The following is a 72089-nucleotide window of genomic DNA, read 5'->3' as shown; positions in this document are numbered from 1 at the left end:
TAGCAGTATCAGTTGACCGTGGATATCAGACGGGCTAAGGATGAGAAGCGGGGTGACAGAGACTCTGCTAACCAGTCAGCTGAGAAAGGGAATGGGAACGGACACCAATAGAATGACAAAGGAAAATTCCATAGACAACAGCCTTGGAAGAAGCACAAGGGTGGTTCAGATGCTCCTAAGGATGTGGCACCTGTTCAGCGACAGTAGAATAGGGGACCACAAGCAGGACAGGGTCAGCTATAGGCTAACCGACAGAGGAGGCCATTTGGTACTTTCTAGGATAGTTGTTATACTTGTGGAGAGTATGGTCACACTTCTAAGCAGTGTCCTACAGCCAGACAGGGACAGCATGTGCAGCAGGGACAGAGGGCACCAATGCCTTTACCAGCTCCACAGGTTCCACGGATTCAGGGACAGTCTTATCCAGCTTTACCAGCACCACCGCAGCCTCAGGGACAGGCACCGCAGCAGTTACATTATGGCAGGGTGTACAATCTCATGCCACAGGATATACAGGCACCTCAGGCTGTTGAGGGTAAGTTTCCTATTCATGGTTTACTTGGACGTGTGTTATTTGATATAGGTGCTACACACTCATTTGTAGCTAGATCATTTGTTATTTTTTCTGGGATGATGACTCGGGTATGCAGTAGACCACAGAGTATCTCTACACCGTTAGGCGATACAGCCATTCTTCATGAGAGTGATGGGCCTGTGGCACTAGATTTTGACAAACCTAGATTTCTAGCCAATCTATTAGTCCTGGACATACACACTTATGATGTGACACTTGGGATGGATTGGTTATCGCACTACCATGCCCAAGTTAATTATTTTGATAGGTTTATTGTGTTTATCATACCTGGTCAGGACATGTATGTTGTCGCTATGCCGCGTTCTAGCGGGGTCACTAGCACCTATTTGTTCCACATAGGGGAGGACACGGAGGAGGGGACTACTGTATCATTGGATAACATACCGATAGTACAGGATTTCCCGGATGTATTTCAGGAGGTTCCAGGGTTTCCACCTAGTCGCGAGATCGATTTTGTAATAGACTTAGCTCCAGGTACTGCGCCTATTGCTAGTGCACCCTATAGGATAGCACCGGTGGAGATGAAAGAGTTGAGGGATCAGATTCAGCAATTACTCAGCCAGGGTTTTATTCGTAGGAGTACATCACCTTGGGGAGCACCGGTTTTATTTGTGAAGAAGAAGGATGGTTCGTTTCACCTGTGTATAGATTACAGGGAGTTGAACAAGGTTACTATTCGTAACAAGTACCCTCTACCCAGGATCGATGATTTGTTTGATCAGTTACGGGGAGCCACATACTTCTCCAAGATTGATCTGCGTTCTGAGTATCATCAACTGAGGGTTAGGGAGCAGGATGTTCCTAAGATAGCGTTTCTCACGAGATATGGTTCTTATGAGTTCCGTGTCATGCCGTTTGGGACGACTAATACACCTGCAATGTTCATGGATTTAATGAACAGAGTCTTTCAGGCTTATTTGGATCAGTTTGTCATTGTCTTTATTAATGATATCTTGATCTATTCTAGGTCTGAGGACGACCATGCTAGACATCTTCGCATAGTCTTGCAGACACTTCGTGAGCACCAGTTATATGCCAAGTTTGAGAAATGTGAATTTTGGCAGCGGGAAGTGAAGTTTCTGGGTCACGTGGTGTCAGAAAGGGGGATAGTGGTTGATCCAACCAAGGTTTCAGCTGTGGTAGAGTGGGGATAACCTACTTCACCTACCGAGATTCGGAGTTTTCTCAGTTTGGCATGATATTATCGTCGGTTCATCCAGGGGTTTTCCAAGATAGCAGGACCACTCACTCATCTGACTAAGAAGGGTGTACAGTTCATGTGGGATGAGCACTGTCAGCGAGCTTTTGATGAGCTGAAAAGGAAGTTGACTTCTGCACCGGTTCTGGCTACTGCACAGAGTGGGATATAGTATCTTGTCTATACAGATGCTTCGTTGCAGGGTCTTGGATATGTTTTGATGCAGGAGGAACGACCGATTTCTTATGGATCTCGGAAGCTTAAGCCTCATGAGCTTAATTATCCAACACATGATTTGGAATTGGCAGCTGTGGTCTTTGCCTTACGTATTTGGAGGCATTCTCTGTTGGGTGAGTCCTTCAGGTTATTTAGTGATCACAAGAGTCTGCAGTACTTGCTCACTCAGCGGGAGCTGAATATGAGACAGCGTAGGTGGTTGGAGTTTGTGAAAGACTATCATTTTTCTATACAGTACCATCCAGGGAAAGCGAATGTGGTGGCAGATGCACTCAGTCACCGACCTATTGGTAGTCTTTCTGCTCTATTCACTACTGAGTGGAATGCGTTGAAGAAGGTGGATGAATTATCGGATGCGTTCATGGTTTGTATGGTAGTTACACCTTCTATCATTCACAAGGTTTTGAAGGCACAACTCACGGATCAGCAGTGCATTGACAAGGTTGCAGAGATAACTTTCGGAGAGGTTCCATTCTACTATGTTGGGGCTGATGAAGGTTTGAGGTACAAGGGACGGTTAGTGGTACCTTCTGCTGATGATTTGAGGAAGGATGTGATGACTGAGACTCACCACTCTGAGTTCTCTGTTCATCCAGGAGGCGATAAGATGTATTAGGATATAAAGCGGTAGTTTTGGTGGGCAGGTAAAAAAAGGAACATTACTTTTTTTGTCTCACGATGTAGTACATGTCAGATGGTCAAGATTGATCATCAGAGGCCGCCAGGAGCTCTACAGCCACTACCGATACCGGAGTGAAAATGGGAGAGCATTTCTATGGATTTTGTGGAAGGATTGCCAAACTCTTTCAAGGATCACAACTCTATTTGGGTTATCGTGGATAGACTGACGAAATCAGCTCACTTTTTACCTATTCGTACTGACTACACTTCAGAGCAGTTGGCGAGACTTTACATTGCTGAGATTGTGAAGTTGCACGGCATTCTATTGTCTATTATATCGGATAGGGATTCGAGCTTTGTGTCAGGATTCTGGAAGAGTTTTTAACAGGCTTTGGGTACAGAGTTGCATCTTAGCACTGCTTATCATCCTCAAACTGATGGACAGACTGAGCGGGTGAATCAGATCATAGAGGATATGCTTCGGTCGTGTGTTCTTAATTTCAAGGGCCACTGGGAGGATTACTTACCGCTTGTGGAATTTGCTTGTAACAATAGTTTCCAAAAGACTATTGGGATGGCACCATTTGAGGCGTTATACGACCGGCCGTGTTGATCGCCTGTTTGTTGGATGGAGGTTAGTGAAAGCAGATTCTTGGGTCCTGAGTTCATCAAGGATACTTCTGAGAAGATTGCTCTTATTCGAGATCGCATGCGTTCTGCTCAAAATAGGCAGAAGAGCTATGCTTATCGTCGCACTCGTGCTTTGGAATTTTAGGTTGGGGATCAGGTGCTACTCAAAGTGTCGCCTATGAAGGGTGTAATGCGCTTTGGGAAGAAAGGGAAGTTGTCACCGCGGTTTGTCAGTCCATTCATGATAACGGATCGAGTTGGAGCTGTCGCTTATCGGTTGGCACTTCCGGATAATTTGGATCGTGTCCATAATGTGTTCCATGTTTCCATGTTGCGGAAATTTCTGCGAGATGAGGATCGGTATCAGCATATCGATGTTGGGGAGATTGAGTTGCAGCCGGATGCAACTTATTTGGAGCCACGGTGTCGTATTGTCGACCGTCGGGATCAAATCCTTCGTAACAAGGTTATCCCTTTAGTTCGTGTTCAATGGAGTCATCATAATGAGGCTGAGTCCACTTGGGAACGGGAGTTTGTCATTCGCTCGCAGTTTCCTGAATTATGGGAAGAAGGTAAGAGCGAATTCCGAGGACGGAATTCCTTTTGTTAGGGGGGAAGAATGTAATACCCCTAATTTCAAAAGGATAGTCCTGGTATTTAATTTATTCTTTTAATTGAATTTTCAATTATTTAATTATTTATTTGACATATTTGTTACTTGTTTAAATTGTGTAACGTGTTTAAATGTTTATTACTTGAATTATGACTTGTTTTTTTTATTGTTGTATGTAATTCTTTATTTTTGTTTAAGTGATTTAATTTAGTTATTTTAATTGAATTAATTTAATTTAATATAATGGTTTAGCTGTTTTAATTTAATTGTTAATTGTCGTGATTTAATTGTATTTAATTAGGGTTTTGTTTTAGAAGTCACGTTTGTAGTCAACGTATGTTTTTAATTAAGTTTCTTTGGGCCAGTTAGGATTTCAGTTGGGGCTTGAATTAATTTAGGGTTTGGTACAACTCTATAAATATACAGGTTACCTTTATTTAGGGTTTTAGGAAAAGAAAAAAATAAACATATACATGCCTGTGGAGGCAGAGGAGGAACGGAGGAATTTTCAGTAGGAATTGCCGGGAACCTTCGAAGACGGCGTAGAGATTTTGAACAAAAGTCTCAAAGGCAAGTTCTATCCTTACTCTCTCCCTTAGGCTTCGTGTTCTTTGCATTCTTAGACAGTTTTAGGATTAATGGAATCAATTAAAAACATTCTCTGTTCGTAATTAAACTGAAACCTGTCAGTATGTTTTTATGTTTTGTAAAACTGTTAAAAACATAATGTTTGCTTGCATAAATCCCTGTTTAAAGCTATGTATGTAATGTTAACTGGACTTAAGCATGGATTGGGAGTGTACAGGGATTGGGTTACAGCCTCTGGAAGTCAAGGCATGAGGTAGCAGAGGTGTAAAACGGAGACAGAAGGCAAAGAGACGAGGCAAAGAAAGGGAGAGCCGGCTCTCCCTTGGAGAGAGCCGGCTCCCTTTGATGGGTGGTGGCTCCCAAGGGTGTGGAAGCCGGCTCCAAGGGCAAAAGAGCCGACTCCACACTTGTTTGGAGCAGGCTCTTGCTCCAGTTTTCTTTTTCTTTTTTTTTTTCATTTTCTACTAGTTTTTGCATGCAGTGATGTTTTTTAGAGTTTACAAATGTGTTTAGGACTGGATGTGGAAGGTCTAATTGAAGCATATGGTTGAATTAAGGCTCTAGATGTAGTGTTAATTAATCTAATTACCTGGAATTGCTTGGACAGTAGAGGAATTAATTAGATAATTACACTGTGTTTGGATTTGGAAAACTAGTAAAGTTTAACTCTCTGCACTAGTAATCTTTTGAGACTGATAATATAATTGTAACATGTTTAACTGTGTACCATGATCATGTATTTGAATTATACATGGGTGGGATGTGTTAGTGTTGAAAAGAATTAAGTTTTAAATTTAACACTAATGGAATTTTGTAGAACAACCTAAACTAAGCATATATATATACATACTGTGATTCTGTCTTGATGCTTGCATTAATACTGTTAGTATCAACTATTGGGGGAATGGACTTTGTTGATGTTTACTCTAAATGTCTGTAATATCAACGGTTAAGTGTTGAATGATAATTTGAAATAATTCTATCATTATATCATATTTAATGAAACAACCTAAACTGAGTAGGTTTGTATATATATGGTGACTATATTTCTTGATGCTTACATTATGACTGTTAGTATCAGTGTTGGATATACAACTGAACATGTTTATGTATATAGCTAATTCTGTTTATTGATGCTTACACTATGCTTGTTAGTATCAATGATGGAGATATGGATTTGGTTGATGTTTACTGTAATTGTTGATATTATCAACTGCTGGATAATTAGATAGTATACACCGGTATGGGACGGTGGTATACTAGGGACAGTTTGGTTTCAAAATACCAAAACCTTCCTACTCTGGATTAAGAATTGGATTAACTAAAAGTTAAGTCCTATTGGTTGTAGTGTCATGGCAACGACTAGTTGAGTGGCACTACTAGGATTCAGGATGGATTTTAAATATATTGTTATGGTACCTCGATATGAGCTTGAGTCTCAGGATCAACGGTTAGGGAGCGTATATGCATTGGAATGCATAGCTGGATACGGTGGTTAGAGGTGTACCCTGTTTAGGCTTAGGTACACATGCCCAGTTCGTGTGCGTTTTAGCATGTTACCTCTATTCTAGTTGAGACCGGCCTGTAGTCCAGTAAGAGTCCTTTAGTGTGACTATATATATATATTTACAGACTATTAGCTATTGTTGAATTGTTTAGAGTGTACATGCGTATCGGGTCTTTGTTTGGAATGTAGTAGTATAGAACTTACGCGTGGGCCTGACCCACTTCTATTTTTCAGGTACACGACAATACCAGACTTAGACGTGTTCGTGCTGAGCAAAGGTTTCTACTCACTCTACCGACGATGTAGGATTTCTCTCCATAGCTTATCAGGATGTTCTTTCAGTTGTTCTATTTCAGTTTGGATTTTTTATTAGGGGTCCACTAGAGTTGGATTCCCGAGTTGTTAAACTTATGGAGTTTTGGATTGTCAGATTTTCAGTATTCAATTTTTTAAAGGATTTATATTTAGTTTCTTTCAGCTTAGATTTTATTTCTTAATTCAAATTATATTATGTGTTCATTATTGAATATTAATTGTTTGATATTCCCTCGGGTTTGGGCCTGGGCCTTATCAACCCGTTGGGACAATATGTTGCAAGAGCACTGCATTTTGCTAGATCAACTGGTCCATACCCTAATTCAGAGTTTAGACCTATCGTACCAACGCTGCAAGCCAATCCTGGTTGTTTAGGACGTCTGGGTGTTCGCCCAACCCTTTCCTTTGACCAGATCCTTGCAATGATGTTCCTTCTCTAGTAACCATACCGGACCGCAAATGCACCCAATTGAGCAACTTATAGTTTAAGGGAATCGTCGTTCTCACAGACGGCACCGGCTGTTAGGGACGAAATCTACGAGGCTTGGTACAACACCGTTTCCTGCAAAATAAAGACGGTTGAGTCGGGCACCGATGTGGTGCCGGCCAAAGACCCTCCGACAATCAAGTTAGTGGGGGTTTTGGAGAGAGAGAATTAAATTTTCGTCAACTAAGATAGGGTTTTTGTTCTTATACCTCATTCCATGGTTCCCTCATATTTATGGTCTTCTTCCCGATATAGTCTGTTGAGTGTATCCCGCTTGTAAAGGTTCGATTTATCATTAATAACAACTTCCATTATACTTGTTAACTGAATGTTGTCATCCTCATTGTAGACCCCGTCATCATACGGAAGTTGAAGATATCTGGCGGCTGGTTAACACTTGGTTACTTCCATCATTAGGTCAACGTAGGTTTATTTTCCATATCTATTTGAATGGTTCTACTCAATAAAATTTCAATTTGCAGTTTTATTGTCACGAAACTACATATTTACGGCAAATATGCATTTTAGTCCTTTTATTACCTTGTTTTTCTCATATTTTCCCTAATTTCTTTATTTAGCTATATATATATACACACATACACATAAGTATATTATATGAATGAGTTCTATTTTTTTGATACTTTATTTACATCTTTTCAACCCCATTTAGATTGAATAACAAAGTACACACTAATCATGTAAGCATGTAAGAGACTCTGTAAAAGAAAATAACATTAAAACTAATTTAGAGTTTTTTATAAATTTATTTTGAATTTTTAATCCATCCAACCTTCCAATTAGATTTCATTCAAATTGCAACGTCACCATTCATCTTATATATGCGTGTGTGTTTATCATCGGATAAATTAAACTGACACCCCATTTGGTTAGGTCAAATCTTACATAAATGAACATTTTGATTTTAACTTTCGCTTATATCCCAAATTACTTTTTGAGTTTTGACATATGCGAATTGACCCATTTATTCCTTTTTTTTTTTATAATATAAACTATTAATAAACTTAAAAGACAGAAATACCCATATATATATATATGTATTCAAATTAATACCTATCATTAGTACATATATATACACAAATGGTCCAACAAACTAATAAGCAAACCGGCTCTCATTCTCCCTCTCTCTCTCTCTCCCCTCTCTTTCTCTCTCTATAATATTAAGCAAATCTAAGTCGTCCCATATCTCTCAAGAATCCGTGAAGCCGCCGACCGCAACGTATCTCACTGGAAGGTCTTCGTCCATGGCCTCGGCTGGGACACCATAGTGTTGGTTCCAATATGAGGAAAATCATTTGAAAATAATGCCATCAATCCCTTCAAACATCCTCAATTTAACTAGTACTGAACTATAAAAGTACCTAGAAATAAAGAAGAAATATTATAAATTAAAATTAAATTTTTAATTTAAGTTTAAAGTTAAGTCAAAAAAAAAAAAAAGACAATATGTTGTTTATTATTTAAAATTAAATAATGTATAAAATATTATGGGTGAGGATTGCAAGTTATAAAAATTCTAGATTTTTTTAGCATTCAGTGTAGAATAGATTTATATGATAAACTAATAGTTTTTGTAGAACATGCCTTTCTCAGATTTAGGTAAGGGGCTAAGACTAAAATTTTGTAATAATTTTGAAGGAAATTAGCAATATTTTATAGGTATATATTAAAAACAAAAAAAAAAATAGCAATTGCCCTAGTGTACAATATGAATCATGTTGGTTTGAAAGACGGTAGGCTAGGGTCGCTAGGCTGCTAGGAAGGAGTGGAGTTGGGTGAACAATATCAAGTTTTGGTTGGAGGATTGGAGGTGTTTCCCCGACAAAAAGTTCTTGCATACCACGTATCGTGACATTAATCAACATTATATTATCACAAAAGGAAAAAATATTTTATTTTAGTGGGTCCGGATACCATGTCAATCGGCACAATTAAGTATTTCACTATAATTAGCACAATTAAGTATTTCTCATATTTCGTAATCTCACGTGGGCAATAAATGTTATGGTCAAGGAAGGAGTGGAGATGTTTTATGAATATCAAGAAGGATGGAGGTTCTTGGATTGGCAAAAAGTTTAATTGCGTAAGTTGTAACCACGATATGGTATCACAAGCTTATTAAATATTGACATTTAATGATAGGATTCACTAAATTAATAATTAATTGATGATACAAATAATAAAATATTAAAAGTGAATAAAAGTCTCTCTCCTTGGATTTGTCAACTGTTATTCTTGGATTTGTCAACTGTTACTCTATATAAATATAGAAAAATGATTATTACACGAATAATTGCAGTAAATTGTTAGACATATTATTTTAATTGGTCAATTATGCAATAAATAAGGTAATGAAGTCCTTAGTTGTATTTGGTATAAATAGCCAATTAAAAATTTTTCAGTAATTCACTGTAAGTGTTATTAATACTCATATATATATTACGTAATATCACATAAGAAAAAAATGTTTTCTTTTAGTGGGTCATAATACCATGTCATTACTACCACGAGAGCAATTAAATATTTCATTACAACTGGTGCAATTAAGTATTTATAATCTCACCTGGGCAATAAATGTTTTTAGAACGGACCGGAGATGTTACATGAATATCAACAACGATCTGGGGTTCTTCGATTGGAGAAAAAAATTAATTACACTGATTTTAGTAATGATATGGTATCAAAAGCTTATTAAATACTAATACGTAATTATAGGACCCACTAAAATAATAATTGACTGATGATACAAATAAGGAAGTACAGTATTAAAGATGAATGAAAGTCTTTCTCCTTGGATTGGTCAACTATTGCTATATATATATATATATTAGGACAGTACTTGCCTACTTACTACATTCACCACGTATGTGGTGTAAAGCTAAACTGACAAGTGTCCTTATATTTAAAATAATAAAAATAGACAATTTGGTGGCTATCCGGGTTAAATCCAATTGAATCCGAATCAAATTCTAATTCTCTTTATTCTTCCTCTTTCTTATGCTTCTATCCTGTGGAAGCCCTAATCTCATTCGTTTATTCCCTCTCCCTCCCTATCTCTTTATCACGCTCATATTTTTAGAGAGAGAAACTTTTATCTTTGGAGAACGGGAAGAAGAGGAAGAGAAGTAAATGCAGAGGTTGAAATAGAAGACCAAGAATTTTTTAGTTAAGTAAATACATTCTCTCGAATTAGGGAGTTGTGACTCATAGTCTGAATGGGAGTTTCACATGAAGAAGAACCACCAAAGTGAAGGATGAAAGGCCCCTTTTGGTTAATTTCTACAAGTGTCTTAAATTTTATGATTGCAAATTTAATATGTTATCTCTTTTTAGTAACGATATTTGATTTGCAATTTTTTTGGGCACGAATTTCTCTCTCAAAAAATATGAGTGTGAGAGAGGGAGAGGGAGAGAATGAGTTAGATTAGGGCTCCACATGATAGAAGCTGAGAAAGAGGGGGAGAAGAAAGAATTATAATTTGATTCGAATTCATTTGGATTTAACTCGGATAGTTCTCAAAATATATATATTTTTTATTATTTTAAATGTAAGGACACTTATCAATTTAGCATTGCGCCATATACGTGGTGAGTATAAATTTCCTACTCATCGATAAACAGACAAGTATTGTCCTATATATTATCACATAAGGAAAAAATGTTTCTGTAGTAGGTTCTGATACCATGTCATCGCTACAATTGACGCAATTAAGTATTTCTCTACAACTGACGCAATTAAGTATTTCACTACAGCTGGCGCAATTAAGTATTTCTCGTGTTTCGTAATCTCACCTGGGCAATAAATGTTATGGTCAAGAAAGGATTGGAGATATTATATGAATATCAATAAGGATCGGGGGTTCTTAGATTGGAGAAAATTTTAATTGCGACGGTTGTAGTGATATCACAAACTTATTAATTAGGGACTCCTAATGATAGGATCCACTAAAATAATAATTGGTTGATTACACAAATAACAAAGTATTAAAGGTGAATGGAAGTCTTTCTCCTTGGATTGGTCAACTGCTGCTATATATATATATATGTGCATACATATATTATCACATAAAAAAAAATATTTTATTTTAGTGGGTTGTGATACCATATCATTACTATCACTGTTAAAACAGTTACGCACACATCCTACTTTCACCAAGTTTCGAACCTTCAACCTCCCCAAAAGAAGGAAGGGGTGGTACCGTTGTGCCATTTAGTCATTTAGTATTTAATTTATTTAATTGTAGTAATGAAATGGTATCACAAGCTTATTAAATACATGATATGACCTGCTTAGACTATAATTAATTGATGGCACAAATAACCAAATATTAAAGGTGGATGAAATTTTTTCTCTTTAGATTGGTCAGCTGCAGCTTTATATATATATATATAAAAGTATAATATATATATATATTTATTTATTTAATGAGAGAAAAAGAGAGAAAGGCAGTTAATTATTGACAACTTATGTAGTAAAGCTGAAGCCCTGAAATGATTGATGGAAGGAATAAAGCATTTGTTAAATTTAACTTTAATATTATTTTTAAATTTTAAAAATTATATCAAGAGGAAGTATACGCAAATTAAAAAATTCCTCTTCTTTGTAGTTATTATTATTTTTAGACTAATAAAAACTGTCTTATGTTCTATTTGTTTCTTAAAAGATTATTTGTTAATTTAAAGTTATCCCATGTTTTTTAGATACTTATTAAACCTAATATTTATAATACATAATATATACTTATATTAAATTTTTTATCTTTCAAAAAAAGATTTTCAACTACATGCATCCTACAAACTCTTATTCTAACGTATGGTATGACTATAAAGACGAGTGAGAAGCAGAGGAAGAAAAATAAAATATGTTAACTCATAATCATGAATTATGATTTGTCATATTGATCGATACGGATTTGTAATAATTTTTCAAGAGTTCGATATCGTTACATATCTTTATGAATTGACCAATTCAATTAATTTTCAAATCCATCACATCGTGCAAACCATGCTCATTTTTACTTTATCAATTTTTTTCAATTTTTTTTCTTTTTTTCTTTATCATATCCAATTGAAGCCAGTGAAGGGATAAACATTATATTTCCATTCCTTAATTATTCAAACACACACACACACACACACACACACACGAGTTAACATTAAAATTACGCTTGATTAGTGTATTGAGCAAATCTTGGTGAGATTAATCTTAATTACGCTTCCTAGCCCTTGAAAGTGTTACTAAAAATGTAATCATATTAATCTCTCTAATTATAAGAAACTAATCTCACTTTTAATCCTTGTTAATCTCCAATTCTCTATAATCTTAAGAGAAATTAGATAACCTAGATGATCCGGTCCAATCAAAATTTATTTTCAAATTTTCTTGAAATAGTTAGTTGTAGTTGTAGGGTCATTATAATTTAATATATTTTTTTATTTTTTAATTTGCAAAAAGAACACCCATATCCAATTTTATTCATATAAAAACTTAAACTCTTGACTTTCTCCTTAAAAATGTCACATAATTTGAACTAATAATTCCAAAATTAATTTTCAATTTTTTATATAGTATCTTGTGTCCAACACTGAGATAAATGGCTTTCAAAGAAGATATAGCCGCGCGTGCAGTCAGATGGGCGTGGAATTGATTTCGAAATATGAAAGTTTTGCTTTTTGCGGGATTTTTTTTACGAAGTCACGCTACCTTAAAAATCGAAACTGCTATATTTCCCAAGAAAAAAAAAAAAAAAAAAAAAAAAAAATCGAAACTGTTCAGGTCATTCCTTCCCATCTTTTTAAGTCTCAATCTGTGGCAGATAAGCAAAAAAAAAACAAAAAAACCTCAATGAAAATTCGCCACGTCAGCACCAACACTTTCTAACTAATAAAAATATCGTAGTTTCATACCTGATTTCATATAATTCGTCACCACAGTGTCACTGGAGAGTCACTTTATTCCAAGTAGGTTTTCCCAAAAATTTTATCACGTGTATGTCACGTGTCATTCAGTTGTGAAAATTGGACTCTTAAAGGCAAGGCAAGAGTTTAAAACAGTAAGAGACCTTTATGTGCATAAACTCATCATATACATATATATACATAATATATATATATAGATATATCTCTATTAAATGAGGAGAAATTTCGCATAACAAGTGGCGGGATTCCTGCATACAAACGTCTCCCGTTCGAGCGGCGATCCGAGAGGCGCGCTTTCTCTCTCTGTCTCTCTCTCTCTTTCTTTCTTTTTTTTTTTTTTTTTTCTTCTCTCACGAGAAAGAGGAGAACAAACTTGTCGTCATCATCGTCACTGTTATGACCATAATCAATGCCGTTCTAGGCTTTTCCTTCTTTTCACTTCTGTGTTTCTCTCTCTAAAATCTCGCTTTCTCTCTCTATATATATATGCATTTTATATGATATACACACATATGTTGAAAGTCTGGATTTGATTGCTTTCGTTACAATATTGTTCTCCTAAGTAATCAATCAATGGATAAAAAATCGATTCCTGTATGTTATCTATTCTAATTCTGCTGATAATTTTTTTTTTTCACGCGAACGAACGATTTCTCGGATTTTGCTTGCTCTCGAATCTGATCGATTGCCTTTGCGTGCTTTTACTTGCAGAAAATTCGGATCCGTAGATCGTCTGCGAGCTGCATTCGCGTGTCGTTTGACGTTCAGTAGCGGCAAATTTTGTAGCGAAGTAGAAGACGAAGCTCTGAAGAATGGAGAAGAAGAAGTGTCCAATAGGAGCTGAGTATTATACTCTGTATGAGGAGGTAGGGCAGGGTGTTAGCGCTTCGGTTCATCGTGCCCTATGTATTCCGCTCAACGAGATTGTTGCCGTCAAGATTTTCGATTTTGAACGGGACAACTGTGATCTGGTAATCTCTCTGTCCTCAATCATACATATATACATACATATATCTATATATATATATTTGATTTTCATTTTTTTTTTTCTTCCTGCAATGTTTCGGAGTTAATATTTGAATTAGCTTGGTTATTGTATGAAACAGAGCAATATCCTTGGTTGTGCAATTTTCTTAAGCATGTTATAGATTAGAAGTAATTTGTAATTTAGATGTAGGGAAAAATATGATTGAATGTGGTGTGACTGAGTTTATGATGTTCAATAGATTGCCGTGAAAAATGATTCATGTAGTTAACCCCAAATAGTTTGGAAAGGGCTTCATTGAGTTGAGTTGGGTCAAGTAATGCGATTTAGATATAGGATTTCATGTTGTGAGACCAAGGTTCTTGGAGGCATCTAGAGGCACACAGATAGATATAGCATTTTACTGATCAAATATGTTCCCTTCCAGTAACCAGAGTGTATGGTGATAATGCAAAAGAGTAGGTTTTCGAAGGAACATGGGACATAGAACTCATACACTGACATTCAACACACGCAGAGACTGGGCTTCCTTTCCCTATGCATCAATCCCAATTGAATGCAATGCGGCCAGAGTCCCAGCCAACATTCTTATACCTGTCCGCTGTCCTTTCAATCCTCCCGACTAGAAGGCAGAAACAGCAACTCTGGCCTGGCTGTATTTCTTCGTAGTTGAGGTAGATAGGCGACCACCCATGATTCCCATCAAGCGTTAACATTAATGTGAATGTGTTTCTTTTGAGCAAATCTAGTTTTTCTTCATCCATCTGTCCAAAAACATTGAGACCATGTGGTCAACGTTAAGTTTAAAAGAGTAACCAGAGTGTAGGGTGAGAATGCAAGAGGGTAGGTTTTCAAGAGGAACATGGGGCGTAGAGCTCATACACTGATATTCAACAAACGCAGAGACTGGGCTTCCTTTCCCAATGCATCAATCCCAATCGGATGCAAATCATGCAATGCGGCTAGAGTCCCAGCCAGCTTTCTTATACCTGCCTGCTGTCCCTTCAATCCTCCCGATCAGAAGGCGGAAACAGCAACCCTGACTTATTAACCTCAACGGGCTGTATTTCTTCATAGTTGAGGTCAGTAGGCGGTCGCCCATGATTCCCATTAAGCGGGCTCAAAGCAGTTCAATAGCTAGTTCCGTGTGTGTTTGTTTGTTGGGTGAGTGAGGATGTCTATATGTGTATAAAATAAAGATATCTGCAATGTCAAAAAGACTTGTTAACCCAGTCATTGTTGAATATTTTGTGCGCTTATCTCAGGTAAAGCCCAGGCTCAAGTTTCCTTAATTTCATTTTTCTAGTGTTTCTACATCCATCTGTCCAAAAACATTGAGACCATGTGGTCAACGTTGAGTTTACTTTTGAAGTGTCCAGAATTTGGACTGATGAATACCTCTAGATTTTCATTTTCTGTTTTTTCATCTAAGACATCCTCAGTTTAGTTGTTTAAAAAAAAAGCAGGAAATGAAACAAGAAAGAAAATTTAATTTCTGTTTTACACTGCTGGTTTTAGAAAATTGAAAATTTCAGCTCAACTATTTCAAGTGCAGTAGTTGATTTTAATTAACTAGGTACAAAAAAATGAATAATGTAAAGATTTTAAAAATTGGTTTCTTCTCTCTTCTTTTACACATTTTCAGCAACTGAATAGAGCATATTCTTCCCTGCATTACATTTCTTTCTTCCAGTACCTTTTTTGGTGGATTTGGTGCACTCGGGAAGAGGGGAGGGGGTGGGGGGAATGATATGACATGGAGTGTCCCCGTGTGCATCAGGTTAATTTGGGGTAGGATTATACCTGGGACCCATGTTTACTTTAGGGGTTATTACCAACCATCCCATACAGTTTAAAACTTGATCTTATTTTGAGAATTCAAGGCCATGTTGACAATAAATGAGTGAATGAAACTAAAATATGAATTTTGGAGAACCATCTGTCAGAGAGCGTACATCCTCTATCCCCTCCTTACTTATGTAGCAACAGTATGCATATGGTATATTGTTTAATCTGCCATTCACTCATGGGCTATAAATTACTGTAGTTCTTTTTTAAGCTTTCTGCGAAGACTTATTATCAACTTGTTTATTGATTTTGTAACAAGTGATCAAAAATAGTTGTAGTTTTCATATGAAGCTTTAGGGAAAGGTCATTTTCTTTCCGAAGCACTTGATATTAATTGTGTTAATGGTTGTTACGGTTGTACAATTGGATATGCCTGTTTTATGTTGATTGATAACATGAATTAGCTGTTTTAACAATTTGTGCTGATCTCCATGCAGAACAACATATCTCGTGAAGCACAAACAATGATCCTGGTTGACCACCCTAACGTTCTTAAATCGCACTGCTCATTTGTTAGCGATCATAATCTGTGGGTTGTTATGCCATTCATGGCTGGAGGTTCTTGTCTTCACATATTAAAGGCTGCATATCCAGATGGTTTTGAGGAGGTTGTTATTGCAACAATACTGCGAGAGATATTGAAAGGATTGGAGTATCTTCATCATCATGGACACATTCATCGGGATGTTAAGGCGAGTGGTTGATTTATTATTTTAATTTAAAGGAGTAATTGTTGGTTCCTATTTCTTTTCTCATCTGTTTAATTTTAAATATCATTGAGCTAATGGAATGCATTTGTTGGGTTTCAATCATTTCTAAATTGTATTATTCATGCTTTGATGTTTTACTCTCTAACCAAATTACTCTTCTGGCATGTCGTTTAGTTCTCTAATGATTATTGTACTACAATGACACGATTTTCATTGCATTAAAATGTCTGTTTCATTGGACTACAAACATAGTTCTATAAACAATATAATCCTAGAAGTTATATTGGATGTTACAGCTCATTATGGTTTCCTTTGACATGCTTTAAATTACTATCAGCAACAAATGTCAATGTTATCACAGGATTTTGCATGGAGTATTTCTCGTGAGTTTCAGTACTGCCGATTTTTGTAGGATCTTATTTTTTTATTTTTTATTTTTTTTCCTTTTTTGTGATTAAGAAACTTCTTGCTATAGATTAATGGCCAATTAAAGCCATACCTTCATCCTTGCTATTATTGTTTTCAATTTCCATAATGTGATCATCGAAGATGAAAATGAAATAAAGCAGTTATATTAATTTAATGAATAGATATGATATTCATACTGTATTGATTAGTGTATAGAATTGCAGGTCTTGTTATAAAGAATTTGCAGGTTACAAGTTTCGCACTGAACTTTATTTGATGTAAATTATTTGTTTCAAACTACTTCACTTTTACATTCTTTGGTGCATAATAGAAGATGATTCTTTGCTTTTAGATCTATATTTATGAGGAATAGCTATGCAAATGATGGTTCTCATTTCGGATCTTAGTTTTGAGGCTTCTATCTCCAACACTTTATTTAAGGATCTTGATTGATATTTGTGTGTAACTATATTGAACTATGAACTTTGAGCATTGATGGTGATTAAACATGTATGTTTTCCTTTCAGATCTCAATCCCTCATGGTGGGTATATCAAACAATATTCATATAAATCAGATTTTAGCTACTTATAAAAAAATAAAAAAATCAAAATGTAGCTGCTAGTTAGTGAATAAGAAATACTCCAAGTAGGGTGAGTGAAATGGACCCTAATAGGATAAAGAAAGAAGGTCTTTTCTTTGGATATACTTGGTTTGCTTCTATGCACTTCAATGAAGGATTTAAGTCCTTTCTGCTAGGTCCAAGAACATAGCAGAAGATCTGATCGAACATATATGTCTTGTTTTACTTCCCTAAGATTCTATAATATCGACTAATCCAAGCCAGCCTAAAAGTGCAATAAGAATTGTCTCCAAGCGAACTCAACAAACTCCCCAGTACCTAAACAATCCCTAATAGCAAACGCAGCAACAATCAACATTTAATTTTTAAAATTTCAAAGATAGATAGGATCTAATAAGATCGAGTTGGATTCTTAGCCTAAAAAATAGAACTCACCACTATTCACTATTCCAGTATAAAAATTGGCGAAGATCAATGTGGAATTGGATCAATTGACAGCGTGATTTAATGAATGGGTACACAAATAGACTTGCTAAAGTGAATACTAAAATACCAAATTGTGTATGAGATGTAACATATGTTTGATTGTAATTGCTGAATTTTTCCTTATTATAATCCCATTACTTAGATTTTCATCCATGCCATCTTTGTTTCTAATAGGCTGGAAATATTCTTATTGATTCTCGTGGTGCAATCAAGCTGGGAGATTTTGGTGTTTCTGCCTGCTTGTTTGATTCAGGTGACAGGCAACGCATGAGGAATACGTTTGTGGGGACACCTTGTTGGTATGCTTTTTACTATTTGCATTTCAAAGAATTTCTTGCTTTTCTTGCTTTCTCTGGTTTTATATTTTGTGGATAATCCCTAGCAATAGCTGGGTCTGTACCCGGTATAAATCAGCTTATCCACAGTATATTTACAAATATCTTGAATGATAATGAGTTTACAAGCAAGCCAGAAGGAAGCAATGCTGTATTGTTCATATGAAGCAGAGTGTGGCTCAAAGATTATCTACCTCATTGTTTCTTGTTATGAATTTATAGCCAAATGATGTATGTTTGTTCTGTAGGATGGCGCCTGAGGTCATGGAGCAATTGCATGGTTATGATTTCAAGTCTGTGTATACATTTCTTTCAAGTATTCTTTCTTTTTATCCTACTAAGTTATTATGACATAATGTTCATTTGACATTTTTCCTGCAGGGCTGATATATGGTCTTTTGGCATAACTGCTTTGGAGCTTGCCCACGGCCATGCTCCTTTCTCAAAGTATCCTCCAATGAAGGTGGGTACATCATATATGCTCGCATGTTTTATCTGTATTTGATTGAAATATTAGTATATTACAATCTGAAGTACTTACAATTGGTAGGTATTGCTTATGACCTTGCAAAATGCACCTCCTGGCCTTGATTATGAGAGAGACAAGAAGTTTTCTAAGGTTTGTTGTCAACATGCATCTCTTTGAGTTTTAGCTTGGTTGTAATTAGGGGTGGCAATTTATACCCAAACCCATTAAACCGCCCAAGCCCGCCCATTAAAATTAAATCAATTGGGTGCCCAATTTAAATGAGTGGGTCATTAATGGGTAAAAAGTGGGTACCCATTATAATGATGGGTTAAGAGTGGGTGGGTACCCATCTTAACCCACTCAAACTTAAAGCAGAGGCAGAGGCAGTTCTTCGATCGATTCATTTTTGTGCGTATTCGATCGATGGTAAGAATAACTCTCTCTCTCTCTCTCTCTCTCTCCATACATATATATATGAATGTGTCCATTTGGTTGCTGAGAAAAATGGATTATGAGGATTGTTTTTTTCTCTCTCTCTTTTTTTTTTCAATTTAATTTGGTGAATTGTTATTGAGGATATAATCTTTTGATTTCATGTGTTTTTGTAGTTAATTATATATATACTGTAGAATCAGAACATAGATGGAAGTCCAAGTTGTTGATTTGGACTTCCATCTATCTTTCAGTTTTTTTCCAATACGGTCAAGCAACCATAAATGCGAACAATAAGTACTGTTACAAAATTGTATATTTTTAACCTGTACAAGTGCTATATATATATATATATATATATATGAAATAATAATATTGAATAGGCTGCAATAGAGAATATCACTGGTTTATCAGCATTGTACAATATTGATGAGCAACACTGAATTATGCTATTCAATTTTCTTCTGTCAAATTCTTAAATGCAAATTTAAATTGCACGAGTCTCTTTTAAATCTCATCAAATATATATATAATACACATATATATTATCATGTTTACATTTCATAAATTTAAAACATTTGTAAATTTATGAGGAATTTACATACTGTGTCCCTTGTTTTCTTCTGATTTTTCTATTATGAGGAATTTTCTCGCACATAACTACAAAATACGAATAGATATAATATATATATATATAGAGTATTTCATAAGTTTATTTTCTATTACTGAAAATATTCCTATAAAAAAAAAAGGGGTTGGAATGGGTTTACCCGCTTATGGCCCGCCCATTTGAGCCCTTACCCATCCATGACCCGCCATTGGCGGGTTGGTAATAGGTTACTAACCCATCCAAAACCCGCCCATTCAAAACCCGCCCAAACCCACCCAATTGCAACCCCTAGTTGTAATCATGTCTGTAACATTCTCTTTTAATTTCTTTCTCCCTCGTCCTTAGTCCTTCAAGCAGATGATCGCTAGTTGCTTGGTGAAAGATCCTTCAAAACGGCCTTCTTCTAAAAAGTTGTTGAAGCATTCCTTTTTCAAGCAAGCTAGGTCGAATGATTATATATTACGGACACTTTTGGAGGGGTTGCCTGCTCTTGGTGATCGTCTTAAGGAGTTGAAGGTTGGTGTATTAATTTTGAGTGCATGATTAAATAATTCACTAGCCAATATCCATTGATGCTATTTCAAGTTATGTTCTATGCTTACAAATATGTCTTTATTAACAAATAGAGAAAGGAAGAAGACATGCTTGCGCAGAAGAAAATACCAGACGGGCAAAAGGAGGAGATATCGCAGGTTTGAATTTTGGATCCTAACTAAGATTAGTAGACTTTGGCAGTTTGCTTAATTGGGAAGCAGCAGTTAACTTTCCATTTTGTTTCACTTGTTATTATCTGGTTCAGATGTGTTGTTCAGTTGTTCCCTATATAAATTTACTGATTGGCGGTTCATAGTACGTTCAAATTCTTTGGTAGAGATCAGCATCTCATTTGCACTGTCAGTGATTATTTATATGACTAGCAGTTGTCACTGGCTGTTTGGATTGTTATGCAGTTTAGTTTTCCTTAAACATCATGCTTTTAGGTATCTTAAGATCATGAATGTAATAGATGACTATCAGCCTTGCTAATACCTGCATGTCTTCCATATTTCTATTTTTTTGCTACTAGAATCACCATATTTTCTGCTTATGCAAATATATTTGCTTTTTGATTTGATTTGGGACTTTTGTTACTTATTTGTGTCCTAAATATATTTGCTTCTGATTCATTACTATCATACTCGTTTATATTTCAAAGATTATTCGAAGTAAAAGCCCTGTGCTGCTGCTTCTCCAAGTTCGGAGAAGTACAGTGTTTGAATTGGTCATCAGGTTGCAAGAAGTCTAATTTAAGAGATGCTATTGTTAAGAGAAAAAATAAATAAACTAAAACAATGCTATAGATTTTTCTTTGAGTTCTACAATTCCACGTTTCTGCTTTTCTTCTCTTATGTTACCTCTGATGTCCACTTGAAGGATCATACCCTTATATACTTGGGCAATCTGATCAGAGCCATGCTTATGACATATTAAAATCATATATTACTGACTTGAGCATAATTCTACATGGTTGAACTTATCAATTTAATTGAGGTCTGAATTCCAAAATTTATGGACATGACTTGTAGGATTTGTATCTACAAGTCGAGGTAAAAACTTATGAGTTATAAAATAGAATGTAATTACCATGGCAAAATAAGAATAGAATGTAGCTATACATACGACAATTTGGATCTATATTTTTTTGATACGAGAAACATAATTATACATATATATATATATATATATATATATATATATATATTGTATCTACAAATTTGATAATTTATAAATGTCAGTAATTTGAATATACATTTGTTCTTCTCTAATTTTTGGGTGCAGAAAATGGTTCATCCTTTGGGAACAACTTTTTAAATCTGTTTTGGATCAACTCAGAATAGTATCAACCATGATTAGTTCTAATGTATTGCAATCCAAAACCAAACGGAGTATTTGTGAACATTAATGTTAATAAAACTGAGTCGGTTTGGTTTGGGGTAGGAGCCTTAAATTCTATAATTAGGAAGCAAAAAGCTCTGTCTGACCTTCATCAATTTTTGTGTCTAGCAATCTAAAACCAAAATAAAGTGAAAATAACTTAACTAAATCTGTGCATTTTGAAGTAGAGTTGGTCTGATGTGGCTTGTGTTTAAGGGCATTGAAGTTTATAATTGGAGGACAGAACATGACAATCTAATCTATTAGAATGTGGAAACAAGTATGTCAATAGGATGCTAAATCTCTTTTCAAATTTAAGGGACATATCTTTGTGCTGATTTCAATATGCCAGTCATTTCTGGTCTCTAAATTCAATTCTCCAAGTTTGCTCATTGTCCATGGATCTGGCAGCATATGCTAATAACAGGTAGATTAGATTGAACTAGGGTGGGAAATTGGGGATTCAATTTTGGCGATATAGTGGCTTGAATTGTGGGTTAATAGTCGGAGATTTCCGCATTATAATTTGAATAAATCAAAGTTTCCTGAGAACTGATCCAAAAACTAACTTGAGGGAGTTATGTTGGTTATCTTGGTGCACTAGACAAAGTTTTATTTCTAATTTCATTACGTCCCTTTTCAAAATGTGAAATTACCTTAACTATGTAAATTGTAGAGCCTATACTCTTTTAATATGTAGGAAACTTAAAATGTTGTTCCCAGTATTTATCCTGTTAATCGAGAGTGCAGTGAGGGGTGGATTGGATCTAACCTTTGGCACATAAAGTGGTTGTCCTCAATTTTTTTTCTAATTTTTTTTTTCTTAGTTGGTACTCACACACACATGCCTCCATGGAAGTTTGAACCCCTGACCTCCCTTTGGAAAGTAAGGGTCTGATACCACTAGGCCACTGGCCCATTGGTGGTTGTCCTCAAATTTGAATTTGCATTTTAATACTTGGCAGTTGCGCTTTTACCACTGTACCAAGCAATGACCCCAATATGTAGTGGACCTACACATGTTTGGATTAGTAATGCTTTTAGTTTTTATTACTATTGGTAAAATAAAAAAATTAATATACTAGAATATATTGGCAGTACAATCACCTTGAGTTAGATTGGCCTACGAGCATGAACGCGAAGGTTTCAGATTTAGCAAAGTTATCATGGCCTGTGCTCTTTTTTTGCCCAAGCTTGGCTTGGCTTGGCTTTTATCAAGAGACTTCTAGTGGGGAGTCCAAAGAAAACACCCTTACAAGCTCTTTTACCGCAAATGATATAGCGCAGCATGAAAGAGGGCTTTTATGGAAAATGGTAAGATTTTATAAGTAAAGGGCGATTTTTAGGTGGATTATGGTAAGATTTTGTTGCGAAAAGACTAGAAAAAAATGGTGGCTTTGGATTGTTGAAGTACAAAAAAGGGTAACTGTTTTGAAATTTAAATTGAGCAAGGGAAGACGACTTTTTTGGGCTATTCTGGGGCTAGATAGTCAGTTTAGTACAAGTAATACTAGAGTGATATGTTAAGCATGCAACTTAGTTAATTATGCCATACAATTAATTAAGACCAGAAATTGATATTAGACAAATAGAGATAATTAAATAGGCATAATCAAAGATAAAGAGGTAAGGTAATAGAAAAGCTAACACATCGATGTAACGTGGTTTGGCACTCGCATACATCCATGCCTCAAGATTGCCTCTTGAGGATTCCCAGATCCACCATGGGGTTCTTCTTGCGGGTGAAGAGCAAACATAACCACTCTTACTTGCAGGTGGAGAGTAAACCTTTACAAGCTTTTCCAATCTCCCTTTACTAAGTGAAATCCTCTTCACCTTAGATTTTACACTCTCAATATATGAAGAATTTAAGTTTGAGTGCACCATGATATCTCTTCAAAGATGGATATACAAGTGAAAGCTCAAGCACCTAGAGTTATTACATGAAGTATTCAAATTGTTGGAAAATATTATTATATGAACCCTTAAATTACTCCTAGGAGAGATTTTAGCCTATGATAGAATATTTGATTGGAGTGATTTATGGTATTAATTTTAGGAATCTTCCATTAATTTATTTTCCGTATTTATCACTTGTATTCTTTTACCTATAAATAGATGTGATCATTGCATAGAAAGATTAAGAGAGAATATAGTAAAACAGATGTAGCCCTTTGGGCCTTGTGTGTTTATCCTTGTGTTCTTCATTTTTCTATTTCTCTCTTCAATTATGACACAAATGAAATCTCAACTCTAGGATTTAACCACTACGAATTATATTCTAGTGTTTGGCTCACTAGTGGTTGCTTCCAATGAATGGTTTTCATCTTTTTAAGCTCAATGGTAGTTTTCACCATCATAAGGTGTTCAAGTAAGTGTGTACACAATGGTAAAACTCTCTTGTAAATAACGTCCATTGCAGAGAGTATTTATAGTCCCCCTAAGAGATGTAGCCGTTATATGAATGAGTTGACTGATTGACCTTAAAGTCTTTTGATTTTCTGGACAGACTCAGTCAACTGGTTATTTGGGATCAATCGACTAACTTCTATGAAGTCAGTGATGGCCAACACACTAGTCTTAATGAGTTCGACTGGTGTATTAATATAAGTCGATTGGTTAGAACAAGCTTCAGACTAGTGAAGGTACTGGAATGAATAAGTTGACTGGTGCTCATAGAGCAGTCGATTGAATTGGCCTTACTTTGAGATGTTGCCTTGCTGAGTTCATTATAGGCACAATTCCATTCCATATCAACTTAGGACTTTATGGATTGATGCAATTTATCTCAAGTCCTAATTCTATGGATCTTGGGACCATTAAAATGATATGAATCAATTTGATCCAAGGTCCTTGAGTCCACTCAATATAGCATTGAGATCTTAAAGGTATGTAAAGCTAGAAAAATCTCAATTGTGAACTAAGGCTCTATGAAATTGAGTTCAAAGCCTAAGTCAATGGTTCTAGGGACCTTTAAGTGATGTGATTCATCTCAAGTGTGGGTCCTAGAATTTGCTAAATTAAGAATTGAGTTCTTTCAAAGCTTTTGCAAGATTGAACCAACTCAAAGTCTGCAAAGGCCTTATGAAATGAGTCAATGAAGTTCATGGCCTACTACTAAGGATCTAGAGACCGTTGAATGATATGAATTGGGTCTTAGAGTCCACTAAGTCAAGAGTTGAGCTTTCAATTAAGTTACTTCAAGAATAATTTTACAATTTAATTCTAACACTCACCCAAGACTATCTAGTCTTCAATGTCTTTTAGTTGAATTCTTCATCTTTGACTTCTGTCTTTTGAGATTTGAATGTCCTCTTCAAGTGGTGGATCCTCCTTGGCTTTGCCATCGATAAATAAGCTCACTTGAGTTGAATATTCATGTCCTGTAAATCATGCACTCAAGTAGACATTAGTACAACACTTCCAATGGTTTGTTATCATCAAAATTACCCATTTATCCTTGGGTTGAAACCTTGGGGTCAACACAGCCTTAAGGTAGTAGTTATATATATATATATATATTTTGATAAGTAAGAGTAGAAATACAATATAGAAGAAAGAGAAGAGAAATATGTAAAAGGTTTGAATGAGATTTATAATATGTAAAGGCTTGAATGATATATTCACTCATTCACAACTCTAGTATTTATAGATAAAAAAGAGCACATTCTCATATTACAAGAAAGGAAATCGAATCAATTCTAAATCAAATCACAGAATATTCAATGGCATATTCTATAGCATAATCAGATCTATGCTAATACGGTAAGTCATTCCATAAATTGTGGCTATCATATTTGCTAACACCCCCCCTCAAGTTAGTGCGTGGATATTTGAGATGCCTAACTTGGACAATGCATCTTCAAACACGGTCTTGCTAGCACCCTTCTTTAGAATCTACAAGTTGCAGAGTGCAAATCTGACTAGCGATGATTTTCACTCAAATGAAGTGACGATCAACAAATCAAAAAATGTCTCCTCAGACCGTAAACAACCAATCATGTCTCATCAGACCATTTTCCTTCATACACATGTTTAAAACATGTAGATGGAAGAATCAACAATGTCTCCTCAGACCATTCCCCTTCATACATATGTTTAAACAATGTAGATGAAAGAATCAACAATGTCTCCTCAGACCATAAAAAAGAAAACACTGTCTCCTCAGACCATTTTTGAATGGGTGGTGCCAAACTCGCAACACTCTCATTGAGGTCGGATCACCCTGCCTATCCGACACCTCCCGGATGGCGATCTCACCTTAGACCATTCCCGAATGGGTGGTGCCGAACTTGCAATGCACTCATTACAGTCGGACCACCTTGGCTCTGATACCAAGTAGAAATACAATATAGAAGAAAGAGAAGAGAAATATGTAAAAGGTTTGAATGAGATTTATAATATGTAAAGGCTTGAATGATATATTCACTCATTCACAACTCTAGTATTTATAGATAAAAAAGAGCACATGCTCATATTACAAGAAAGGAAATAAAATCAAATCTAAATCAAATCACAGAATATTCAATGGCATATTCTATAGCATAATCAGATCTATGCTAATACGGTAAGTCATTCCATAAATCGTGGCTATCATATTTGCTAACAGTAAGGTAGTAGTTATATTAAAAAATTTGGGATTTATTAACAGGATGATTTTTCTGTGAATCTCCAGAGTCGATTCTAGGATATCATTTTTTCCATCGATGGTCTTCTTAGTTTCTAGTCAGCCTGACCCGAACATTATTCCCTGATTACTAAATCTGTTACTTTTTCTGTATTGATGTATTTGTTGGTATGCATATATAATTTGTTCATTTGAGTAGAGAAATAAATTAAAAGTTATTGGTCCTTAGTGAGTATAGATATTTGTTCAACATGTAAATATTTTGTTATAATCATGATCTCTTGAGATATGCTATTGATTTTTTAGTCTTGTAAATGTCTTTCTTTGGTAATATAGTTGTTTTCATTTTCATTTTCGTTTTAATTATTTGATAGGTATTTCTCTCTGTTATAATTTTACTGCCTGTTGTGGTCCTATCAAGCTTGTTTTTGTTTGTGATTATGGGCATTAGATTTTTCTTTTCTGGAGGACTTTCTTCACTTCATTGGTAGAATTCCTTTATGCTGTTGATAGATGGTTCTAAATGAATCTTTCAATTTGTATAGAATGAATATAAACGTGGGATCAGTGGTTGGAACTTCAATCTCGATGACATGAAGGCTCAGGCTTCCTTGGTATAGTAACTAACTTTCTGTTCTGATCAGCCTTCCCCTTTTAAAACTCATTGAAATTTTTTTATGTTTACCAATAAACATGTTATATGTGTTTTCTTTCTGTTAGATCCAGGATGGTGAGGACACCATGTCAGACAAAGATCAAGGCAGTAACTCAAATGCTATGTATGGACTTGATATGCGTGAAAAGAAACTTCTGAATCAGTTGTCTTCTGCGAGCCAAACTTCACAAGTTTCAGATTTAGTATGTCTACACCCTTTTGCATATATGATGTTTGATGGACACAGTTTGTGAGTCTATCTCTGGTTCCTAATGATATGGTTTTACAGGAAGATATTGATCTGATCCGGAACCAACCAACCCCTAGTCCATCAGCCGAATCAATTTTGGCTAGTACCATGTATGTTATCTTAGGTGGATGGTTCACAATATTCCTTTGACATTGCCCCATTATTATATATCTTCACACACACACACACACACACATATTTATATTTATATATAGTTTGCTTTTAAGTAGTTCTAGTAATACAGAAGATTGGTGCTTGTGGTAGCACAATTTATGGCACTTAGTTGATGTGATTTTCTTTTTATGACCTTTCTGTGGACAATGCTTCTGTGGTTTGTCTAATCAAAACTAAAATCATTTTCTTACTGTCCTTGATTAGATGTGACAAATCTGATGATGACATGAGCATTGCTAGTACAACCCAAGAACACCAAATTTCACAGAATTGTTCTCCTCGTTTCGAGGGTCAACTTGAAAATAATTTGGCTGGAAAACGTGGCTTAGATGGCACGGCTGTGCAATCTTATCAGAGGGGGGTAGGTTCATCAGGCAGCGTTGCTTCGCCAGATGCTGTCCTTTCCCCTAGTACAGAAGTGAGGTATGGTTTTTAAATTAACCACTTGGTACCTTTGGTCGTAATATTGTTATGAATAGTGGGAATTTCTTTTTTCTTTTTTCATTGAATTACTTGAAAGCAACATATATTGCCAGCACATACTATTCAGCTTAATTAAGGTTTTTACTTATGCCTTGTCCATAAGCATACTTTTTAGTTCTGTTTCTAAGGCCCATTAAATGGCTGTGAATGATGACAGTGTGACTACTGTTATCCCTTCAATTTTGAAGAATACTGTAAAAAATTGAGTGATGGTGTTTTTCATCCCCCCGGTAGTCGAATGATCTTTTTCCCATAGCGTTTGTAGCCTGGAATTCTTTCTTTGAAACGAGTAACAAATTAACAATTAATGTTTAAATTGCAAAAAATAACCTATTACTCAAAAATACTTGAAAAAAGAAAATCATGATGTTTTGCAGACAAGCCAGAAGTAATGATGTGCTGAACGCCGGTCAGTAAAGTTCAATGGATTGACTTCATTGCCACTGAAAACAAAAAACACTTACGTGTTGCATTTGGGAGCACTGAATTGGCACTTTGGATTTGGAATTGGAGGAAAAATTTAGTTCAAAGTTGGACTAAATTTTCTCCAATTCCAAGGCGTCGTTTGGTGCTCCTAAACATAGCTTTAAGGTTTTAAATAATTCAAAATTGTTGCAGGTACAACCTAAGAGTAGTTAAGATCATAGATTTTTTCATTCAGGAAAAGAAAAAAAAGTCAAATCAAACCCTGTCAACTTCACATTCTTATACTTATGTAACTACACGATCTCCCAATAGCTGAGGTCCATTTCCTCACAAATCACTCTCCTCATATCACCAATATGAGCTAGCTCAACTCATTGATAGGTGCACCATAAATCATTTGGACTAGCACACATTTGGACAAGCACACATTTCGTACTTATCAAAATGATCGGGGTCTTACAGAATTCGATAATGATTGGGTCACACAGTTCTTTCATGTGATTTCAACAATTTAATAGATATTTGAAGCAGTCCTTTAAACACTTAAAAGTTTTGTACAAGGATTGACATATATATATGCGTTTATGTATATACATGAATGTCTTGAAGTAAGCTATGCATCTTCTAAGTTCAGGAATTATTTAACTAATTAGAATGGTAGAACATGTCAATCATTGTACAAAAATTAGAATATTACTTAGGCTGTGTTTGGCGGCATGGAATTGGAGCCTTGAAATTGGAATTGGTGGAATTGGAGAAAATTTTGGTTCAATTTTCTGAGTTACTTTTCTCCAATTCCAACTCCAAAGCTCCAATTCCATGCCTTCCAAACATAGCCTTAGTAATATTGCAACATCTTGTGATCTCCTTTTAGTTCTTCTCTCTATCAAGGTAAGTAATATTACAAACTCTTGTGATCTCGTTTTAGGTTTTCTCTCTCATCAAGGTTGTAGACTGATTAATGTAACCCTATATATTCTTAATACCCATGTTTCACTCCTAGTTAGGTTTGGATTTTTATTACTATTTCTATGATTTCTTAATTTATTGAATACTTAATTATCTTTTACGATTTTACCCCTTAATTTACCATTAATTTGTGTTATTAATTATTGGTCATTCTGGGGCATTCTGGTCCTACATCAATATGTTCCTTTGGTATTGAAGATGATCAGATGCATCTAGGTCCAACTCTTAGCCGTCTGTAGTGAAATGTCGATAATGCGCAGCAAAGTTTCTATTCATATCTCAACTCAGACACTTGACTAAATCAGCAACACTTAGGCTGAATGTCTCTTTTGTGGATTTACTTTATTGACCAGAGTTCTCATGAAGAAATGTATGCCGTTGTGTTGGCCCTAATGTTGGGATTTTTTTACCAATCTTTCTTAAATTTTATTTTCCATAACCGTAAAATTGATCTGAGGTTCTGAATCATGAAACCAGACTGCTGAGCATGTGGTCAGTACCTATAAACAGCTTTTGTCAATAGACACTTTCAGTTGTAATACCGCCCTACCAAAAACCTGTTTGAACAGTGTTTTCTCCTGATAACATAAATAGCTGACCACTGCTGAGCAGAAAAAGCCATTCAATCTTGTTTGGCAGTTAGTTCGAGTAGGTATTTACGAGACCAGAGTTATCGGACTTTCTTATTATGTCGATGGATCAGGCGTTGGAATATTTCATTTAGGCCCATGACTTAGGAGTACTTGAGGCTGAAAAGACTAGAAAATTGGAGTGTTGAACGTATATCATTGCATTTCCTCATATCATATAATCAGTACATATATGTTTTAAACTATCGAAAAGTAACTTAATTCCTGTAGTTTTCTTCTCTATTTTAGTGGTACCGAATACAAAACAAATTGCAGTTGTGGCCTTCCATTTTTTACTCATACACGAATCCAATTTTATTGCAAGGGTATTTAATTCTACATTCCTATTTCTAGCTTCTATCGGAAATGGTATACAGTTATTTAACTAGCAGAATGTTATTTTCATTGGTTCTCTTTTTGAGTTTGTTTTTTCCTACTACAGCAATCAAGATATTTCACTTATAATTTCTTTCATTCTTTGAATAAAATATGTTTTATTTATCACAATGCAATTTTTTTGGCTTTTTTTACTAACATTTGTGGAACTTTCAGCTGTAAGTTGCAAAACCAGCCCCAGAACAATTCAAATTGCAACGGAGTTCCAATTCCACAGGCAGTACATGATGCCACTGCTGAAGTTCTTTCTAAAGCTTCTAAAACATCCGGCAAGTGATCATTATTTTTCTTGATTCTTTGCTTCCCCAGATGATTGTCTTCATGTGGATGAATTTATTGATTTTATTTGATGGGTATATGTTATCTTTGCTCCATTTGGTGCCAAAGACTATTACCTTTTCCCATCTAATCAAAATTTTATTGGGACAGCAAATAGTGATGAACTTGATGAGAAAGCAAAGTGTCCAGTTGTTCAGCAAAAAGGACGTTTCAAAGTTACGTCAGAGAATGTTGATTTAGAAAAGGTGATGGCAATTATCTTTACCTGGTGTTACTATTTTCCCTCCAAAATCTCTACCAGTCCTCAAACCCTGTCCAAAGGGTTGATGCTACTGTTTTCGTTCAGATTGTATCTAAATTTCCATTTCTTTTCAGGTAGTTCAGCCTCCAACACTGCAAAAAAGTCATAGTATGCAGGTTTGTAACTTCTAAACTCAGCTCAGTCATGCCAAACTATCTGTTAGATCATATCTTATGCCTAATTGTTTTTTCCTAGGAGTTTCTTTTCAAAAAGAATAAGCAGTCACATTTGGACAGCTGTGCATATTATTTTACCATTCATATTTCCTGCTCTTATACATGGTTGACACGCTTGTCAGTCACACTTATGTTTAATATGGTAGCATATCAAAATGACCGTGTAATTGTTTAATTTGCCCCCAATGTAAATTACAACAGCATCACGATTTTGGTCTAGCCCAAGATGCATTCAATGTACATTGTCTTGCAAAGATTTAATTTGAGTTTTATTTGAAAGTGGCCCTCCAAAAGTATAGTAATGAATTCAAAAGAATACACAAATAAAGGAATTTGTCTAATCTACTTGAGGAATCCCATTGAAGAAGTTCCAAGGAACTTCTGCTTCAGGCGGGGCTTCTTATTCACCTGAGCTTTCAGAAATAGCAGTAGTTTCTTCTTGTTATATGAATAAAATAAATTAAATTACTTATGAAAATAAATTTATTCTTATTTTGATTTCTCGGAAGGTGATTACCGTATTTCTTGTTGTGTCCTATGAAACTTAATTATTTGAAAGAACTTGGCTTGAGCCTCCAATTCAGTAACCAGTAACAGTCCCACCTTTGTGTGCGTGAATTTTCTCTTTTGTCTCACTTGCATTAGTCTGCAACCCTTAGCTTGAGATTCAAGTGGAAATGGAGAAGCAACTGAAGTGCCTAAGTTACATGCTGATTTATTTTTGTTTTTGTTAGAATGCTTTATATATATATATATATATATATATATAAGTGTTGGGCCATTATGTAATTACAGAAAGTTGATAGGGGTCCTTGTGTTGTTAAGTAAGACTTGTACTCTTTATATAAGCCTTGTACACTTTATTAGGTTTCAGTATGATGAATATATACAAGTCTGAAACTTCTCTCTCTCTCTCTCATATATATATAACTTTGAACATGGTATCAGAGCGTACGATCATGGGTGTGAGAATCTGTAATTGGGTTCTTATTGTATAAGATTTGAATTGCAGTTGTGGTGTTGGTGATCTCTACCGTCGGTTCCTTGTTTGTCATCATCAACAGCGGCTTGTTCATCGTCGTCAGATCTGCAACGTCGTCAGATCTGGGAGTTGTTCGTCGTCGTCTCTGCCGTGTTCGTCGTCGCCGGCAGCTTCTCTTTGGTTTGCCAGCGAGCTCGCCGACCTCTGCAATCTTGATTCGCAGAGGTGAGGTTCATCTCTGTTGGCCGGAAGTTGCAGCGATCGCTGCTTATTGATTCGGCCGTTACTTGTGATTGGGTCGCTGTCGTCGTCGCCGCGTTATTCCCCGGCTTCTGTGAAGGTGTGAAGAAGAAGACCTCTGTTTGGCTACACGGTTATAGCTACTTCAACCCTGGTTTGCTAAACCTGGATAGCCCAGGTCAGTCCAACCCATTTGTCCAGGCCCGTTTACCAGAACCGACCCGGTCCAAGATCCGACCCGTTTTCCAGGTTCAGCCAGAATACAGAATTTGTTTTTTTTTTTTTTTTTTTTTTCTTCTTCTTTGTTTTACTGGATTCAACATGGCATCTAGTTCAGATTTACTTTCACCCACGAACAGTCTTAATTCTCCCATGACTTCAGTTAAACTTAATGGGAAGAATTACATATTGTGGGCTAAATCTGTTACCATTTTCCTCAAAGGCAGAGGTCTTGGTTCTCATTTGACTAAAGAGAAACCCAAGGCAACTGATGCCACCTTTGATGCATGGGAAAAGGAAGATGCTCAGATCATCTCTATGATGATAAACAGTACTGAACCCCAAATTAGTTCAACTCTACTTTATTTGGATACTGTCAAGGAGATATGGGACAGATTGCAGCAATTGTATTCTGGGACAGGTAATATCACTCGTGTTTATGAGCTTTGTAAGCAGTACTTCAATCTTGAACAAGGTACTCAAAGTATAGAAGAGTATTACTCCAAAGTTATGGGAGTCTGCGAAGAGCTGAATATGTATCAGCCCATTACCGGTGATGTTCGCAGTATACAACAACAGCGTGCGGACTTTAATGTTGTCCGTTTTCTTACTGGTTTATCATCAGCATATGAGCCTTTTCGTGCACAGATTATGAGCAGTCCAACACTTCCATCTCTTGTTGAGGTGTTTTCTAGACTTCAGCGTGCTACACTTGCAATTGATACCTCAAATTTGAATATTGGACAGAGTGGTGAGCGTTCAACATTAGTGGTTTCAAAGGGTGAACATAATACTTACCGTGGAGGTTGTGGGGGACGCTCCACACGTGGTGGTCGTGATTCACGTGGAGGACGTGGCCGTGGCAGGGAATTCAGAAAGTGTACCAATTGTGGTCTTTCTAATCATACTGTGAACTTTTGTTGGGATCTTCATGGGAAACCATCTAGTTATGCCAATCAAGTTTCCTCTTCTCCGAATGATGTTGCTTCTGGATCGCACAACGTAGCTGAATCAGATACAGTTCCTGTTCCACAGGATGAGTATACTTAGTTTTTGTCTTATAAGCAAGCATCTAATTCATTTTCTACGGCTACTTTTGCCCAGTCAGGTACTGCACACACATGTCTATTGTCTTCTAGTCGCAGTCCTTGGATTATAGACACTGGAGCATCTGATCATATGACCGGATGTTCTTCTCTTCTATCTGATTTTCATTCTGTACATCCTTCTCAAAGTGTTACTCTTGCTAATGGTTCATCCACTCAGGTTTCAGGTTTGGGGACAACTCAACTTAGTGATTCATTGTCTCTCTCGTCTGTTTTACATGTTCCACAGTTTCCCTTTAATTTAATGTCTATCAGTAAGCTTACTAAATCTCTCCAGTGTTCTGTTACATTTGATCCTACTTCTTGTGTGTTTCAGGATCTCAAGATGAAGAAGACGATTGGTACGGGGCATGAAGCTGGTGGCTTATATTATTTTGATTTCGAACCTTCTCCTGTGGCTCTTCAGTCTTCTCTGTCTCCATTCCAGTGGCACTGTCGCCTTGGTCACCCGTCACTTCAAGTTTTGAAGCGTCAAGTTCCTAGTCTTAGTCATTTGAAATTCTTGTCATGTGAAGTTTGTCAACTTAGTAAGCACCATCGCTTGTCTTTCAAGTCTAGGGTTAATAATCGTGTCTCTAGTCCTTTTCATTTGGTTCATTCAGATGTATGGGGTCCAATAAAACATTCTTAAATCAATAAATTTCATTATTTTGTGACATTTGTGGATGATTATTCTCGCCTGACTTGGTTGTTTTTAATGAAAGATTGTTCTGAGTTATTTTTAATTTTTCAAAAATTTCGCAAAGAAATCCAAACTCAGTTTGGATGTCCAATTTGTATTCTACGTTCTGATAATGCTAAGGAATATTCTTCAACTCCATTTGATACATATTTTAGTGGTAAAGGAATTATTCATCAAAATTCATGAGTTTATATTTCACAACAAAATGGAGTTGCAGAACGTAAGAATCGACATCTCTTAGAAGTAACTCGTGCTCTTTTTTTTATACGCGTATGCCTAAACGGTTGTGGGGTGATGCTGTTCTTACTGCCTGTCATCTTATTAACCGTATGCCGTCTTCTGTATTAGATGGCAAATCTCCACATTTTATTTTATTTCCTGATTCTCCCTTGTTTTCTTTTCCTCCTCGGGTTTTTGGATGTGTATGTTATGTCCACAATCTTGGTCCTGGTTTTGATAAATTAGACCCATGTGCCACAAAGTGTGTGTTTCTTGGCTACTCTCGCTCTCATAAAGGTTATCGCTGCGATAGTCCTGTTTCTCTACGGTACTTTATTAGCGCAGATGTAACGTTTTCTGAGTCCACCCCATATTTTTCAGATACTGATTCACTTCTTGATATCACTCTTGAGTTGCCTCCTTCTGCCGTTCCTCTTCCCTCACTCTCTCTTCAACCTCGATCTCTTGTTCCTTCATTTGCCCCGTTACAGGTGTACACTCGAAGACCAAAGCCATTTGTTGTCGTGCCTCCTCCATCGTCTTCAGAGTCTTTGGATCTGGCGCCTTCCATTGTGTCTGATTCCTTGCCTATTGCACTTCGTAAAGCTCCTCGCTCATGTGTTACTAACCATCCCATTGCTCATTATGTCTATTATAATTCCTTATCGCCATCATTCTCCTGTTTTTCCTCTAAGTTGTCTACTACATTCGTTCTTAAGACTGTGCAGGATGCGTTGTCTGATTTGGGCTGGAGGAAAGCAATGCAAGATGAAATGGATGCTTTGCATAAGAATGGCACGTGGGATCTTGTTCCATTACCTCCGGATGTCAAACCTGTTGGTTGTCGCTGGGTATATACTGTGAAGTATCTTCCAGATGGGTCTGTTGAGTGTTTAAAAGCATGTCTTGTTGCCAAAGGTTATACCTAAACTTATGGTATTGACTATGACGAGACATTTTCTCCCGTTGCTAAGATTTCTTTTATTCGTGTTTTGATTTCTCTTGCTGCTAACAGACATTGGCCTCTGTTTCAGTTAGACGTTAAAAATGCCTTTTTGCATGGTGACTTAGCAGAAGAGGTTTATATGGAGCAACCACCTGGGTTTGTTGCTCAGGGGGAGTATCTTCACACTGTTTGTCGCCTTAAAAAGGCTCTGTATGGATTGAAACAATCTCCACGGGCTTGGTTTGGAAAATTCTCTGAGGTGGCGTTAAAATTTGGTCTTAAGAGATGTCAGACCGACCATTCGGTATTTCGCCAGCGCACTAAAGCTGGCTTCATATTTCTTGTGGTGTATGTAGATGATATTGTGATCACAGGTGATGATTCTGAAGGCATTGCTAAGTTGAAGTTGTTTCTGCAATATCAATTCCACACTAAAGACTTGGGTAAACTTAGGTATTTCTTGGGCATTGAAGTTGTTAGATCCAAGAAGGGTATAAGTTTATCCCAACGCAAATATGTGTTGGATTTATTAGAAGAAACAGGTATGTTGGGTGGTCGTCCGGTTGATACTCCTATGGATTCAAGTACAAAACTTGTATATGATGAGGGTGATCTATTTAATGACCCGGGCAAGTTTCGTCGCCTTGTTGGGAAATTAATTTATCTCACTATCACTCGACCTGATATTTCATATGCAGTCAGTGTTGTAAGTCAGTTTATGGGAGTTCCTAGAATGCCACATTGGATTGCTGTTCTTCGGATTATACGATATCTCAAGAAAGCTCCAGGTTTATATAAATCAAATGGTCATCTCAGGGTGGAAGGTTTTACAGATGCTGACTGGGCTGGTTCTCCTTCAGATAGGAGATCTACTACAGGCTATTGCACATTTGTAGGAGGAAATTTTATTACATGGCGAAGTAAAAAGCAGACGGTGGTAGCTCGATCTAGTGCTGAAGCTGAATATAGGGCAATGGCCCATACCACTAATGAGTTGACATGGATACAACATTTTCTAAAAGAACTTGGGTTGATAGTTGAGGCTCCTACTCCATTGTTCTGTGATAATCAAGCAGCAGTTCACATTGCATCAAATCCTGTTTTTCATGAGAGGACTAAACATATTGAAGTTGATTGTCACTTCATTCGAGAAAAAATATTAAGTGGGAGCATCTTTACTCCATTTGTGAAGTCTGAAGATCAATTAGCTGATATGTTTACCAAAGCATTGGGTCAACCGGTTAAGAACTATCTGTTCCAAGCTGGGATTATTTGATATATATTCTCCAGCTTGAGGGGGAGTGTTAGAATGTTTTATATATATATATATATATATATATATATATAAGTGTTGGGCCATTATGTAATTATAGATAGTTGATAAGGGCCCTTGTGTAGTTAAGTAAGACTTGTACTCTTTATATAAGCCTTGTACACTTTATTAGGTTTCAGTATGATCAATATATACAAGTCTGAAACTTCACTCTCTCTCTCTCATATATATAACTTTGAACAGTTTCCATGGATGCACATCAGGAGAGGTGATGAACCGAGAGGGGGGGGGGGGGGGGGGGGGGGGTTTGAATTGGTTAATCTCTTTCCAACTGAATCAACAAAGTATAGAAGCAAACATTCAAATAGTTTCAACTAGGGAAAACCTTGGTTCTTGGCCTCAGCCAATAAAGTCCACTACTAGCTGTATGTACCTTGTTACACACTCAGTTGTCTCACCCTCTGCACATACCCAAGCATAAGAATGGACACTAGTTTTCACAACCAATACACACACTAGTTGATTACAGTGCACACTCACACTCCCCTGTCCTAAGCACCCTTGCTTGGACCAACAAAGCTCATATAGTTCACCACATACATCATTACAAATGATAAACAATATAATCAAGGTCTTTCAACAAGTGAAACAGCTTAGACAGCACAAAACTCCATGTTACTACCTCAAAAACACTAATCTGTTGCAGCTAGGGTTTGAGGGGTAAAATTGGAATTTCCCTTTGAGATCAGTTCACCAGTAGCTTCCACAATCTTATTTCACTGCAGTACTCATGTTCATATCTTTAAACAATTCAGCATAGCATGAGTATATCACAAGATTAGGTCTCAGTACTTCAACAAGCACAAAACAACACTGTTTTAAGGATCTACAAGTTCAATATAACAATGTGCCAATATATTGTTCCTCAATCAATTTCAACAGCTTCAATTCACCAAAATATACTTGCTAGCAGGAAGATAATTCATGAAACAGCTAGACTTAACCATTTTGTACTTAAACCACAGATTAAACTATAAAATGAGCCTGAATGTTGAACAAGAGATTCAATTTTGGTTCCAGCAAGTTTTTGTTGAAAACAAACTACTGAGCAAGTGTAAATAGCATAGTTATACCTGTGACAGCCCTCAGAAATGACCACAACAGCTTAGAACCCAAACTCACTACTCAATCCAGCCCTTGCACCAGCAATTCTGACAGCAGCAACATCTCAGCACATTGATCACACACAAGGCTTGAGTCAGTGGGTTTTTCTTGCATAAATCATCATAAATCACAGAAAAACTTGTTCAATAAGAAGAGCTCGAGAGTTCTTAGCTGCAGCTCAATCTTTAGTTTATTTTTAAGGCCATAAACCTTAAAAGGCTCCTATAGCAGCATATATATAGACCTGTGCAAATACTTGACTGCTTCTCACTAAATTCATTGCTGTCACCTTTCAGCCAATGATTGTATAAGAACAATTCTGACATTCTCTTAGTGAAAGGACAGTATTGCCCTTGATATCTCACCATATAATGACACCTTGTGCATCAATAAAATCAGTTCATACAGGTGAGGCTTTAATGACTTTTATCTTTGCTGAGCCTCTAAAGTTCTGCAACATCATTGGAGGACAATATTTTCATGGACCACAGCCACGTATCACACTCCTGAGCATACTTGGAAAGCTTAAAAACCAACCTTATACTTGCTGTATATTACATTCAGCAAAATACTGTTGCTGAGGCTGTATTAATCACAATGTAGGCTTAACCACAGCTATTCAGTGCAATGCAGCTAGTCAGACATACGAGTATTCATAGAATACAGCTGAGAAAGTACTAAAATACCCCTGTGAGCACCTGTAGCAAGTTTCTTATACACTGAACCTCACTGAAACCAGCCAATTTAGCTAAATCAAGTGTATAAGTTGTTGTGATGAATTAATACATGCCAATGTGAAAATTCTGTCACTGCAATGTAAATGACAATGTTGCCCAGTATCATATTTTAAGCGACAATGCAGATAGGATATACACTTAAAACCACTGAACCAAAGCTTTTTGACATCAAACAGGCAAATAAGTCTTTAGGGAACCATAGGACCAACAATCTCCCCCTTTTGCCTTTAATGACAAAAACTTTGATTTGAAATAAGGCCATACTCACAGTGATGCAGATAACAAAAAGAGAACATCCAAACACTCATCAAATAAGAAGAATAACCTGACGCTACCGTTATTTCAGTCCTTTTCTCCCCCTTTTTGACATTGAAGGTCAAAAGGTGAGCAGGGCCAACAATATACTAAGCTCAGAGAGGTGGGGGAACAACCCTGAGGAGATCTCTAAGGGTTGAAAATCTGTGAGGAAGAAGAGGTTTGGTCATGATGTCTGCAATTTGATTCACAGTTGGTAAATAAGTAATATCAAGAAGCCCTGTTTGAACTTTATCTCTGAGAAAATGATACCTTATATCTATATGCTTGCTCTATACCAATGCAATGTGGGATTTTTGCTGATGGCAATAGCACTTTGATTGTCACAAAAGAGCTTGGGAGGCATAGAGAAGTGGATTCCAAGATCTGTCAGGGTAGACTGCATCTAAAGTAATTGGGAACCAGCTTGAGAGGTAGCTATGTACCCAGCTTCTGAAGTAGATAGAGAGATTGTTTCTTGTTTTTTACTTAGCCAGGAGACCACATTAGAACCAAGAATATAACAGCAACCAAAAGTATTTTTTCTATCAGGTAGGGATCCACGTCAATCAGCATCTGAAAAGGCAGCTATATACATTGTTGGTGAAAAGATGTAATGTAGACCATAAGAGATTGTGCCCTTAACATATCTGAGGATTCTTTTGGCAGCTTGAAGATGAGACATCTTTGGATTGCTTTGAAATCTGGCTACCAATCCCACTGAGTACATTATATCAGGTCTTGAGGCTGTGAGATACAGTAAACTTCCAATGATAGACCTGTATAGTGTTGAAGGAACTCTTTCTGAAGTACAATTAAGTGACAGCTTGGTATTGGGACACAATGGTGTTGAAACAGACTTGCTATCACTTATGTTGAACTTCTTAAGTAGCTCAGAGGCATACTTTTGTTGTGAAATAAAGATCCCTTTGGTTGTTTGAGCAATTTGAAGCCCTAAGAAATACCTGAGAGTACCCAAGAGTGACATTTCAAACCTTGTTCTCATAAGATTGGCAAACTCTAATGCTAAAGAAGTGTCTGAGCCACAAAACATGATGTCATCTATATAGATTTGAAGAATTAGAAATTGCTCTTGATGAATTTTGACATACAAGGTGTTGTCAACCTTTCCTCTATGAAATCCTTGTTCAATTAAGAACTGATGTAGCTTTTCATACCAAGCTCTGGGAGCTTGTTTGAGACCATACAAGGCCTTGCTCAGTTTGAATACATGAGAGGGATATTCAGAATCTTCAAAACATTCAGGCTGTTCTAGATAAACATCCTCACTTAGATCTCCATTTATAAAGGCAGATTTGACATCCATTTGATACACTTTGACTTGTTTGTGACATACAAAGGAGAGAAGCATTCTTATAGACTCCATTCTAGCTACAGGAGCAAAAGTTTCATCATAGTCAATACCAGCTTGCTGTGAATAGCCTTTACACACTAATTTTGCTTTATTCTTGATAACATGTCCTTTTTCATTCATCTTATTTGTGTAAATCCATTTGGAGCCAATTACATTCTTGTCTGCAGGTCTTAGTACAAGTGTCCAAGTATCATTTTTGTTAATCTGATCAAGTTCTTCTTGCATGGCTACAACCCAATCCTTAATCTTCTGAGCTTCAAAGTAAGATTTAGGTTCAATAGATGACAGCATTGCAAAGTGACTGTATTCTTTGCTATCTTCAGCTTCTAACTCAATTAATTTCTTCCTGTTCCTTGTTTGAACTCCAGCTTGAGATGAACCAATGATGTTTTCAGCTTGAACTTGCTTTTGCAGCACTGGATATGTAGTTTCTTTTGGATTTTCAGGTTCAGTCACTGAGGAGCTGGTTTCATTTGAACCAATTATATTAGTACAATCTTCAGTTAGAGTCACTTGAGGATTCTCATCAAACTTTACATGGACTGACTCAACCACCTTTGAAGACCTAAGGTTGTACACCTATAAGCCTTACTTTTTGTAGAATACCCCAGAAATATACCTTCATCAGATTTCGAGTCAAACTTCCCCAAACTATCAATGTGATTAAGTATATAACACTTGCTGCCAAATATTCTGAAATAGTGAACTGTTGCAGGTCTTCCATACCCCAATTCAAAAGGTGTCTTGGTTGAATTAGGTCTAAGGAGAACCCTGCTGATGATATACACAGCAGTACTTACAGCTTCAACCCAAAAACCCTTTGCCAAACCTTTTTCAAGCAACATTGTTCTCCCCATTTCTTGAACTGTCCTGTTCTTTCTCTCCACAACTCCATTTTGTTAAGGTGTAGCTATAGCTGAGAATTCCTTTTTAATTCCTTTTTCATCACAGTAATGTTCAAATTCTTTCATGGTGAACTTTGAACCAAAACCAGACTTGAGTTTCTTCACTGTACAACTTCTTTCATTTTCAACAAGATTGACAAACTTAATGAAGTGTGTAATAGCTTCGGACTTTTCTGTTAAGAAGTAAACCCACACCATTCTACTGAAATCATCAATGAGCAGCATGAAATACTTATTACCACCAACACTTGTGGTTCTGGTAGTGCCACAAAGATCCATATGTATCAGGTCAAGTGCCTAAGAGGTGTTGATTTCCTTAGAAGGAAATGACACTTTGGTTTGCTTTCCTTGTTGACATGCTTTACAAAGGTGATCATCTTTAGAACTAATGTCAGGCAGTCCTTTAACAGCTTTCAGCTTTAGAATCTTGGACATATTTCTTGAATGAAGATGACCTAATCTCTTGTGCCACAACTTTGCTTCATCACAGGTTGTTAAATTACATTGAGTGACCTGACTTTCTTCAGTGACTGTGTACACATTTCCTGAAGATCTATTAGTTGAGAACAAAACTCGTTTTGATTCAAGATCAATCACATTGCATCTTTCTTTATTGAAACAGACTTCCTTCCCACTGTCGCACAATTGAGTAACACTGAGGAGATTATGTTTGAGTCCTTCAACCAATAAAACTTCTTGAATTTCTGGCAATTCTTCAGACTTACTCACAGTACCAATTCCAACAATCTTAGCTCTTTGATTATCTCTAAAGACAACATTCTCACCATCAAACTGCTTTAAAGAATTAAATTTTGAACCATCACCTGTTATGTGTCTTGAGCAGCCACTATCAACATACCCTTTGTCCTCAGTATTACAAGCTTTAAAGGCTGTTTACATAAGAAGACTCACAGAGTTCATCTTCTTAGGGATCCACATCAACTTAGACTTCACCACTGACCCCTTGTCTTTGACTTTTAGAGCTTGAGTTAAGTCTGACTTCTTCACACACATCTTAGTAACCTTGTAGTTCCTTACATCTGATGTAACAAAATCTCTTTGATTGAAACTTAATGGATTTTGGGTATTATCAAGAAGATCAAACTTGGACCTCAGAGGTTTTACAATGGGATATCTTGCATACACTTCACCGGTGGTTGCCTTCACAAATACTGAATGCTTTTGATTAACCTTTGCAACTGAATCACATACATAGCCAATCCCAGTCTTTCCAATTTGCTTAGTGGATTGTTTTCAAATTTCAGCCATCTTCAGGGACCTTTCCTCAAGTATAATAGACAGTTCTTCCTTGCACCTTTTAGTAGACCACTGAGTGTTAACCTGAGCCTTAAGTAAGCTTAGGAAAATAAGGGAAATTGAACACATGGTTGACAGTTTGAGTTTTAACTGTTTGGTGAGGATTTATCTAGACTTTAACAGTTTTGAATTCAGCTTTCTGATTTGAGACTTCTGTTGATTACACTTCACAGCAAGTCTTTCACATTCTTCCAGAATTTTCTCAATCTCTGTGTCAGTGTCTTCTTCAACTTCAACTGAATCTTTTGGTGGTTCAAGGATGGCCATGAATAAACATTCATCTGCTTGAGCTTCTTCAGGTTTCTCTTCTTCAATAGCTGTTTCCCAATCTGAAAGTAAGGCTTTTATTCCAAACCTTCCTTTGTTGTTTGGTCCTTCAAACTTTCTCTGAGTTTGCCCCTTAGAGCTAGGACAATTAGACACAACATGACCAAGCTTACCACACCCATAGCATGTTAGGTTTTGCAGCTGAGATTTCTTTTTAAACCTGAATTTTCTGAATTTCTTAGCTAGGTAAGGCACTTCATCCTCTTCAAGATCATCTTCAGACTTAGACTCAACTTCCTCAACATTTTCCTTGGCTTTGAGTGCAATTTCTCTTCGATGTAGAGTAGGAGGACCAACTCTCATCTCATAAGCTGTGAGAGAGGCTTGAAGTTCATCAATCTTCATGTTGGATAAATCTTTGTCTTCTAGAATAGTAACCTTAGCATTGAATCTGGAAGTGAGAGATCTAAGAATTTTCTTGCACACATCAGAGTCTTTAATGTCTTCACCAAGAGCTCTTATATTGTTTACAAGATCATTGATTTTGAACATGTATTTTGCAATAGTCTCTCTTTCTTCCATTTTACAAACTTCATAATGAACCTTGAAAAGCTGAATTTTGTTTTCCTTTATAACATTGTTTCCCTCATGAGCTGCCTGAAGTGAATCCCACATTTCTTTGGCTGTCTTACAATTTTTCACTCTGGTAAATTCTTGCTGCTTCAAAGCACAGAAAAGAACATGTTTAGCCTTCCCATCATTAGCTACAGCTACTTTGTCTTCTACAGATGGATTTTCAGGATTGAGAATCACAACACCATGCATGGTAGCATGCCAAACATCATAGGACTGAGACATCAAAAAGGCTTCCATTCTAGTTTTCCAAGAATCATAGTTTGAGCCTTCAAACCCAGGAGCTTTGTTAATAACTTAACCTTCATCCTTAGCTAGGATCAACTGCAGGCCTGTTAGAACTTTTCAAGGCTCTAATACCAATTGATGAACCAAGAGGGGGGGTGAATTGGTTAATCTCTTTCCAACTGAATCAACAAAGTATAGAAGCAAGCATTCAAATAGTACTAAAACTGGGTTTACAAGGAAACCCTTTCAACTAGGGAAAACCTTAGTTCTTGGCCTCAGCCAATAAAGTCCACTACTATCTGTATGTACCTTGTTACACACTCAGTTGTTTCACCCTCTGCACACACCCAAGCACAAGAATGGACACTAGTTTTCACAACCAATACACACATTAGTTGATTACAGTGCACACGCACACTCCCCCTATCCTAAGCACCCTTGCTTGGACCAACAAAGCTCATATAGCTCACCACATACATCATTACAAATGATAAACAATATAATCAAGGTCTTTCAATAAGTGAAATAGCTTAAACAGCACAAAACTCCATGTTATTACCTCAAAAACACCAATCTGCTGCAGCTAGGGTTTGAGGGGTAAAATTGGAATTTCCCTTCGAGATCAGTTCACCAGTAGCTTCCACAGTCTTATTTCACTGTAGTACTCATGTTCATATCTTTAAACAATTCAGCATAGCATGAGTATATCACAAGATTAGGTCTCAGTACTTCAACAAGCACGAAACAACACTGTTTTAAGGATCTACAAGTTCAATATAACAATGTGCCAATATATTGTTCCTCAGTCAATTTCAACAGCTTCAATTCACCAAAATATACTTGCTAGCAGGAAGATAATTCATGAAATAGCTAGACTTAACCATTTTGTACTTAAACCACAGATTAAACTATAAACTGAGCCTAAATGTTGAACAAGAGATTCAATTTTGGTTCCAGCAAGTTTTTGTTGAAAACAAACTACTGAGCAAGTGTAAATAGCATAGTTATACCTGTGACAGCCCTCAGAAATGACCACAGCAACTTAGAACTCAAACTCACTACTCAATCCAGCCCTTGCACCAGTAATTCTGACAGCAGCAACATCTCAACACATTGCTCACACACAAGGCTTGAGTCAGTGGGTTTTTCTTGCATAAATCATCATCATAAATTACAGAAAAACTTGTTCAATAAGAAGAGCTCGAGAGTTCTTAGCTGCAGCTCAATCTTTAGTCTATTTTTAATGCTATAAACCCTAAAAGGCTCCTATAACAGCATATATATAGACCTGTGCAAATACTTGACTGCTTCTCACTAAATTCATTGCTGTCACCCTTCAGCCAATGATTATATAAGAATAATTCTGACATTCTCTCAGTGAAAGGACAATATTGCCCTTGATATCTCACCATATAATGACACCTTGTGCATCAATAAAATCAGTACATACAGGTGAGGCTTCAATGACTTTTATCTTTGCTTAGGCTCTAAGTTCTGCAACATCATTGGAGGACAATATTTTCATGGACCACAGCCACGTGTCACAATCCTGAGCATACTTGGAAAGCGTAAAAACCAACCTTATACCAGCTGTATATTACATTTAGCAAAATACTGTTGCTGAGGCTGTATTAATCACAAGGTAGGCTTAACCATAGCTATTCAGTGCAATGCAGCTAGTCAGACATACGAGTATTCATAGAATACAGCTGAGACAGTACTAAAATACCCCTATGAGCACCTGTAGCAAGTTTCTTATACACTGAACCTCACTGAAACCAGCTAATTTAGCTAAATCAAGTGTACAAGCTGTGATGAATTAATACATGCCAATGTGAAAAGTCTGTCACTGCAATGTAAATGACAATGCTGCCCCAGTATCATATTTTAAGCCACAATGCAGATAGGATATACACTTAAAAGTTAAGACCACTGAACCAAAGCTTTTTGACATTAAACAGGCAAATAAGTCTTTAGGCAAATAAGCTTGAGATTCAAGTGGAAATGGAGATGCAACTGAAGTGCCTAAGTTACATATTGATTTATTTTTGTTTCCATGGATGCATATCAGGATAGGGTATGCTGTGGTGCAATTGTAAGGTTGCTCCATTGTGACCTGGAGGTCATAAGTTCAAAACCTGAATAGCCTCTCCATGCGGAGTTAAGGCTGCATACATCTAACCCTCCCCAGACCCCGCAATGGCGGGATCCTCGTGCCACTGGGATTTAGCCCATGGATGCACATGAGGCATTGTTCGTAAATTGAATTTTATCACAAGGAAAACATCTCTTTTTTTTTCCTCGTCTTTACTTTTATGTATTTGTGTTATTTTGTTTGGCTGTACTAAAATTTCCAAATCCCTTGTTACATGTTTTTATTTATTTTTATCATTATTCTTTTTAAAAGCTTACATTTGTAATTTTCAATGCATTGCATCTCCCAATTATTTTGTTTTTTCAATGGGTTTATACATGTGTGATTATCAAAACCGAGCCTTTTGGCAGCATTCCTGCTTTGTTTTCACAAATAATGAAAGACATTGTTTTGCGGCATTGCTGTTTATGGTGGGCCCAATTGCTTAAAAATGGTGCTATAATTTGGGATTCCTTTCATTTAGTGATTTAAGTGGTAATGTGGTGGTTATTGACTTATGCTGCTATGCATCATGCCGTGTCGGACATTGAACTTCAGAGCCCAACTTAATCTGATGACTTGTTGCATCACTAGGCCCGGAACCAAAAATCTCTCTGTTATCTTATTTAATTAGAATATCTTATGGGAATGTTATGGGTTATGTAGGTGATTTCCCAACATCCCGCTCTTTCTCTACCACCACCATCTGATGCTACACCACATCCTCTTGGCCATTCCCTTTTTCCATTGTTGCAGTCTGTTTTGCAGACAAATATTCTTCAAAGGGTATGGCTTAACCATATATTTTTTACTTCCTTGAACTCTAATTTTGTTTAGAATTTTTTATTTGTCATGCTGTTCTCAACAGGAAAATATTCTAAACGTAATGAAGCAACTCTCTACTGGTGATCATACAGGTGCTAGCAACCATCGATTCCTCTAGAATCTAGTTTTTTTTTTTTACTCAAATATATAACTCTTACTTCATGCATTCAGCCTGCCGTGTAGCTGATGGAGGATGCACGCCAGTGAGCACGGCTGTCATGGAGAAATCTTTGGTATGTTATATATAATAAAGGGTTTCATTGGCCATTCTGTATTACATTTACATAAATTATTTTGCTCCTCAAAAAGTCATGCACTCTCAATCTTAATTATTCTGGTATGATACATTCTATAATATATAACAGTAGATTTTATATTATATTTAGGAAATACATTCAATATGGACAATATGGAAACATATTTAACATTTATTTATTTATTTTTTTGATAAGTATATTTAAATTTTATTTATTTATATATATAACAGTAGATTTTATAATATATTTAGGAAATACATTCACTATGGCCAATATGGTAGCATATTTAACTTTTATTATTATTATTATTTTTTGTCTTGAGTTCTGAATGCCTCTTTTCTTTCGTGTTGTCTAATTTAATTTTTGCTTCTTTTCTCGTTTGCTCAATTTTCAGTTTTTAAGTGTCACAGGAACAAAACTGTTTTTCAGCATCTCAGATTTTGATGTTAAATCAGATCACATCGTTATATTTTTCATGCTAACGGGTAGGTGGCACTTGGCACTAAAATGTAAATATATTGCGATCCAGAATAACAAAGTGTTGTTAGACTGGTTCAAGAGCTCAAATAAAATAGTAAATACAAAAGAACTATCTGCTCTTAAAATGCAATTAAAACAGAAAAGGTTAAAAAATTGCAATTTAATAAATCAACAGATATTCTAATGGGTCATTGCTCTTTGCAATGGTCAAATTTTGGATTGACGGTGAGGACGTGTGTTCGTGTTTTAGAGTAGCTACTTTGTTTAAGGTTTTGTACCTAGTCTACTTGAACCTGGGTTTGGAGAAGTGCTTAAAGGAGAAACATTAGCAAAGTCTTTAATCCAAGACTCCAATTATTCATCAAACTGGCCAATTTTATGAATTTTTTAGCAATGAGGAATTAATCTTAGTCTTTTCCTTAATTCATATTTCCTAATTTATTTCTTTTAGTAAAGGAAAAGAGGAGGTATGTTCTTCTTCTTTCGCAATTTAATTGTTTCTCTCTATTATATTCACTCACCCCATCATTTTAATTATATTTTTAATTAAAAATGATATGCTAACAAAATAGCATAAACACAGTGCTTTTCATTTTAATTACTGTAATATGATGGCTGGGCTTGGGGGAAAGATTGGTATAAAGAATTGAGTGAATATTTACTTTCGTTTTAAGAAATTGAGTGAATATGGATGGCCCATTTTTTTTTTTTTTTTTTTTTTTTTTTTTTTTTGTCATAAGTAACAGGATTCTTTTATTTTTCATTTTTCCTAGTCTTTCAAACCAAAACAAATGGCATCTGTCAGTGAATTGTTTGGAAGAATACCATAAAAGAGAAAATCCGTACCATTATTAAACTTGACTCGTTATGACACAATGCATGAAATTCACTGATATCCATGCCACCCTGCCCAATGATAATGCAATGAACTTTCTTGTACTATTTGTATAGTGAGGTTTTAGCTTTCATTTCCAGTTGTTTCATTTCTGTTTATATAGTAAGATCTTGTGACAGCTTACATGAACCACCCATTAAGGTTGTGTATCTTTGTTTATTTATTGAAGGGCTTCATCTTTTATATATTTGTTTTTTGGGTTGCAGCTAGAGGCAGCTCATGATAGGGAAAAGGAATTACTTCAGGAAATAACCGATTTGCAGTGGAGGTACTCACAGTTATATAGACACAAATTTATGTTTCACCATTATCAAAATGTCAATTGTTCTCGATCCATTAATTTCATCTGTGTAGGCTAATATGTACCCAAGAAGAGCTTCAGAAATATAAAACAGAACATGCTCAGGTTAATTAGTTATCTATCCCGACCCCATGTTTTTGCATTTAGATTCTAATTATTTTATTTTTTCGGTAGACATTTTTCTGGTCTCTAACGTATCAATTTCAGTTGTGATTTTGTATTCTCCAACTGGCAGTAGGAAAGATGCGGAACGAAGTTGTCAACCCTCTCCAACGACGAAAAAGAGAGTGAAAATGTATTGACCAAGAGACATGATTTTAAGCATTTAGGGGTTTGATTTTATTTGGTTAGTCTGTTTTAACTTTTGGTAGTTGATGAAGAACTCTAGTGCATAGCTCCAATTTGTGCAGAATTTCTTGTACATGTTCCTAATAGTATCTATCTTTTAACTCGTCGTGTAACATATTCCTATACTTTTAAACACAGCTACATATCTAGCATAATGCTTACATGTATAGTGGAGTGCTGTTTTTTGGAATTGTACCAATGTTCTTCCATCCTAATAATTTTTCGATTTTTGTTGTTTATAAATCTCCTATTCCCATGTTAGTGTTTAAGCCGGTGAAAATGATAGGATTAGAATTACTTTTGAAAAGTTCATGTAACACGAGAATGATAGTGTTTGAATTTTCAATGTGCACCATGTGATAAATCTTATCTCTTTCGCAAACCTTTTTTTAGCAAAGAAAAAAAGTTGAGGACCTCGTTATCCCAGTTGTGCCCACACCAAAAGTAGCTGAATAATTCAAGTGATATCTAGAAATTTAGAGACATGCATGACATCTTGATTCAATCTCAATAGTCACTTTGCTGTACAGGGTAGGTAATTCCAGGAAAATGTCTGTACGGGGTGTGGAACTCTCAAATCTCTTAGTCGTTGGATGTGGTGATGGGGTTCACTTCAGCCATTGGATGTCGTGATAGGATCCACAGAACGAATAATCTGACGACTAAAAAACTCCCCAGAGAATGTATGCCGAGTATTGTATAACTTCTCCTAATTTCCAGAATGCTGGTATGGTCTTTGACATCCGATGGTGGTGGTGGTTATACCGAAATTGGATGTGGACAAGTCATGGTTATGCACCCACATGTGTATGTGTATTAGTGTATATATGTATAGGGATATACGTTAGTCATTAGGCAACCAAAATAGCTTCTTCATTCCCGGAAAAAAATGTCTACTACTGAAAGTGATTCCACTGGGTCTGACTTTGCTTCTGGTTATGGTTCGGGAAGCGGCTCGGGTGCTGGTTCAGTCATCACGTCAACTAATGATAAAATTATATAGTTAACAAAAATGATAAAATTATGTTTTTATCTTCTTCTTGTATTTTCATCTACTAATGAACGAAAAATGACTAAAATGGCTATGAGATTCTGGCTCTACCATCTTCTCTCTTTCTTTCCAAATTATCTTATTATCCCCAGCATCTACATGCAAACACAGCGAACCACAGCGAACATATATACATACATATACACCAAGCCCTAAACTTATCCACCATCTTCCACCGCTGCCGCCACGCCAGACGCTACCTAATTAAAGACCCTATTAAAAACCATAGAAAGAAACTTCCCCCATTGAAGCACACTAAACTTGTACATACATATACATATACATATGGATAGACACACTACAAAGAAGGGCTCTCGATGCTAAGTAGTGCTCTCCAAGAGCTGCCTTATGAGATTCTGGCTCTACCATCTTCTCTCTTTCTTTCCAAATTATCTTATTATCCCCAGCATTTACATGCAAACACAGTGAACCACGGCCATTAAAATTAGGGCTTGGTCTGCACGTTGCACAATATCAGTAGTGGCAGGTGGTGTGCGTTGTGGGGTACAACCAAATTTGTGCAAAATAGTGTGGCCAAGTTTTAATATTTATAAATGTCACTACTACCTCTAACTAAAAATATAGTTAGGGTGAGTAGGGATTATCCCAAGGGATTGTGGGTGTACTAGCAATGGAAACAATATATAGGTTAGTAGGTCGAGTGATCAAAAGTGGATTGTTTGGTTGATTGGACTACAAACTAAACTAAACAAGTTCAATGTAAAATAAGCAATTTATATGAAATTTAGAGAAAACAAGAGAGTGAGGTCTTGGAGTCTAGAGGTCACCACTAAATATCACTATTCTAGACATTCAATGTAAAATTAATGAGGGGAAACATGTGTTGCAATTTGAGAGTGTGTGATTGATTAATTCAACAAGCATGGATGACCAATTAAGCTTATATTGTCTAAGCAACTTAGTAAATAGCATAATACATCAAATTAAGCCATTAATCCTTCCTTTAAGCTTACAATCCAAACACATCACATGGTTAGAGAATAATACTACTTGCATTTATAAGCATGGAACATCAAACAACAAGTATGGATTATCCTCCCATCTAACAACTAAGGCAACTACACTACAACTAAGCTAAGGGTATGAAAATTAAACTAAAGAAACTAAGGGAGAGGCACAATCCATCAAGATATGAGTATGAACCATCAAATAAACCACAATAGTATTCTATTAAGTACTATGCCTTGACAATCTCTAGATCCATAGCATCAACACACATAAACATGCATCAATAACACAAAAACTAGAGATAAACAAATAAACATTTATTCTAGCATACATAGACATATGGATAGAATGAAATGATTAATTGGAAGTATTAAACCACACAAATCATTGAATAAATAAAATTCATATATAAAATAAGTGTCAAGATAAGATTACAACACAAATCTCCTCAAAATACAAAGCATTAGAGTCTAGAAGGCATACTTAGGGCTAACTCTAGCTCCAAGAAGATGTTTAGCCACTCATTGAAGTAGTCATCCAACTCTCAAGGGCTATCTCCATAATAAGAATGATCTCCTTCTTGATGGAAACCCTAGAAGAATGGAAGAACTCCCAAGAATGTATCTTTAGCCTCTCCTGCTCTCTAATATTGTTTCTAAGTATATGTCTAAGTGTATGAGATGATATGTAAAAATGGCTCAAAATCCTTATATAGGTAGCTCAAGTGTCACTCCCAATGGTTTGGACTCGTGTACAAGGGCTCCTCTAAATGATTGCACCATGAGCCAACTTTTAATGAGCTGGAACTTATTTTTTTCGGATTTGAGGAGGTTCGATCGATCGAACTATGTTGAGATCAATTGAACTTAGGTGAGATCTATTGAATGCTGCAGAGGTCGATCATCCTTGGCGACGCCTTTTTGAATAAAGACAAATCTCTGAGATATTTTGAGATATTTTAGGAAAGAGACAAAAGTGGTAGGTGGGGTGGTAGGTGTAGATAAGATCGAATATTTTTGATCTATCGAAGAAATGTTGGATTGATCGAACTTGGTGGATTCTCTTGGATAAGGACAAAGGCTTGGATCCATCTTGAAGTGTCTAGATCGATGTTGCTTTGATCGATCGAAGTGATGTTCAGATTGATTTGAACTTGCTGATTTTCAAATTTTGCTTTATTTTGTTTCCACTTTGCTCCTTTCTTCCATCCAGCTTGAGTTAGCTTCTTTAATGCTCTTATTTGGCTGAATTAATTTATTTTAGGGATAAGTGCCTGAAAAGGGTAATAATATGAAATTAGTCTAAAACGGAAAAGTAAGATAGATAAAGGTCCTAGAATACCTAAGTTTAAGGGGTTTAATTGCGTATTTTTCAACGTTCATCAGCAGGATATTATTATGACACGTTATTGTGTTGTTGGGGTAAGTTATTATCTGAGTTGCAAGATAATAGACTGACGTGCATATGAGAAACGTTAAAAAAATATATAGGTATTTTGAAATACCTAAAATATACAACAATTAGTAGCACTTTCAACTAGAAGGAACAAGAGCGTATATATATATATATATAGAGAGAAAACGAAAAGAAAAAAAGAAAAGAAGAAAGAGACGGTTGATTATTAGTGTGCATTGGTGATTAAGAACAACTCTAATGACTTTTCTAAAATTTTGCAATTTAGAGTTGCCACGTCAGCATTTTTCAAGAGTCACATCAACATTTTCAAGTGGACTATCCAAATTTTAGCTATCGGCATGTGCTCTAATAGTGCAATTTTGCTCTTTAAAAATAATATTATTTTAATATTTTAAAATTTTTAATAATATTTTTTAACTTTTTCCTAAAGGTTATATTTATAGAGGTGAAAACAAATGCAATTTTTTAAAAAAATTATTTTTAAGGAAGAAAATAATAATAATCATAATAATTTGAGAAATAAACTTTTCTAGGGGAATACCGCTGTTAAGGCACTGTTTGTGTTAGCCAAACAGTGCCTTAATGGCTCTACTAAGTGTTGCATAGAAAAGGAAAAAAAATGAAAACTTGTTTTTTTTGACTTTTTTAATCCAAAAAAATCTTTTTTTGGTGACACAAACAGTGTCTTAACAGCTTTGCTTTAATATTGTTGGTGAAAAAAAAAGGCCAAAAATACTAATTTTTGGGATTTTTCTAAGCCAACAGGCCCTTAGAGTCTAATAAAGTGCTTTGGGTCTGTCTTAAAAAAATAATACTAATGGAAGCGGGTCCGCGTGTGGGCCTGCAATTGCTATATGAGCTGCAGTTTTTGGCTACCCATTTGGATTGCCAAAATTTTGGTTCAAAATTTGGCGACCCCATTGAATTGGATTGGGTCGTCTAATCCAACCCATGCTGGCCTAAGAGGCTCCCATTGGAGCTACTCTATGGGGAATTTAAGATTCTTTCTTGATTACTTCAATTTTTGTCTTGGTAGTCAACTTCGCCCATTTATGTTTTGGAATATCGAATCGGTGCATTGAATTTGAAATTTTAAAAAATTTAGTTTAAAAATGCCTGATTCGATGCTCCAAATGCATAGTATATATTAACTCGTTGTAACAAAAAGAAAAGAACGAACTAGTTAATTAAACATTAAAATCAATTTTCTTCCTAATTATTGGTGTGGAGAGTGTTGGACTACTATATCGGCCAAGTTAGTCAATTAGCTTAAAAACTAATGCGAGCGTGCTATAACCAGTGAGATCCGTCGAACTACAATCTCCTTCGAGAATGATGATAGATCTGGGCGATTGCAAAAGGGGAGAGAATTATAACTCCTTTGAAAGTCTGAAATTGCCTCGCAAGAGGACTTTAAAAAATTGCTTGAAAGTAAATTATAAGGAAATCTTTACACCATGGCTATTTGACCAAATCAAAACAAAACCCAAGTATTTTAACGGCCAATCGCAACTTTATTCACTCTTAAATAAACAAATGAATAACTAATAAACTACTCACGACCATCAGCCACAAGCACCCAATTGTTCCTTTCTTCCCACAACTCATAGATAGTTGGCTCATATGTCCTCAAATATTGACCACCAATAAAATCATGAAGGACTTCAACGCCTAAGTTTTTCAGCTCTACTAACAAGGCATGATTGCGATAAATTAGGTTATTATACAACGCCATATTGCTGATCTAACGACCATCTCCATTGAAAAAATGGCCTTATGCCAATATACAATTTCTCCAATTCCTGATTTTCTTGAATTTCTATATTCCCATATAGCTTTTGAAATTTGTTTTTTTTAAGTATAGGTAAAAATAAAGGTATGAAATCTATACTTGGTCCCCCCCACCCCCAAAATTTAAAAAAAAAAAAAAAAAAAACCTTCTTTCTTAATTAGCATTTAACAAAAGATAATTTATATATAGGGAGGTGCTATTCGCACTCTACTTTTTTATGTTTGCACTACAATTTTAAATGAAATTACAATTATAACCTTAACTTTATAAATAAATTATTATTACTTTTTAAATGGCATAACTGTGCTTTCAGATTTTCTCTCCTTATATCTAATCTTTAATATTTTATGTCTCTTTTGGCAAGATAAAAAATAATAATAATAATTGAATAATATTTTGTTTCCAGGAAAAAAAAAAATATTTTTGTTGAATAAATTGTTGAAAAAAATATATATTTTTGTTGAAAAAAAATATACTTTTGACCGAACCAAAAATAAAAAAGTAACCAATAAAATAATTATCTCTTTTGACCCGAAAAATATATATATATATTTTTTTTGAAGAAATGATCTCTTTTGTGAAGACAAAAAAAAAAAAGTACAGAAAAAAGAGGATATATATATTGCATAAATTATCTTTTTTGATAATACCATAAAAAAATATATTTCTATTGAATAAATTATTTCTTTTGATTGGACAATAAAAAATCACAAAAAAAAAAAAATTACAACTTTTGACCGTACTGAAAAAAAGAAGTCAACTTTGTTGAATAAATTATTTATTTTGGTTGCACAAAAGAAAAAGTCATGAATAAATTATTTCTTTTGACTGCCAAAAATAAAATTATCAGTATGGAATAAATTATCTCTTTGAGAGGACCTCCGAAAAGAAAGTATCATAGGGAAAAAAAAATAGTAAGCAAACTAAAGAAGGTAAAAAAAAAAAAAAATAGGTTGTATAAAGGGTAGTTATGATATTATAAAATAAGACATAGTGCATTAATGAATTGAAAGATCTTCTTATCATTTTCTTTAGAAGAAAAAAATAAGTGTAGTGTAATTGGAGAAAAGTGGAGTACAAATATCACATTCCTATATATAATCTAAAGAAAAGTGATTTAATTGACAATTATAAAATCCTGATAAAAACTGACTCACATAAAAATTTAATGTGACTATTTTAAAATTACAATTCAAACACAGTTCTTTTTATAACGTGACTATCTTAAAATCCTTCCAATTCAAGCACGATTATTTCCATAACCTTATTATCCTAAAATTTCATTTCATACATGATTCTTTCCATAACCTTATAAGAATTCCGTAAGAAATTAATTTTTACAAAATCTAGAACAAAAATTTCATTTGAAGTTTTGAATATAAAGAAAAATCATTGAAGAATCTAAATTCTTATTTTATTAATTTGTTTATTTATTTATTATTTTTAATTTTTTATTTATTTATTTTTATCATTGTTATTGTTTTGTTAATTTTTTTTTTTTTTTTTAAGTAAAGAAAGTTATTTTTGTTAATTTATTTTTGGAGAGTTTTTGTTTTGAGAGGTATTTTATATTTTGGTTTTAAATCACCTATTTTTACACTGCCATTTAATATTTTTCATGCACACTTTTGACCTTTTTGTTTTGTCTTGTCCCTCCTTGAATTTGTTTATCCTTTTTCCCCTGAAGAGAGTATAGAGATACAAGTTTCACACATAAAGAAAGATTATATCGTTACAATCCCTTATTTCAATTTAACTTCTGAAAAAAGAAAAAAAAATTCCCTTATTTCATTGCACACATGTTGATTTGACCTAAGGAATGACTTCTTTCTCATTGATATAGATGATTTTTATGCACACTGCAATCCAGGTTAATCTCAAAGGTTTTTTTGTTTCTCCCTCTATATAAATTTTGTACATATATACGAATTTTTGTGTGGGTGTGTTTGTCTTCTTTTTCATCTTCTTTTTCTTATTTATTTTTTTCTTTAATTATTTATTTTTTTTAGCTTTCTTAAATTTGAATTGGATAAGAGTAATTAGTTTTGATTTTCTTAATATCTAGAAAAGTTGAATTTTTCAAAATTTTACTTGGTATATTGTTGTATTCATTTTTAGTTTATAAGAATACATAGCATTCTTTTCAGATCCAATAAAACAAGAGAGATAAATTTTGTAATTGGTAAATTTCGGTAACACAACAAGTCCTACAGAGTTGTAATTTTATTGCTTAATTTCGAGTATCGAGTTCAGAAGCGGAATTGAAGTATTGGAAACATGTCAAGATACTCCGATTCGATGAGAACAACATACTAGACATATTAAAAAAGATAAGCGTGCGGGATGTATATTGTTCATCTTCGGTAAAATTTTAAGGTTAGGCACTTGCATAAATATTCTCAAAAATATTTCTTCACAAAGTGCACTGTCAAAGTTGGACTGGTTGCCAATTTTCCCAATTGGTCAAAGTTCCCTGAAACTAAAGATTTTGAATTAGGGACAGAACAACAACGTTTGGCTAACCACAAAGGCCAAGGGATGGAGCCATTGTATACCCAGAGGGGCACATGCCCCACTACCTAGCCTGCCCACTATATTATATAAGGGTTATTTTTTAAATTTCTTTACATGTATATAGAAGTAAGATTTTAACCTCTTTCTTCTTACTTTTGTATGTACCACCCACCAATATGCCAAAATAGAATAAAACCCAGATTCAACTACATTGTCGATGACTTCTCTTTATACATTAGGCTAATAACTCTACATTTTAAGAACACACAAACTTTAAATAAAGATTCAAATAGTGATACATAATTCTTTTTTATTTTAAGAATGAGTCGTTACTATATTTAAAATAATAAATAAAAATAATAATAGCTGTTTCTCCTAATAGCTAATTTGTTTCTGCTTGGGCCGGATCAAATAAACATATGGACCTGTTAGTAGATTAGCTTATGGTTTGGGCCGAGATTTACATACTATTCTGTTTTTGCCCTCATGGGCTTGTTGGGCTCTTTTGCTACTAGCCCATTTACAGACCGTACGTATCCTTCATCATTTTTTCCCCCCAAATTCAAGCAAGTTGTATATACATATCTATATATATATATATATATATATATATATATATATATATACAATTCTGTGGGGGAAATTTTATTTTATTTTATTTTTTTAAATGAAAACGATAACCCAGAAATCAAAGGTAATAAAGAGACGTGAAACTGAAAATGGTCTCTTTTGGCGTCTATTCGCATATATTAAAATAAATAAATGAGATAGTTACAGAATTTTTTAAAATTATAAACAAACAGAGTGAGACTTGCTAGGCAAATGAACCAAACAACGAGAACTGGGCCCACTACTTTTAATTCATGTGGGCCTCTCATGGGACCCACATAAATACATCGAACCAACATGACAAGGCCCAATATTTGGACTCATTGGCTAACTAGTTTTGCGTTTTCTTATGAATTCATGTGGTCCCAAATGATACACATCAAAGTACAAACAAATCAATTCGCCCTAATTCGGGCAAGTACTGTTGTTTTGCATGCTCCTTGTTTTTGGTGTTTACAGTTTTGTTCAAGAACTATTTTATCGACCTAGGTAAAGCCCACGTAGTGGCGTACAATAATTTTTATTCAAAATGCTTATATATAATTAAAGGAGTGTTCACATATATAAATGATGTGAGACATCACGTGGTCAATCACAACATAACATACATGCAAAATTTTGAATAAATGTGACACATTTGCTTACATGTCAAATTCATATGATCACGGACCATGTAAATATTTCTCTAAACCAATCTCGCCAAGGATGAGGAGACCATATCCCAATCATTGACACCTTCTCTTTAACTCGTTGTCACGCTAGCCGACTAAGTCGCAAACCTCCGCCAAGAAGTAAGGAATTGAGCTACGCGAAACCAAGATCATTCTTACCAACCCTTCCCCCATTACTTTAATATCTGTTGGGCTACAATTTCTCTATCTACTTAGGCAACTGGGGTAGACCCCATAGAAGAAACTCTCGAACAAAACACAAAAGCCTAGTTTTGGTTCGCTTAAATAAAATAGAATAAACGTTTCATTCATACCATTCCTTTATTTGGTATGACATTTAAAGTGCGAATGACCATTTCCTTGGAATAAAAATCTATTGCAAAGAATAAAAAGCATTCACATATAAATTGATGGAATGAAATTCTTGACCACCACCACCACCACCACTACCACAACCATTGCCTTTCGTCGCCGCTCTTCACCGCCACTTCCTTCCACCATCACCACAACCAACGCCTTTCATTGTCGTTATTACCACTACCACCACCATCGCCTTCTGCTGCTGCATTCCACTGCCGCCACTGCTTTTCTCCACCTTCCACCACTGCCAGTGCCTTCTTTCGCCCCCACCACCGTCAACGGCCTTCCATCGCTGCCACCTTCCATCACTTCCAGTAACGTCACCTTCCACCACCACCACCACTTAAAAATTGTGATTATCATTTCATTCTTACATCATTTCGTATTTGCAACTAAACAACAAAATGGGAATGACCATTCTAATCTATTCTTGTTCTCTTTCCATTCTCTTCTTCATCTATTCTCATTCCATTTCCTTTCCGCGTACCAAACTAGGCCAAAGCAGTTGATGAATTTATGTGGACCTCACATGGGTCCCACATGAATGCATCAAATCCACCTGATGAGGCCCACTATATATCTAGAGGGCCTCAATATAATTTGAGGCCTCAGGCGAAAAAATTAAAATTGGCCTTTTAATATGTAATAAATTAATATACAAAATATTTAATAATATTTATTTTAAAAAAATACTCTTGTTTTTTGAGATACGGATGTAAACATTTTGCTTTTAGGCCCACTATTAAATTTTTAGAGCAGTTATAATATAAGAAAATATAAAATTTTGGAGCCCTTTCCATTCGGAGTCTAATAATGGAATGAATGAAATAAATTTTTTAGGAAGGTTGTAGTATAAAAGAAATATAAATTTTGGAGCCTTTTTATTAGATGGAGTCTAATAATAAACCAAAATAAATTTTGTAGAAAGATTAAAATATAAGAAATAAATATTTTTGGGATCTTTTTATTGTGTGGGGTTTTAAACAACCGTCTAAATTGCCTAATGGTCCAGCCACTATTTCGACACTTTGGCTCACTAGTTTCCGTTGTTGGATGAATTCATGTAGGTAATGGATACATCAAAGTTCAAAGAAACCATGGCTGAAAATGGCTGAAAATCACCTCCAGTCCCACAGCGCCTTATTTGTTCCATTTGGGAATGTGTGGATAAGAGTTGGCCACGTGAGTTAAAAAATTGGGTGAACAAATTCTTACTGGACATTATTTGTGTTGTATTAAATGGGTATAAAAGATTAAAGTATTAAATAATAAATACGGTATATATGATAATAATATTGTATATTGGTTGGAATTGTCCATTTAACCCTTAAATATTGTTTGCAATTGTCCATTTACCTCTTACATAATTTTTAACGAAAGAAGGGAAAAAGAAGGTTTTAATGAAAGAAGAAGAAAAAGAAGAAGAAGGGAAGAAGGGAAGGTCTGAGGCTTTAGGGTTTTGGAGGTTTGTCTGAAATGAAGAACAAGGGAAGACGAAGAAGAAGGAAACAAGGGAGGACGAAGGTGTGAGGCTTTAGGGTTTTGGAGGTTGGTCTAAAATGAAGAACAAGGGAGGTCTGAAATGAAGAAGAAGGGAAGACGAAGAAGAAGGGAAGGTCTTTGCTGCTTCGTCTGAGGGTTGGGTGTGAGGGTTTTCGTGGTTGGTCTGAAATTAAGGTTGTCTGAGTTCAATTGCTGTGGTTTTATTGGGTTCATTAATTTGTTGGTGGCTTAAATTGAATTTAGGTTTTGAAATGGGTAGGTTGAAGACTCTAGCTCATAACAAAGAGAAAGGAAAATTATACCTGTTGCAAAAAAGAAAAGTATCCCTAATCCTTCTCCTATTCTGAAATTTAGTCATGAGGTTGGTGAGAGTTCTAGAATGGCGTCTGACAGTGATTCTGATTATGTGCCGCCTGAAGAGGAGGTAGATGAAAATGAATATGAAGATGAAGAAGAATTTGAGGCCGAGGCAAACACTATTACATCCTCGAAGAGCAAAGAAAGTATGTCGTGTCGTCTGGTGGAGTGTTCCTTTTGTTCAAGTATGTATGTATTAATGTTAATTTTGTAATTGAAATTTAGTTTGAAGTTTAGTTCTATTTTTATTATCATTGGAATCCAATATATTATGTTAGACAGATAGTTTTTCAGAATTCCCAACTTCAAATAATTATATGCATTGGTCATTAATTTGGAATTATAAAATCATTAAAATGTAGGAACAAATTGGGAAGTTATATTAATTTCACATGCGAGAACATAAATGAAAACCTGTGATGTATATTGATAATTTCCAATTTTTAAAAAATAAAACAAAAAAAAAGGAGTAGAGTTAGGTTATGTTAGCAGGACAGTTAGTATATGTATAATTATCAACTTTAAATAATTATATGAATTGCTCATTACAATTGGTGATCAATTTAGACTTCTAAAGTCATGAAAAAGTAGAAACAAATTGGGAAGTTATATGAAATTTTGGTTTTCTGTAAATGGAAGATATATGAATTTGAGAGTAGAGAACATAAAAAGTAATTTGTGATGTATATGTATTTAAATCCTTATGCTTGGTTTATTAATGGTTGATGAGAGCGGCATATATGAGGAAATACCGAGAAGAGCATAGATTGACAGAAAAAATCAAGATGTCTCTAAAAAGACAGATAGAGACTGAAGCTACGCATGCATGGAAAATAATGAGCACTGAAAAGAAGGCCTCATATTATAAGGAAAAAAGTAGACTTGAAATGGAGTTCCAAAGGTCCGGATATAAAGCTGCAAATAAAAGAAGGAAAAATGTAATGTGTTAAATCGAATTGTTTGTATTTATTGCATATAACATACACTTGAAAATTGAATGATAATGTTAATAGTTTTTTAATGGTATAGAATAAGGCAGAATACAAGATTAAGGTCGGTTTCCACAGAAGCTCCATTCCGAAATTCATAGAAATAGTTGCGAAACTGAACTCTAAGAAGAAGAAGGATGTGGAGGATATCGGTTTTGGATTTCTATTGGACCTCAAGTGTTCCCATTTGTCGACTCCACTCTTCAACTACTTGATAGAACAATTTGAGGCTGACAAATGTGGCATAAAACTAAATGCCTTTGGGGTGCATAACATTTTGGGGTTATGTAATACCCCTAGTTTTTAAAAGGATAAAATTGAAATTTAACTTTGATTTCTTGGGCATTTTTTGTTGTTTACGTGGCTATGTGTTTTTGTGTTTAATTGTGTATTTGTTTAATTGGTTAATAGTGTATTTGTTTAATTGTTTAATTGAAGTATGTATTTAATTTAATTATATGATTATGTGGGTTTGCTTTAATTGTTTAAATTGATTTAATTGTTTAAATTGATTTATTTGTTTAAATGATAAAATAAGTTTTAAATTAAATTAATGTTTTTAAATAACGGAGTCGGACTTGGAAATGAGATTTTATGAGGTACATTTATTACCCATGGATGGATATACATGTATATATATATATGTGTGTGTGTGTGTGTGTGTGTGTGTGTTTAGGATTAAGTTAACTATTAGAATTTATTAATAATTACATTTATATTGGTTTATTAATAATGATTTTAGGGTTTTATATTTTTAGGTCATAGCCGACTTAGCTATACGATTAATTGTTTTTCTCCATATCCTAATATAATTAGAATTAGGATTGTGGTTGTATAAGCTTATATAAATACTTGTATATGTCAGCTAAGGGTTTTTAGAACTCAAGTCACGTAACAGTGGAGGCGATGAAATACAGAGAGTTTTGAGAGGAAAGTTAGGGTTTGGCTAGGGACAAGGGCTGAACCAAGAACAACGGAGGTGTTGAACGGCAGTCCAGAATCTGTCGAAAAACTCAGAGACCGTGGTTTAAGGTTTCAAAACTGAAACCGAAGGCAAGTCTCTATTCTAACTCTTTCCCTTAAACATGTGTTCTGTGCATGCCTAGGTAGTCTCTAGGGTTTTAATTAACGTTAAAACTAATCTTATAAGTATGGTTGTAGTGAATTTAAATGCATTGAATTAAAATGTTTAATGGTTTATACATATTTTTGTTTTAATCATGATTAAGTTGATTTTTTAAACTGGTTTTAATTCATGTTGATGATGTATGGCACTTGCATATAATTAATTCGGGAACATAAATTGAACCTTAGATAGTTAAATAAAACAATACGAAGGTTCTGAACTTCGCCGGAGGCAGAGAAGATGAGCAGTTTTGAAGAATACGGCTCCCAAGTGTATGAAGAAGGCTCCCAACATCTAAGAGCAGGCTCCCAAGTTAATGGAGCAGGCTCTCAACTTATGAGAGACTGCTCTCGCCCGAAACGCACAATTTTGGTCTTTTTAGGGGCTATTTGGGCTATCCGGAGTATTTTTAATCCATTTAAATTGCACCGAAGGATGTAATTAATTTTGATGGACCTATGAAAATATTAGGAAGCATTATCACATTAGTGTATTAAAGAATGAAGTAACATGAAGATAAAAGAAAAGCCTACATGTTGAGCACTGTTTTGTTAATTTGTTTACTTACTGAAACTTACCAAATCTTTCGCATATGATTTAATAATATATAATTAGATTTCAACAGTGTATAAGGGTGATGGAATACTAGCAATTAACTAGGTTTGGTTTGGATTAAATTGATATTTAATTTATTAAAAACGGTATCAATTTCTGGGCTGTTTGGAGGATTTAATTGCTTACTATAATTCTAGCATTTTGTGTATGTGTGATTAAACGGTATTAATCATGTTTAAGCACTGAAATAAGTATAGTTGATTAACTGAAACTGTAGTATGCTTATATGGAGTTAATTGATGTTCTAACGGTTTAGATTGCATCAATTGTTGGATTTATGGATTGTTATAAAATTTACGTTTAAGAATTTCACTATAATATGTTCAGTAAGATTCTGATTATTATTATATTGTTCTGTATTAAAATTGATGAACTGTTTGTACTGTTTTGTCAATTGTTGGTTTGGTTGTGTATGTATGCACTGGTATGGGACGGTGACATATTAGGGACGGATTAGTTAAAAATACTAAGTCCTACCTATTTGGAAATAAGTTGGATTAATTATAAAAGTTAAGTCCTACGTATATATGTGTATATGCATCAGTATGGGACGGTGGCATATTAGGTACGGCTTAGTTCAAAATACTAAGACCTACCTATTCTAGGGACGGATTAGTTCAAAATGTTGGTCCTTTATATTTTAGGTCGCGGTGACCACAAGCTTGGGGAAGCATGCAATTTAGGCGAGGGCCAAGTTTTACATTTGTAAAAGCCACTACTACCTTTCATTATAAATATAGCTAAGGCGAATAGGGATCGTCCCAAGGGATTGGAGTCGTAGTTGATTGTGGAATCGCTATTAGGGTTAGTAGGTCGAGTGATCAAACAATTAGTTGGTAGGTTGATTAAAGAGCAACAAAATTAAACTAAGTAATTGAATGCAATGGAGATTAAGTAAGAAAGAGAGAAGAGTCTTAGGGTTTAGAGATCACCACCAAGCAATGCATTTCTATATTATTGACAAGTGATTAATGAGGGCAATTAGGGTGTTGCAATATTGGTGTGTGTGTATTTGGTTGATTCAACAAGCAAGGATGACTAATTAAGTATACACTGGGATAAACCGTTGTTGGAATTACTAATTAAGTATACCTTGCATGGAATTGAGTTGTGTTCTGTTTCTAAATTAAGTTTTGGCATGTTTGTTAACATACTTTAATTTGAGAGCATTTGGTTGAGTTTGGAAATCTAGAGACTTTAATTAAGGGAATTAATTAAAATCTATTTTGGTGGTTTCATGGGCCTAATTAAGCTTGTGTGTGAATATATGTAATGACCATGATATGTCTATTAACATATATTAAATTGGGGCCAATTGGAAATAATTTGAAATCTAGAGAGTTTAATTATTTTGATGTAATTAAATTCTATCTTGTGTATCCATGGATCTAATCATGTTTTAGAAGTTGTTTCTATTTTAGGAGCATGGATTTAGACTTGTGATGTATTCACTAGATTGTGTTATATGCATTGAAGAGCATTGTTGTTAAGTTTATATTCATGAGAGTATGTTTCTAATATGAATATATTATTGGCTTGTGATTTCGTAGCATTATGGATATGAAATGCTTATTATGCGCAATTAAGAGTTATATTGCTAACTTGTTACTATGTAGTAGTAATATATATAAGTTATGAACTTATTTGGCTTATTTTGGAATCTTGGAACATTGTTGAGTTGAGATGGCTAGGGTTTGGCTCTAGTACGGAGACGTGAATCCTCTAAGTCAATGAGATAGTGCGCACTTAGGGTGCTCTTCCTTGCGGGTTAGTGCCCGGAATAACCATTGAGGTCTTGGCAGAATTCCGAGCGTGATGTCCAAGTCTTCTACTATTTGTTTTCGCATTCAATTCCAAGTTGACAATCATGTTTACTTTGTTAACTTGTGGTTTTGGCTATTGGCGATTTTGATGTTATTAAGTACATCCAAACTAAATTGCTATATTTAGTTGATTTCACACTTTTAGATTTCTAGTTGATAACCTAGAGAATCTATGTCTTGATGTGTGGTATTAGATATTTTAATTATGCTAAATTGTTATATTTAGTTGATGTTGCATTTTAGACTTCAAGTTGGTAACCTTGAGAATCTATATGTTGTTGCTTGTGTAAGCATGCTCCTATGTTGTTGCTTTGTGTAAGCATGAACCTATGTTGCTAAAATTGCATGAATGAGGTGATTGATGCTAGAAATGATCTTAGGTAGCTAGGATGCTCCTTGAGTCTCACCTTTGACATAGATGTTAGGTGGAATGAACCACAATGATTAAATCATGCAAACTTATAAAACGTAGGTCGATGCATGCTCATTTCCTACGAGTAGCTTTATGTTACTCACCCCTATGATACTGGGGCATATTTCAGGTACAAGAATCACAGTTGAGGTCTTCATTATGCTTGGATGGTTTGTGGACTTGGAGACTTCCATTTTTGTGAAGGTTGGCTTGGAATGCCAATTATAGTCTTATATGTCAACATGTGTACATTTGATTCGTTATATGTAATGTGTACATGAGTACACTCTTTATGATGTATTTGACATGTATAAGATAAGGCCGGAGGCCAATGACATGTAATTTGTATCCTATGTAAATTTTGACTTTATGGAATATTATGAAAGTATTGAAAAATATTGAGTTTTTGCTTCACTATGTTTGCATTGGGTGTGAGAATTCCATTTTGATTCTTCCATTAGCATTTATTAATCATGTATGAAGTATGGCCAAGGGCTAAAAGGCATTTTGAAACCATCTCATGATTTTAAATTCCAAGTTTTCGTTTCAAACTTCGTTTTTGGCATTTTGGCCGTTGGGGGGTCATATTTTGTATCAGTCATATTTTTGGGCCATGGACCATTGTAGCATGTCTTACTAGGTAAGTTAATTGCGTGCATGGTCATTTCCGGGCAAGGATTCTTCTTTGGTGAAATGAGCCTCCTACGGACTCATTTTTCACTTTTGTTGCATATTCTGACCTAAGGGTATTTTGGGAAATAAATTCCGTTCTTCATATGGTTGATTAGAAAATATGATTTTAGGGGGGGTTTCTTTTTTGTGTTTTTCCAGAAAATGCTATCTTGGCATCGGAAATCGCATCCGAAGTTCAGCTCTCAATTTTTAAATTTAGCAGCTTTTTGGACCCTCTGGACCAGTTTTCTTGGGAGGGCATTTTGGGCATTTCACATTGCGTATATTTCAATTTTTCTCAAAAGTCACGTAGAAAACTCGATTTTGAGGGGGATTTCTTCTTTGTATTTTTTCAGAAAATGTCATCTAGGCCCTCAAATTTCCATTTTTTCCCGAAAAACCCATTCTGCCAAGTTTTTGGGTCGCACCCTTACTGCCCCTTCACATCTAAACGGTTACGAGGGGTTTCGTAACTGGTTAGATGAGTGTGGGCAGCATTTTTGTCACTATTTTTGGCCTTCTAACCGGTTAGATAGGCCATGTAACCGGTTAGATGTTCTTGGTTGTCCTCTTTTGGACCATTTTGCCCCTTCTTCTTCCGTTAGCCATATCTTCTTCATCCGGACTCCAAATCAAGTGATTCTTGAGTCTAAATTCATTAATTTTTCGTTGTCTTTCCAATGGTGTGCTTAGTGGCATCCACTTTTAAGCTAAAAATGATGATTTTGCCCCTAGGTTTTTGAAACGATGCTTCCTCATTTGATTCCTTTTGGGTTCCGTGACCTTGTTGAGGGTCATAATGGTGTCTTAGAGCCATGTTGTATCCCTAGAGACCGTTGTTTTGTCCTTTGCTTCCGTACTTTGGATCCGTTATCGGGTCATCTTTCGGTTCATCACTGACGCACCGGGTTAAAAAACTTGGGCCGTCACATGAGCGGCACTACTAGTGATTCTGGACGGATTTTATATATATTATTATGGTACCTTGATATGGGCTTGAGTCTCAGGATCGACGGTTAGGGAGCGTATATGCATTGGGATGCATAGCTGGATATAATGGTTGGAGGTGTACCCTATTTAGGTTTAGGTACACATGCCCACTTCGTGTGCGTTTTAGCATATTACCTCTATTCAGGTTTAGACTGGCCTATAGTCCAATGAGAGTCCTTTAGTGTGACTATTTATATATTTACAGACTATTAGCTATTGTTGAATTGTTTAGGATGTACGTGCGTATTGGGCATCTGTTCGGATTGTAGTTGTATAGAACTTGCGCGTGGGCCTGACCCACTTCTATTTTTCAGGTACACGACAGTTCTAGACTTAGACATATTCGTGCTGAGCAGAGGTTTCTACTCACTCTACCGACGACGTAAGATTTCTCTCTATAGCTTATATGAGGATGTTCTTTCAGTTGTTTTATTTCAGTTTGGATTTTTATTAGGAGTCCACTAGAGTTGGATTCCCGAGTTGTTAAGATTATGGAGTTTTGGATTGTCAGATTTTCAGTATTCAATTTTTAAAGGATTTATATTTAGTTTTTTTCAGCTTTTAATATTTAATCTTATTTCATTTTGTATTCCGTGTTTGTTTTAAATTATTAATTGTTTGATATCCCTCGGGTTTGGGCCTGGGCCTGATCAACCCATGTCTCGGATCCGAGTGGTATCACAGTTGGTATCAGAGCACTCTAGGTTCAAGTGTCTCTGGGATGTTTCATGTTAAGTCTTCCACGTAGTGTTTTCTCTTGATTAGAGCTTAAGTTTAGGATTCATTGTATTCTTTACGGTTCGTTTAGAAATGGTACTGATGTCTTTCTTTCCGTGTTAACAGATGGTTAACGCTAGAAACGGACATGACATGCAAGGAACTAGGAAGGAAAGGAGAGCGGCATGTAGGCAACAATATCTCCTACGGCGTCAGCAAATGGAGGAAAGCAGCAAAGGCTTGGGTTTCAGGATGGTGATGGTTAGGTTCAGGAGGCAGTTCAACAGACTCAGGATCAGGGAGGAGATCCAGAGTATCCTCCTCACATCAACGACCTCATTGCTCGGGCTATAGAAGTTGGGGTAACAGCTGCACTTCGGAATCAGCCTCAGGTACAGCCAGCACCGCTACCAGCACCGGTTGTTCAGACTGATACTTGGGAGAAGGCCAGGAGCTCTTTCACAAAGGGGAGCCCACCTGAGTTCACAGGCTCTACCGATGCGAGAGCAGCTCACCAGTGGAAACAGGACATCGAGCGACATCTTCGCTTGGTTCAGTGCGCGGAGGTTTAGAAGCAGATGCTTACTACATTCAAGCTAGTTGGGGATGCACTACAGTGGTGGGAGTCAGTTACTACCACAGAGGAGATGATGGCATTGACTTACGAACAGTTCAGTGTACGCTTTGATGAAAAGTACTTTCCTTATTTAGTTTGGGCAGTTATGAAGACTGAGTTTCTAAATCTGTAGTAGGGGAATATGACAGTGGTGGAGTATAAGCAGCAGTTCACACGCTTGTCTTTCTTTGCACCGGAGGAGGTGGATACAGAAGAGAAGAAGCGTAACAGTTTCGTCAAGGGACTGATGTGGTCTATCAAGAGAGCTATTACAGGTAGTCCAACCTATACTACCTATGCTCAGGTGGTAGACTCCGCTCTATAGCAGTATCAGTTGACTGTGGACATCAGACAGGCCAAGGGTGAGAAGCGGGGTGACAGAGACTCTACTAACCAGTCAGCTGAGAAAGGAAATGGGAACGAACACCGACAAAATGACAAGGGCAGATTCCAGGGACAGCAGCCTTGGAAGAAGCACAAGGGTGGTTCAGATGCTCCTAGGGATGTGGCACCTGTTCAGCGACAGCAGAATGGGGGACCACAGGCAGGATAGGGTCAGCCACAGGCTAACCAACAAAGGAGGCCATTTGGTACTTTCCAGGGTAGTTGCTATACTTGTGGAGAGTATGGTCACACTTCTAAGAAGTGTCCTACAACAAGACAGGAATAAAGACAGGGACAGGGACAGCATGTGCAGTAGGGGCAGAGGGTGCTGGGGCCTTTACCAGCTCCACAGGTTCCACAGATTCAGGGACAGACACATCTGGCTTTACCAACACCGCCACAGCCTTAGGGACAGGCACCGTAGCTGTTACATTATGGTAGGGTGTACAACCCTAAGCTACAGGATATGCAGGCACCTCAGGCTGTTAAGGGTAAGTTTCCAATACATGGTTTTCATGGACGTGTTTTATTTAATATGGGTGCTACACACTCATTTGTAGCTAGGACTTTTGTTGCTTTATCTGGGATGACGACTCGGGTATGCAGTAGACCTCAGGGTATTTCTACACCGTTAGGCGATATAACTATTTTTCATGAGAGTGATGGGCCTGTGACACTAGACATTGGCAGACTCAGATTTCTAGCCAACCTATTGGTCCTGGACATGCACACTTATGATGTGATACTTGGGATGGATTGGTTGTCTCACTACCTTGCCCAAGTTAATTATTTTGATAGGTCTATTGTGTTTACCATACCTGGTCAGGACATGTATGTCGTTGCTATGCCATATTCTAGCGGGGTTATTAGCACTTATTTGTTCCATGTGGAGGAGGAAACGGAGGAGGGGACTACTGTATCATTGGATAATATACCGATTGTACAAGATTTCCCGGATGTATTTCAGGAGATTCCAGGGTTGCCACCTAGTTGCGAGATCAATTTTGTGATAGACTTAGCTCCAGGCACTGCGCCTATTGCTAGGGCACCTTATAGGATGGCACCAGTGGAAATGCGCGAGCTGAAGGTTCAGATTCAGCAGCTACTCAGCTAGGGTTTCATTCGTCGAAGTACTTCACCCTGGGGAGCACCAGTGTTATTTGTGAAGAAGAAGGATGGTTTGCTCTGCCTGTGTATAGATTACAGGGAGTTAAACAAGGTTACGATTTGTAACAAGTGTCCTTTGCCCAGGATTGATGACTTGTTTGATCAGTTGAAGGGAGCTACTTATTTCTCTAGATTGATCTGCAGTCTGGATATCATCAATTTCAGGTTCGGGAGCAGGATGTTCCAAGGATAGCGTTTCTCACTAGATATGGATCTTATGAGTTTCGTGTTATGTCGTTTGGGTTGACTGACCAGCTGTTTTCATGGATTTGATGAACAGAGTCTTCAGGGCTTACTTGGATCAATTTGTCATTGTCTTCATAGAAGACATTTTGATTTACTCGAGGTCAGAGTACGACTATGCTAAACATCTACGGATTATGTTACAGACACTTCGTGAGCACCAGTTATATGCCAAGTTCAAGAAGTGTGAATTTTGGCAACGGCAGGTGAAGTTTCAGGGTCACGTGGTGTCAGAAAAGGGAATAGCGGTGGATCCGGCCAAGATTTCAGCGGTGGTTGAGTGGGGACAGCCTACATCACCTGAGATTCGGAGTTTCCTCGGTTTGGCAGGATATTACAGGAAGTTCATCATTGATGACATTTTGATTTATTCAAAATCAGAGGACGATCATGCTAGACATCTTCACATAGTCTTGCAGACGCTTCGTGAGCACCAGTTATATGCCAAGTTCGAGAAGTGTGAATTTTGGCAGCGGTAAGTGAAGTTTCTAGGTTACGTGGTGTCAGAAAGGGGAATAGCGGTAAATCCAGTTAAGGTTTTAGCAGTGGTTGAGTGGGGACAACCTACTTCACCTACCGAGATTCGGAGTTTTCTCGGATTAGCAGGATATTATCGTAGGTTCATCCAGGGGTTCTCAAAGATAGCAGGACCACTCACTTATCTGACTAAGAAGGGTGTACAGTTTGTGTGGGATGAACAGTGTCAGAAAGCTTTCGATGAGATGAAGACTAAGTTGACTTCTGTACCGGTTTTGTCTACCCCACAGAGCAGAATAGAGTATCTGGTTTACACGGATGCTTCTTTGTAGGGTCTTGGATGTGTTCTGATGTAGGAGGAGCGACCGATTTCGTATGGATCTCGGAAGCTTAAGCCTCATGAGCTTAATTATCCAACACATGATTTGGAGTTGGCAGCTGTGGTCTTTGCTTTACGCATTTGGAGACATTATCTGTTGGGTGAGTCCTTCAGATTATTTAGCGACCATAAGAGTTTGCAGTATTTGTTCACTCAACGGGAGCTGAATATGAGATAGCGCCGGTGGTTGGAGTTTGTGAAAGACTATCATTTTTTTATACAGTACCATTTAGGGAAAGCAAATGTGGTGGCGGATGCACTCAGTCGCCGACCTGTTGGTAGTCTTTCTGCTCTATTCGCTACTGAGTGGAATGCTTTAAGGATAGTGGATGAGTTGTCGGATGCTTTCATGGCTTGTATGGTAGTTACACCTTCTATCATTCATAAGGTTTTGAAGGCACAACTCATGGATCAGTAGTGCATTGACAAGGTTGCAGAGATAGCTTCCGGAGAGGTTCCATTTTATTATATTGGGACTGATGGAGGTTTGAGGTACAAGGGAAGGTTAGTGGTACTTTTTGCTGATGATTTGAGGAAGGATGTGATGACTGAGACTCACCACTCTGAGTTCTCTGTTCATCCAGGAGGCGACAAGATGTATCAGGATATGAAGCGGCAGTTTTGGTGGGCAGGTATGAAGAGGGATATTGCTCTTTTTGTCTCGTGATGTAGTACTTGTCAGATGGTTAAGATTGATCATCAGAGGTCGCCAGGAGCTTTGCAGCCACTATCGATACCGGAGTGGAAATGGGGGAGTATTTTTATGGATTTTGTGGAAGGGTTGCCAAATTTCGTTATCGTGGACGGACTGACAAAATCAGCTCACTTCTTGCCTATTCGCACAGACTTAACTTCGGAGCAGTTGGCGAGACTTTACATTTCAGAGATTGTAAAGTTACATGGCATTCCATTTTCTATTATATTAGACAGGGATTTGAGCTTCGTGTCTGGATTTTGGAAGAGTTTTCAGCAGGCCTTAGGTACAGAGTTGCACCTTAGTATTGCTTATCATCCTCAGACTGATAGACAGACTGAGCGGGTGAATCAGATTATAGAGGAAATGCTTCGGTCGTGTGTTCTTGATTTCAAGGGCCACTGGGAGGATTACTTACCACTTGTGGAGTTTGCTTATAACAATAGTTTCCAGAAGACTATCGGGATGGCGCCGTTTGAGGCGTTATATGGCCGACCATGTCGATTGCCTGTTTATTGGATGGAGGTTGGCGAGAGCCGATTCTTGGGTCCTGAGTTCATCAAGGATACTTCTAAGATGATAGCTCTTATTACGGATCGCATGCGTACTGCTCAGAATAGGTAGAAGAGCTATGCTGATCGTCGTACTCCCGCTTTGGAGTTTCAGGTTGGGGATCAGGTTCTTCTTAAGGTGTCGCCTATAAAGGGTGTAATGCATTTTGGGAAGAAAGGGAAGTTGTCACCGTGATTTGTCGGTCCATTCATGATTACGGATCGAGTTGGAGCTGTTGCTTATAGGTTGGCACTTCCGGATAATTTGGATCGCGTCCATAATGTGTTCCATA

General features: G+C 36.1%; 1 protein-coding gene across 5 annotated transcripts; it reads left to right on the top strand.

Moving 5' to 3' along the window:
- Nucleotides 1-13041: 13041 nt before the first annotated feature.
- On the top strand, nt 13042-48942 carry LOC132285327 (serine/threonine-protein kinase BLUS1). Of its 5 annotated transcripts, none has more exons than XM_059787497.1 (22): nt 13042-13322; nt 13440-13699; nt 15999-16253; nt 17922-18046; nt 18331-18375; nt 18464-18545; nt 18633-18701; nt 19939-20109; nt 20220-20285; nt 26680-26748; nt 26861-26992; nt 27079-27149; nt 27418-27636; nt 30273-30385; nt 30546-30640; nt 30771-30812; nt 46260-46379; nt 46462-46510; nt 46590-46651; nt 48257-48318; nt 48405-48456; nt 48559-48942. In XM_059787497.1, the coding sequence occupies exons 2-22, from the start codon at nt 13541-13543 to the stop codon at nt 48562-48564; spliced, it is 2064 nt and encodes a 687-aa protein (XP_059643480.1). In that variant the 5' UTR covers nt 13042-13322; nt 13440-13540; the 3' UTR covers nt 48565-48942. The 5 variants fall into 5 exon arrangements, with proteins under 5 accessions (XP_059643480.1, XP_059643479.1, XP_059643481.1 ...); XM_059787496.1 differs by having other exon boundaries at nt 26855-26992; nt 48587-48942; XM_059787495.1 differs by having other exon boundaries at nt 13043-13322; nt 26855-26992.
- Nucleotides 48943-72089: the final 23147 nt, after the last annotated feature.

This window comes from Cornus florida, unplaced genomic scaffold (genome assembly GCF_030987335.1).
Source record: "Cornus florida cultivar Cherokee Brave unplaced genomic scaffold, ASM3098733v1 CherokeeBrave_3.0.0_Hap2_Chr11, whole genome shotgun sequence".
NCBI classification, from domain to species: Eukaryota; Viridiplantae; Streptophyta; class Magnoliopsida; order Cornales; family Cornaceae; genus Cornus; species Cornus florida.
Note: the sequence above shows the minus strand (reverse complement) of the source record. Positions and strands in the feature narration are given on the sequence as shown.

Coding starts and splice junctions, on each gene's coding strand:
- LOC132285327 (XM_059787495.1), top strand. CDS start 13,541: ATGGAGAAGAAGAAGTGTCCAATAGGAGCTGAGTATTATACTCTGTAT. Junction 27,637..30,272: donor TCCCCTAGTACAGAAGTGAG/GTATGGTTTTTA, acceptor TGGAACTTTCAG/CTGTAAGTTGCAAAACCAGC. Junction 46,511..46,589: donor CTCTACTGGTGATCATACAG/GTGCTAGCAACC, acceptor TCATGCATTCAG/CCTGCCGTGTAGCTGATGGA.